The sequence below is a fragment of the Chaetodon trifascialis genome, chromosome 24 (assembly GCF_039877785.1).
Source record: "Chaetodon trifascialis isolate fChaTrf1 chromosome 24, fChaTrf1.hap1, whole genome shotgun sequence".
Taxonomy (NCBI): Eukaryota; Metazoa; Chordata; class Actinopteri; order Chaetodontiformes; family Chaetodontidae; genus Chaetodon; species Chaetodon trifascialis.
Window position 1 is genome coordinate 381,409 of NC_092079.1, and position 72,089 is coordinate 453,497.

Below are 72,089 nucleotides of genomic sequence, written 5' to 3' on the forward strand. Positions count from 1 at the left end.
ATGAGGTCTGTATTTTTTCACCTGTGCCATGGGTTTGCAAGGTCTGATTAACATGAGTAATAACTCATTTTAAAGCTTAGATTCTCTTCTTTCGAATAAGTATAAGCTTTCCATTCTAGCACAAACTGTCACTTAGTAATTAAATATTTAGTTTGGTCAATTTCAGGCCGCGTTCAGAGCTGGGTCAGAAGGTCAAATGTAGTCCGTATTAATTCACCTCAGCCATGGGTTAGCAAGGTCTGATTAACTTGAGTAATGGCTCATTTTAAAGTTTAGATTCTCTTCTTTCGAATAAGTATAAGCTTTCCATTCTAGCACAAACTGTCACTTAGTAATTAAATATTTAGTTTGGTCAATTTCAGGCCGCGTTCAGAGCTGGGTCAGAAGGTCAAATGTAGTCCGTATTAATTCACCTGTACCATGGGTTAGCAAGGTCTGATTAACTTGAGTAATGGCTCATTTTAAAGCTTAGATTATCTTCTTTCAAACAAGTATACGCTTTCCATTCTAGGACAAACTGTCACTTAGTAATTAAATATTTAGTTTGGTCAATTTCAGGCCGCGTTCAGAGCTGGGTCTAGCACAAACTGTCACTTAGTAATTAAATATTTAGTTTGGTCAATTTCAGGCCGCGTTCAGAGCTCGGTCAGAAGGTCAAATCTAAGCTTTAAAATGAGGTCTGTATTATTTCACCTGTGCCATGGGTTAGCAAGGTCTGATTAACTTGAGTAATACCTCATTTTAAAGCTTAGATTCGCTTCTTTCAAACAATTATAAGCTTTCCATACTAGCACAAACTGTCACTTAATAATTAAATATTTAGTTTGGTCAATTTCAGGTCTGATTAACTTGAGTAATGGCTCATTTTAAAGCTTAGATTATCTTCTTTCGAACAAGTATAAGCTTTCCATTCTAGCACAAACTGTCACTTAGTAATTAAATATTTAGTTTGGTCAATTTCAGGCCGCGTTCAGAGCTGGGTCAGAAGGTCAATTGTAGTCCGTATTAATTCACCTCTGCCATGGGTTAGCAAGGTCTGATTAACTTGAGTAATACCTCATTTTAAAGCTTAGATTATCTTCTTTCAAACAAGTATAAGCTTTCTATTCTAGCACAAACTGTCACTTAGTAATTAAATATTTAGTTTGGTCAATTTCAGGCTGCGTTCAGAGCTGGGTCAGAAGGTCAAATGTAGTCCGTATTAATTCACCTGTACCATGGGTTAGCAAGGTCTGATTAACTTGAGTAATGGCTCATTTTAAAGCTTAGATTATCTTCTTTCAAACAAGTATACGCTTTCCATTCTAGGACAAACTGTCACTTAGTAATTAAATATTTAGTTTGGTCAATTTCAGGCCGCGTTCAGAGCTGGGTCTAGCACAAACTGTCACTTAGTAATTAAATATTTAGTTTGGTCAATTTCAGGCCGCGTTCAGAGCTCGGTCAGAAGGTCAAATCTAAGCTTTAAAATGAGGTCTGTATTATTTCACCTGTGCCATGGGTTTGCAAGGTCTGATTAACTTGAGTAATAACTCATTTTAAAGCTTAGATTCTCTTCTTTCGAATAAGTATAAGCTTTCCATTCTAGCACAAACTGTCACTTAGTACTTAAATATTTAGTTTGGTCAATTTCAGGCCGCGTTCAGAGCTCGGTCAGAAGGTCAAATCTAAGCTTTAAAATGAGGTCTGTATTATTTCACCTGTGCCATGGGTTTGCAAGGTCTGATTAACTTGAGTAATAACTCATTTTAAAGCTTAGATTCTCTTCTTTCGAATAAGTATAAGCTTTCCATTCTAGCACAAACTGTCACTTAGTAATTAAATATTAAGTTTGGTCAATTTCAGGCCGCGTTCAGAGCTGGGTCAGAAGGTCAAATCTAAGCTTTAAAATGAGGTCTGTATTATTTCACCTGTGCCATGGGTTTGCAAGGTCTGATTAACTTGAGTAATAACTCATTTTAAAGCTTAGATTATCTTCTTTCGAACAAGTATAAGCTTTCCATTCTAGCACAAACTGTCACTTAGTAATTAAATATTTAGTTTGGTCAATTTCAGGTCTGATTAACTTGAGTAATGGCTCATTTTAAAGCTTAGATTATCTTCCATTCTAGCACAAACTGTCACTTAGTAATTAAATATTTAGTTTGGTCAATTTCAGGTCTGATTAACTTGAGTAATGGCTCATTTTAAAGCTTAGATTATCTTCTTTCGAACAAGTATAAGCTTTCCATTCTAGCACAAACTGTCACTTAGTAATTAAATATTTAGTTTGGTCAATTTCAGGCCGCGTTCAGAGCTGGGTCAGAAGGTCAAATGTAGTCCGTATTAATTCACCTCTGCCATGGGTTAGCAAGGTCTGATTAACTTGAGTAATACCTCATTTTAAAGCTTAGATTATCTTCTTTCAAACAAGTATAAGCTTTCTATTCTAGCACAAACTGTCACTTAGTAATTAAATATTTAGTTTGGTCAATTACAGGCCGCGTTCAGAGCTGGGTCAGAAGGTCAAATGTAGTCCGTATTAATTCACCTGTGCCATGGGTTAGCAAGGTCTGATTAACTTGAGTAATGGCTCATTTTAAAGCTTAGATTATCTTCTTTCAAACAAGTATACGCTTTCCATTCTAGGACAAACTGTCACTTAGTAATTAAATATTTAGTTTGGTCAATTTCAGGCCGCGTTCAGAGCTGGGTCTAGCACAAACTGTCACTTAGTAATTAAATATTTAGTTTGGTCAATTTCAGGCCGCGTTCAGAGCTGGGTCAGAAGGTCAAATCTAAGCTTTAAAATGAGGTCTGTATTATTTCACCTGTGCCATGGGTTTGCAAGGTCTGATTAACTTGAGTAATAACTCATTTTAAAGCTTAGATTCTCTTCTTTCGAATAAGTATAAGCTTTCCATTCTAGCACAAACTGTCACTTAGTACTTAAATATTAAGTTTGGTCAATTTCAGGCCGCGTTCAGAGCTGGGTCAGAAGGTCAAATCTAAGCTTTAAAATGAGGTCTGTATTATTTCACCTGTGCCATGGGTTTGCAAGGTCTGATTAACTTGAGTAATAACTCATTTTAAAGCTTAGATTCTCTTCTTTCGAATAAGTATAAGCTTTCCATTCTAGCACAAACTGTCACTTAGTAATTAAATATTAAGTTTGGTCAATTTCAGGCCGCGTTCAGAGCTGGGTCAGAAGGTCAAATCTAAGCTTTAAAATGAGGTCTGTATTATTTCACCTCTGCCATGGGTTAGCAAGGTCTGATTAACTTGAGTAATAACTCATTTTAAAGCTTAGATTCTCTTCTTTCAAACAAGTATAAGCTTTCCATTCTAGCACAAACTGCCATTGGTAATTAAATATTTAGTTTGGTCAATTTCAGGCCGCGTTCAGAGCTGGGTCAGAAGGTCAAATCTAAGCTTTAAAATGAGGTCCTTATTATTTCACCTGTGCCATGGGTTTGCAAGGTCTGATTAACTTGAGTAATAACTCATTTTAAAGCTTAGATTCTCTTCTTTCAAACAAGTATAAGCTTTCCATTCTAGCACAAACTGTCACTTAGTACTTAAATATTTAGTTTGGTCAATTTCAGGCCGCGTTCAGAGCTGGGTCAGAAGGTCAAATCTAAGCTTTAAAATGAGGTCTGTATTATTTCACCTGTGCCATGGGTTAGCAAGGTCTGATTAACTTGAGTAATACCTCATTTTAAAGCTTAGATTCGCTTCTTTCAAACAATTATAAGCTTTCCATTCTAGCACAAACTGTCACTTAATAATTAAATATTTAGTTTCGTCAATTTCAGGCCGCGTTCAGAGCTGGGTCAGAAGGTCAAATCTAAGCTTTAAAATGAGGTCCTTTTTATTTCACCTGTACCATGGGTTTGCAAGGTCTGATTAACTTGAGTCATAACTCATTTTAAAGCTTAGATTCTCTTCTTTCAAACAAGTATAAGCTTTCCATTCTAGCACAAACTGTCACTTAGTAATTAAATATTTAGTTTGGTCAATTTCAGGCCGCGTTCAGAGCTGGGTCAGAAGGTCAAATCTAAGCTTTAAAATGAGGTCCTTATTATTTCACCTTTGCCATGGGTTACCAAGGTCTGATTAACTTGAGTAATACCTCATTTTAAAGCTTAGATTATTTTCTTTCAAACAAGTATAAGCTTTCCATTCTAGCACAAACTGTCACTTAGTAATTAAATATTTAGTTTGGTCAATTTCAGGCCGCGTTCAGAGCTGGGTCAGAAGGTCAAATCTAAGCTTTAAAATGAGGTCTGTATTTTTTCACCTGTGCCATGGGTTTGCAAGGTCTGATTAACATGAGTAATAACTCATTTTAAAGCTTAGATTCTCTTCTTTCGAATAAGTATAAGCTTTCCATTCTAGCACAAACTGTCACTTAGTAATTAAATATTTAGTTTGGTCAATTTCAGGCCGCGTTCAGAGCTGGGTCAGAAGGTCAAATGTAGTCCGTATTAATTCACCTCAGCCATGGGTTAGCAAGGTCTGATTAACTTGAGTAATGGCTCATTTTAAAGTTTAGATTCTCTTCTTTCGAATAAGTATAAGCTTTCCATTCTAGCACAAACTGTCACTTAGTAATTAAATATTTAGTTTGGTCAATTTCAGGCCGCGTTCAGAGCTGGGTCAGAAGGTCAAATGTAGTCCGTATTAATTCACCTCAGCCATGGGTTAGCAAGGTCTGATTAACTTGAGTAATAACTCATTTTAAAGCTTAGATTATCTTCTTTCAAACAAGTATAAGCTTTCCACTCTAGCACAAACTGCCGTTGGTAATTAAATATTTAGTTTGGTCAATTTCAGGCCGCGTTCAGAGCTGGGTCAGAAGGTCAAATCTAAGCTTTAAAATGAGGTCCTTATTATTTCACCTGTGCTATGGGTTTGCAAGGTCTGATTAACTTGAGTAATAACTCATTTTAAAGCTTAGATTCTCTTCTTTCAAACAAGTATAAGGACACGTACAGAGCTGGGTCAGAAGGTCAAATGTAGTCCGTATTAATTCACCTGTGCCATGGGTTAGCAAGGTCTGATTAACTTGAGTAATGTTTCATTTTAAAACTTAGATTCTCTTCTTTCAAACAAGTATAAGCTTTCCATTCTAGCACAAACTGTCACTTAGTAATTAAATATTTAGTTTGGTTAATTTCAGGCCGCGTACAGAGCTGGGTCAGAAGGTCAAATGTAGTCCGTATTAATTCACCTCTGCCATGGGTTAGCAAGGTCTGATTAACTTGAGTAATAACTAATTTTAAATCTTAGATTCTCTTCTTTCAAACAAGTATAAGCTTTCCATTCTAGCACAAACTGTCACTTAGTAATTAAATATTAAGTTTGGTCAATTTCAGGCCGCGTTCAGAGCTGGGTCAGAAGGTCAAATCTAAGCTTTAAAATGAGGTCTGTATTATTTCACCTGTGCCATGGGTTTGCAAGGTCTGATTAACTTGAGTAATAACTCATTTTAAAGCTTAGATTATCTTCTTTCGAACAAGTATAAGCTTTCCATTCTAGCACAAACTGTCACTTAGTAATTAAATATTTAGTTTGGTCAATTTCAGGTCTGATTAACTTGAGTAATGGCTCATTTTAAAGCTCAGATTATCTTCTTTCGAACAAGTATAAGCTTTCCATTCTAGCACAAACTGTCACTTAGTAATTAAATATTTAGTTTGGTCAATTTCAGGCCGCGTTCAGAGCTGGGTCAGAAGGTCAAATGTAGTCCGTATTAATTCACCTGTGCCATGGGTTAGCAAGGTCTGATTAACTTGAGTAATGGCTCATTTTAAAGCTTAGATTATCTTCTTTCAAACAAGTATACGCTTTCCATTCTAGGACAAACTGTCACTTAGTAATTAAATATTTAGTTTGGTCAATTTCAGGCCGCGTTCAGAGCTGGGTCTAGCACAAACTGTCACTTAGTAATTAAATATTTAGTTTGGTCAATTTCAGGCCGCGTTCAGAGCTGGGTCTAGCACAAACTGTCACTTAGTAATTAAATATTTAGTTTGGTCAATTTCAGGCCGCGTTCAGAGCTCGGTCAGAAGGTCAAATCTAAGCTTTAAAATGAGGTCTGTATTATTTCACCTGTGCCATGGGTTTGCAAGGTCTGATTAACTTGAGTAATAACTCATTTTAAAGCTTAGATTCTCTTCTTTCGAATAAGTATAAGCTTTCCATTCTAGCACAAACTGTCACTTAGTAATTAAATATTTAGTTTCGTCAATTTCAGGCCGCGTTCAGAGCTGGGTCAGAAGGTCAAATCTAAGCTTTAAAATGAGGTCTGTATTATTTCACCTGTGCCATGGGTTTGCAAGGTCTGATTAACTTGAGTAATGGCTTATTTTAAAGCTTAGATTCTCTTCTTTCAAACAAGTATAAGCTTTCCATTCTAGCACAAACTGTCACTTAGTAATTAAATATTTAGTTTGGTCAATTTCAGGCCGCGTTCAGAGCTGGGTCAGAAGGTCAAATGTAGTCTGTATTATTTCACCTGTGCCATGGGTTACCAAGGTCTGATTAACTTGAGTAATGGCTCATTTTAAAGCTTAGATTCTCTTCTTTCAAACAAGTATAAGCTTTCCATTCTAGCACAAACTGTCACTTAGTAATTAAATATTTAGTTTGGTCAATTTCAGGCCGCGTACAGAGCTGGGTCAGAAGGTCAAATGTAGTCTGTATTAATTCACCTCAGCCATGGGTTACCAAGGTCTGATTAACTTGAGTAATGGCTCATTTTAAAGCTTAGATTCTCTTCTTTCAAACAAGTATAAGCTTTCCATTCTAGCACAAACTGCCGTTGGTGATTAAATATTTAGTTTGGTCAATTTCAGGCCGCGTTCAGAGCTGGGTCAGAAGGTCAAATCTAAGCTTTAAAATGAGGTCTGTATTATTTCACCTGTGCCATGGGTTTGCAAGGTCTGATTAACTTGAGTAATGGCTCATTTTAAAGCTTAGATTATCTTCTTTCAACCAAGTATAAGCTTTCCATTCTAGCACAAACTGTCACTTAGTAATTAAATATTTAGTTTGGTCAATTTCAGGCCGCGTTCAGAGCTGGGTCAGAAGGTCAAATGTAGTCCGTATTAATTCACCTGTGCCATGGGTTAGCAAGGTCTGATTAACTTGAGTAATGGCTCATTTTAAAGCTTAGATTTTCTTCTTTCAAACAAGTATAAGCTTTCCATTCTAGCACAAACTGCCGTTGGTGATTAAATATTTAGTTTGGTCAATTTCAGGCCGCGTTCAGAGCTAGGTCAGAAGGTCAAATCTGAGCTTTAAAATGAGGTCTGTATTATTTCACCTGTGCCATGGGTTAGCAAGGTCTGATTAACTTGACTAATGGCTCATTTTAAAGCTTAGATTCTCTTCTTTCAAACAAGTATAAGCTTTCCATTCTAGCACAAACTGTCACTTAGTAATTAAATATTTAGTTTGGTCAATTTCAGGCTGCGTTCAGAGCTGGGTCAGAAGGTCAAATGTAGTCCGTATTATTTCACCTTTGCCATGGGTTACCAAGGTGTGATTAACTTGAGTAATACCTCATTTTAAAGCTTAGATTATCTTCTTTCAAACAAGTATAAGCTTTTCATTCTAGCACAAACTGTCACTTAATAATTAAATATTTAGTTTCGTCAATTTCAGGCCGCGTTCAGAGCTGGGTCAGAAGGTCAAATCTAAGCTTTAAAATGAGGTCCTTATTATTTCACCTTTGCCATGGGTTACCAAGGTCTGATTAACTTGAGTAATACCTCATTTTAAAGCTTAGATTCTCTACTTTCAAACAAGTATAAGCTTTCCATTCTAGCACAAACTGCCGTTGATAATTAAATATTTAGTTTCGTTAATTTCAGGCCGCGTTCCGAGCTGGGTCAGAAGGTCAAATCTAAGCTTTAAAATGAGGTCTGTATTATTTCACCTGTGCCATGGGTTTGCAAGGTCTGATTAACTTGAGTAATAACTCATTTTAAAGCTTAGATTCTCTTCTTTCAAACAAGTATAAGCTTTCCATTCTAGCACAAACTGTCACTTAGTAATTAAATATTTAGTTTGGTCAATTTCAGGCCGCGTTCAGAGCTGGGTCAGAAGGTCAAATGTAGTCCGTATTAATTCACCTGTGCCATGGGTTTGCAAGGTCTGATTAACTTGAGTAATGGCTTATTTTAAAGCTTAGATTCTCTTCTTTCAAACAAGTATAAGCTTTCCATTCTAGCATAAACTGTCACTTAGTAATTAAATATTTAGTTTGGTCAATTTCAGGCCGCGTACAGAGCTGGGTCAGAAGGTCAAATGTAGTCTGTATTAATTCACCTGTGCCATAGGTTAGCAAGGTCTGATTAACTTGAGTAATGGCTCATTTTAAAGCTTAGATTCTCTTCTTTCAAACAAGTATAAGCTTTCCATTCTAGCACAAACTGTCACTTAGTAATTAAATATTTAGTTTGGTCAATTTCAGGCCGCGTTCAGAGCTGGGTCAGAAGGTCAAATCTAAGCTTTAAAATGAGGTCCTTATTATTTCACCTGTGCCATGGGTTAGCAAGGTCTGATTAACTTGAGTAATGGCTCATTTTAAAGTTTAGATTCTCTTCAATTTCAGGCCGCGTTCAGAGCTGGGTCTAGCACAAACTGTCACTTAGTAATTAAATATTAAGTTTGGTCAATTTCAGGCCGCGTTCAGAGCTGGGTCAGAAGGTCAAATCTAAGCTTTAAAATGAGGTCTGTATTATTTCACCTGTGCCATGGGTTTGCAAGGTCTGATTAACTTGAGTAATAACTCATTTTAAAGCTTAGATTATCTTCTTTCGAACAAGTATAAGCTTTCCATTCTAGCACAAACTGTCACTTAGTAATTAAATATTTAGTTTGGTCAATTTCAGGTCTGATTAACTTGAGTAATGGCTCATTTTAAAGCTCAGATTATCTTCTTTCGAACAAGTATAAGCTTTCCATTCTAGCACAAACTGTCACTTAGTAATTAAATATTTAGTTTGGTCAATTTCAGGCCGCGTTCAGAGCTGGGTCAGAAGGTCAAATGTAGTCCGTATTAATTCACCTGTGCCATGGGTTAGCAAGGTCTGATTAACTTGAGTAATGGCTCATTTTAAAGCTTAGATTATCTTCTTTCAAACAAGTATACGCTTTCCATTCTAGGACAAACTGTCACTTAGTAATTAAATATTTAGTTTGGTCAATTTCAGGCCGCGTTCAGAGCTGGGTCTAGCACAAACTGTCACTTAGTAATTAAATATTTAGTTTGGTCAATTTCAGGCCGCGTTCAGAGCTGGGTCTAGCACAAACTGTCACTTAGTAATTAAATATTTAGTTTGGTCAATTTCAGGCCGCGTTCAGAGCTCGGTCAGAAGGTCAAATCTAAGCTTTAAAATGAGGTCTGTATTATTTCACCTGTGCCATGGGTTTGCAAGGTCTGATTAACTTGAGTAATAACTCATTTTAAAGCTTAGATTCTCTTCTTTCGAATAAGTATAAGCTTTCCATTCTAGCACAAACTGTCACTTAGTACTTAAATATTTAGTTTGGTCAATTTCAGGCCGCGTTCAGAGCTGGGTCAGAAGGTCAAATCTAAGCTTTAAAATGAGGTCTGTATTATTTCACCTGTGCCATGGGTTTGCAAGGTCTGATTAACTTGAGTAATAACTCATTTTAAAGCTTAGATTCTCTTCTTTCGAATAAGTATAAGCTTTCCATTCTAGCACAAACTGTCACTTAGTAATTAAATATTAAGTTTGGTCAATTTTAGGCCGCGTTCAGAGCTGGGTCAGAAGGTCAAATCTAAGCTTTAAAATGAGGTCTGTATTATTTCACCTGTGCCATGGGTTTGCAAGGTCTGATTAACTTGAGTAATAACTCATTTTAAAGCTTAGATTCTCTTCTTTCGAATAAGTATAAGCTTTCCATTCTAGCACAAACTGTCACTTAGTACTTAAATATTTAGTTTGGTCAATTTCAGGCCGCGTTCAGAGCTGGGTCAGAAGGTCAAATCTAAGCTTTAAAATGAGGTCCTTATTATTTCACCTGTGCCATGGGTTTGCAAGGTCTGATTAACTTGAGTAATGGCTCATTTTAAAGCTTAGATTCTCTTCTTTCAAACAAGTATAAGCTTTCCATTCTAGCACAAACTGTCACTTAGTACTTAAATATTTAGTTTGGTCAATTTCAGGCCGCGTTCAGAGCTGGGTCAGAAGGTCAAATGTAGTCTGTATTAATTCACCTCAGCCATGGGTTACCAAGGTCTGATTAACTTGAGTAATGGCTCATTTTAAAGCTTAGATTCTCTTCTTTCAAACAAGTATAAGCTTTCCATTCTAGCACAAACTGCCGTTGGTAATTAAATATTTAGTTTCGTCAATTTCAGGCCGCGTTCAGAGCTGGGTCAGAAGGTCAAATCTAAGCTTTAAAATGAGGTCTGTATTATTTCACCTGTGCCATGGGTTTGCAAGGTCTGATTAACTTGAGTAATGGCTTATTTTAAAGCTTAGATTCTCTTCTTTCAAACAAGTATAAGCTTTCCATTCTAGCACAAACTGTCACTTAGTAATTAAATATTTAGTTTGGTCAATTTCAGGCCGCGTTCAGAGCTGGGTCAGAAGGTCAAATGTAGTCTGTATTATTTCACCTGTGCCATGGGTTACCAAGGTCTGATTAACTTGAGTAATGGCTCATTTTAAAGCTTAGATTCTCTTCTTTCAAACAAGTATAAGCTTTCCATTCTAGCACAAACTGTCACTTAGTAATTAAATATTTAGTTTGGTCAATTTCAGGCCGCGTTCAGAGCTGGGTCTAGCACAAACTGTCACTTAGTAATTAAATATTTAGTTTGGTCAATTTCAGGCCGCGTTCAGAGCTGGGTCAGAAGGTCAAATCTAAGCTTTAAAATGAGGTCTGTATTATTTCACCTGTGCCATGGGTTTGCAAGGTCTGATTAACTTGAGTAATAACTCATTTTAAAGCTTAGATTATCTTCTTTCGAACAAGTATAAGCTTTCCATTCTAGCACAAACTGTCACTTAGTAATTAAATATTTAGTTTGGTCAATTTCAGGTCTGATTAACTTGAGTAATGGCTCATTTTAAAGCTTAGATTATCTTCTTTCAACCAAGTATAAGCTTTCCATTCTAGCACAAACTGTCACTTAGTAATTAAATATTTAGTTTGGTCAATTTCAGGCCGCGTTCAGAGCTGGGTCAGAAGGTCAAATGTAGTCCGTATTAATTCACCTGTGCCATGGGTTAGCAAGGTCTGATTAACTTGAGTAATGGCTCATTTTAAAGCTTAGATTCTCTTCTTTCAAACAAGTATAAGCTTTCCATTCTAGCACAAACTGCCGTTGGTGATTAAATATTTAGTTTGGTCAATTTCAGGCCGCGTTCAGAGCTAGGTCAGAAGGTCAAATCTGAGCTTTAAAATGAGGTCTGTATTATTTCACCTGTGCCATGGGTTAGCAAGGTCTGATTAACTTGACTAATGGCTCATTTTAAAGCTTAGATTCTCTTCTTTCAAACAAGTATAAGCTTTCCATTCTAGCACAAACTGTCACTTAGTAATTAAATATTTAGTTTGGTCAATTTCAGGCTGCGTTCAGAGCTGGGTCAGAAGGTCAAATGTAGTCCGTATTATTTCACCTTTGCCATGGGTTACCAAGGTGTGATTAACTTGAGTAATACCTCATTTTAAAGCTTAGATTATCTTCTTTCAAACAAGTATAAGCTTTTCATTCTAGCACAAACTGTCACTTAATAATTAAATATTTAGTTTCGTCAATTTCAGGCCGCGTTCAGAGCTGGGTCAGAAGGTCAAATCTAAGCTTTAAAATGAGGTCCTTATTATTTCACCTTTGCCATGGGTTACCAAGGTCTGATTAACTTGAGTAATACCTCATTTTAAAGCTTAGATTCTCTACTTTCAAACAAGTATAAGCTTTCCATTCTAGCACAAACTGCCGTTGATAATTAAATATTTAGTTTCGTTAATTTCAGGCCGCGTTCCGAGCTGGGTCAGAAGGTCAAATCTAAGCTTTAAAATGAGGTCTGTATTATTTCACCTGTGCCATGGGTTTGCAAGGTCTGATTAACTTGAGTAATAACTCATTTTAAAGCTTAGATTCTCTTCTTTCAAACAAGTATAAGCTTTCCATTCTAGCACAAACTGTCACTTAGTAATTAAATATTTAGTTTGGTCAATTTCAGGCCGCGTTCAGAGCTGGGTCAGAAGGTCAAATGTAGTCCGTATTAATTCACCTGTGCCATGGGTTTGCAAGGTCTGATTAACTTGAGTAATGGCTTATTTTAAAGCTTAGATTCTCTTCTTTCAAACAAGTATAAGCTTTCCATTCTAGCATAAACTGTCACTTAGTAATTAAATATTTAGTTTGGTCAATTTCAGGCCGCGTACAGAGCTGGGTCAGAAGGTCAAATGTAGTCTGTATTAATTCACCTGTGCCATAGGTTAGCAAGGTCTGATTAACTTGAGTAATGGCTCATTTTAAAGCTTAGATTCTCTTCTTTCAAACAAGTATAAGCTTTCCATTCTAGCACAAACTGTCACTTAGTAATTAAATATTTAGTTTGGTCAATTTCAGGCCGCGTTCAGAGCTGGGTCAGAAGGTCAAATCTAAGCTTTAAAATGAGGTCCTTATTATTTCACCTGTGCCATGGGTTAGCAAGGTCTGATTAACTTGAGTAATGGCTCATTTTAAAGTTTAGATTCTCTTCAATTTCAGGCCGCGTTCAGAGCTGGGTCTAGCACAAACTGTCACTTAGTAATTAAATATTTATTTTGGTCAATTTCAGGCCGCGTTCAGAGCTGGGTCAGAAGGTCAAATGTAGTCCGTATTAATTCACCTGTGCCATGGGTTAGCAAGGTCTGATTAACTTGAGTTAACTCTTGCACAAACTGTCACTTAGTAATTAAATATTTAGTTTGGTCAATTTCAGGCCGCGTTCAGAGCTGGGTCAGAAGGTCAAATGTAGTCCGTATTAATTCACCTGTGCCATGGGTTAGCAAGGTCTGATTAACTTGAGTTAACTCTTGCACAAACTGTCACTTAGTAATTAAATATTTAGTTTGGTCAATTTCAGGCCGCGTTCAGAGCTCGGTCAGAAGGTCAAATCTAAGCTTTAAAATGAGGTCTGTATTATTTCACCTGTGCCATGGGTTTGCAAGGTCTGATTAACTTGAGTAATAACTCATTTTAAAGCTTAGATTCTCTTCTTTCGAATAAGTATAAGCTTTCCATTCTAGCACAAACTGTCACTTAGTAATTAAATATTAAGTTTGGTCAATTTCAGGCCGCGTTCAGAGCTGGGTCAGAAGGTCAAATCTAAGCTTTAAAATGAGGTCTGTATTATTTCACCTGTGCCATGGGTTTGCAAGGTCTGATTAACTTGAGTAATAACTCATTTTAAAGCTTAGATTATCTTCTTTCGAACAAGTATAAGCTTTCCATTCTAGCACAAACTGTCACTTAGTAATTAAATATTTAGTTTGGTCAATTTCAGGTCTGATTAACTTGAGTAATGGCTCATTTTAAAGCTTAGATTATCTTCTTTCGAACAAGTATAAGCTTTCCATTCTAGCACAAACTGTCACTTAGTAATTAAATATTTAGTTTGGTCAATTTCAGGCCGCGTTCAGAGCTGGGTCAGAAGGTCAAATGTAGTCCGTATTAATTCACCTCTGCCATGGGTTAGCAAGGTCTGATTAACTTGAGTAATACCTCATTTTAAAGCTTAGATTATCTTCTTTCAAACAAGTATAAGCTTTCTATTCTAGCACAAACTGTCACTTAGTAATTAAATATTTAGTTTGGTCAATTACAGGCCGCGTTCAGAGCTGGGTCAGAAGGTCAAATGTAGTCCGTATTAATTCACCTGTGCCATGGGTTAGCAAGGTCTGATTAACTTGAGTAATGGCTCATTTTAAAGCTTAGATTATCTTCTTTCAAACAAGTATACGCTTTCCATTCTAGGACAAACTGTCACTTAGTAATTAAATATTTAGTTTGGTCAATTTCAGGCCGCGTTCAGAGCTGGGTCTAGCACAAACTGTCACTTAGTAATTAAATATTTAGTTTGGTCAATTTCAGGCCGCGTTCAGAGCTGGGTCAGAAGGTCAAATCTAAGCTTTAAAATGAGGTCTGTATTATTTCACCTGTGCCATGGGTTTGCAAGGTCTGATTAACTTGAGTAATAACTCATTTTAAAGCTTAGATTCTCTTCTTTCGAATAAGTATAAGCTTTCCATTCTAGCACAAACTGTCACTTAGTAATTAAATATTAAGTTTGGTCAATTTCAGGCCGCGTTCAGAGCTGGGTCAGAAGGTCAAATCTAAGCTTTAAAATGAGGTCTGTATTATTTCACCTGTGCCATGGGTTTGCAAGGTCTGATTAACTTGAGTAATAACTCATTTTAAAGCTTAGATTCTCTTCTTTCGAATAAGTATAAGCTTTCCATTCTAGCACAAACTGTCACTTAGTACTTAAATATTTAGTTTGGTCAATTTCAGGCCGCGTTCAGAGCTGGGTCAGAAGGTCAAATGTAGTCTGTATTAATTCACCTCAGCCATGGGTTACCAAGGTCTGATTAACTTGAGTAATGGCTCATTTTAAAGCTTAGATTCTCTTCTTTCAAACAAGTATAAGCTTTCCATTCTAGCACAAACTGCCGTTGGTAATTAAATATTTAGTTTCGTCAATTTCAGGCCGCGTTCAGAGCTGGGTCAGAAGGTCAAATCTAAGCTTTAAAATGAGGTCTGTATTATTTCACCTGTGCCATGGGTTTGCAAGGTCTGATTAACTTGAGTAATGGCTTATTTTAAAGCTTAGATTCTCTTCTTTCAAACAAGTATAAGCTTTCCATTCTAGCACAAACTGTCACTTAGTAATTAAATATTTAGTTTGGTCAATTTCAGGCCGCGTACAGAGCTGGGTCAGAAGGTCAAATGTAGTCTGTATTAATTCACCTCAGCCATGGGTTACCAAGGTCTGATTAACTTGAGTAATGGCTCATTTTAAAGCTTAGATTCTCTTCTTTCAAACAAGTATAAGCTTTCCATTCTAGCACAAACTGCCGTTGGTGATTAAATATTTAGTTTGGTCAATTTCAGGCCGCGTTCAGAGCTGGGTCAGAAGGTCAAATCTAAGCTTTAAAATGAGGTCTGTATTATTTCACCTGTGCCATGGGTTTGCAAGGTCTGATTAACTTGAGTAATGGCTCATTTTAAAGCTTAGATTATCTTCTTTCAACCAAGTATAAGCTTTCCATTCTAGCACAAACTGTCACTTAGTAATTAAATATTTAGTTTGGTCAATTTCAGGCCGCGTTCAGAGCTGGGTCAGAAGGTCAAATGTAGTCCGTATTAATTCACCTGTGCCATGGGTTAGCAAGGTCTGATTAACTTGAGTAATGGCTCATTTTAAAGCTTAGATTCTCTTCTTTCAAACAAGTATAAGCTTTCCATTCTAGCACAAACTGCCGTTGGTGATTAAATATTTAGTTTGGTCAATTTCAGGCCGCGTTCAGAGCTAGGTCAGAAGGTCAAATCTGAGCTTTAAAATGAGGTCTGTATTATTTCACCTGTGCCATGGGTTAGCAAGGTCTGATTAACTTGACTAATGGCTCATTTTAAAGCTTAGATTCTCTTCTTTCAAACAAGTATAAGCTTTCCATTCTAGCACAAACTGTCACTTAGTAATTAAATATTTAGTTTGGTCAATTTCAGGCTGCGTTCAGAGCTGGGTCAGAAGGTCAAATGTAGTCCGTATTATTTCACCTTTGCCATGGGTTACCAAGGTGTGATTAACTTGAGTAATACCTCATTTTAAAGCTTAGATTATCTTCTTTCAAACAAGTATAAGCTTTTCATTCTAGCACAAACTGTCACTTAATAATTAAATATTTAGTTTCGTCAATTTCAGGCCGCGTTCAGAGCTGGGTCAGAAGGTCAAATCTAAGCTTTAAAATGAGGTCCTTATTATTTCACCTTTGCCATGGGTTACCAAGGTCTGATTAACTTGAGTAATACCTCATTTTAAAGCTTAGATTCTCTACTTTCAAACAAGTATAAGCTTTCCATTCTAGCACAAACTGCCGTTGATAATTAAATATTTAGTTTCGTTAATTTCAGGCCGCGTTCCGAGCTGGGTCAGAAGGTCAAATCTAAGCTTTAAAATGAGGTCTGTATTATTTCACCTGTGCCATGGGTTTGCAAGGTCTGATTAACTTGAGTAATAACTCATTTTAAAGCTTAGATTCTCTTCTTTCAAACAAGTATAAGCTTTCCATTCTAGCACAAACTGTCACTTAGTAATTAAATATTTAGTTTGGTCAATTTCAGGCCGCGTTCAGAGCTGGGTCAGAAGGTCAAATGTAGTCCGTATTAATTCACCTGTGCCATGGGTTTGCAAGGTCTGATTAACTTGAGTAATGGCTTATTTTAAAGCTTAGATTCTCTTCTTTCAAACAAGTATAAGCTTTCCATTCTAGCATAAACTGTCACTTAGTAATTAAATATTTAGTTTGGTCAATTTCAGGCCGCGTACAGAGCTGGGTCAGAAGGTCAAATGTAGTCTGTATTAATTCACCTGTGCCATAGGTTAGCAAGGTCTGATTAACTTGAGTAATGGCTCATTTTAAAGCTTAGATTCTCTTCTTTCAAACAAGTATAAGCTTTCCATTCTAGCACAAACTGTCACTTAGTAATTAAATATTTAGTTTGGTCAATTTCAGGCCGCGTTCAGAACTGGGTCAGAAGGTCAAATCTAAGCTTTAAAATGAGGTCTGTATTTAACCTGTGCCATGGGTTAGCAAGGTCTGATTAACTTGAGTAATAACTCATTTTAAAGATTAGATTCTCTTCTTGCAAACAAGTATAAGCTTTCCATTCTAGCACAAACTGTCACTTAGTAATTAAATATTTAGTTTGGTCAATTTCAGGCCGCGTTCAGAGCTGGGTCAGAAGGTCAAATGTAGTCCGTATTAATTCACCTGTGCCATGGGTTAGCAAGGTCTGATTAACTTGAGTAATGGCTCATTTTAAAGTTTGGATTATCTTCTTTCAAACAAGTATAAGCTTTCCATTCTAGCACAAATTTTCTTTACATCCATATCAACCCTTACCCTCTCCCATACTTTCTCTGCAGCCGGTCTCCTCACTTCAATTCAATTCAATTCAATTCAATTCAATTTTATTTGTATAGCGCCAAATCACAACAGAAGTTGTCTCAGGACACTTTCCATATAGAGCTGGTACAGACCAAGCTCTTTTATCTACAAAGAAACCAACAATTCCCCCATGAGCAAGCACTTGGCGACACTTCTCTCCCCCTTAGGCATCTATACATCACTCTTGTTTTCACACTCATCAGACTCACTCTCCTCTCCCCTTCCCCCACATACAGTTCCATTTCACCTCCTTCCTCCACCACAGCCTCTCTCCCAATCATACTGACCCATTCTCGCGGCATCCCATCCTTAATCTTTTCCATCACCCCTTCAGCCGTGCCCAACCACATATCATCACCCTTTTCCCTCACCTCATCTACCAGCACCTGAGCCCTCATAAACCCTGGTACGTACTCATAAACTAAATCCCTCACCAGCCTAAACCCTGCTCTCCATAACACCCTGTTATATATTGTATTCCCTTCCGATGTGATTTTGGGATTAAGGAACACTGGTTGCTTCCACACCTGTTTCACATTCTTACAGTCATACTGCACACATTTCAAAAACTCTCCCCAGGCTCCCAGTACTTCTTTGTAAAACTCAGACACTCCACTCAACATTCCTTTCTTCAGCTCCATAAACACTCCACTCTCACCACATCCGCCACATTTGTTAATTGCCTCCTCTAAAAAAATCTTCCATATGTGATCTCTTCTATTCTTTAATAATCTCACCATCATTTTCACCCTAAGTGCTTTCTTTTTCTTTTCTACATTAATCAGTTTCAACCCTCCATCCTTATACTCATTTTCCAACACCTCTCTAGCTATCCTGACTCCCCTCCCACCCCACAAAAATTCACTCACCATTTTCTCCACCTCCTTCACCACTCTCTCAGGCACATCTAGCACATTCATAACATACACAAGCTTACTCATTATCAGTGCATTCACAACCACCACCTTGCCTTTCAGTTTCAGCACTCTAAGTTTCCAAAACCCTAACGTCTTCCTAATGCCATTCACTATCCCCTCAAACTGCATATCTCTCCCTTCTCTGTCCTCAATCCCCAAATTCACTCCCAACACCCTGAAATAGTCCTTCTTCTCTTTTAGTCCTATCTCCACCCTCCCTTCTCTCCGTCCACCTATATACATGATTTCTGACTTTTCTACATTTAATTTTGCCCCTGATGCTCTCCCATACATCTCTACACTCTTCAATAGCTCCACTACACTTACCTTATCTCTGACTGTAACCGTCGTGTCATCTGCGTATTGATATAACAAACTCACCCGTCCTCCTGGTAACTCTATGCCCTTGATGTTGTCATTACCCGCCAGCAGTGCCGCTAGCGGCTCTGCCGATAAAGAGTACAGCAGAGCTGACAACGGACACCCCTGCCTCACCGACCTCTCTAACCTGAATGTGTCTGTGACTAACCCATTTATTTTCACACAACTAACTGCCCTATCATACATCCTTCTAATCCACCCGACCAACCTATGCCCAAAACCCTTTTCCTAACACCCCGTATAAATATCCATGATCTACCCTATCAAATGCCTTATTTAAGTCTAAGCTTACAACTATCCCTCCTTCATCCCTCTTCATATAATCTATTGTGTCCCTTATGCTACATATTGTGTCCGCTATATCCCTACATGGTATACTATAAGCCTGTGTGCATCCCACCACATTTCTAGCTCTACTTCTAACTATGGCTCCCTGGCACCTCTTCTGTTCTATCTCCTTCAGCTCATCTTTAATTCTAATATATTCTCCCAAATCGCGACCTTCCTCCTTATCTGCCCTCTCTGCCTCCTTAGCTAACTCTTCTCTTAACCTTCTCTCTCTCTCTCTCCACCCTATTCCTCCCTCTGCTGTATCCTATGCTCAATTTCTTTATCTCTTCCTTTACACTCTCCCACCACGTCCCTGTATCCTCCTCATACATACGCTCATTCTTCCTCCTCATTATACATTCTCTCACTTTATTTTTGTACCTTTCATCCTTCAACAATCCACCATTCAAGCACCACACACCCCCACCTTTCCTCTTAAAACCTTGACCTAAACTAAACCCCACCACCATGTGATCGCTCAGTGCAGTAAACTTATAATCTATTCTCCCGATCATATCAGCTGTTGCTTTTGTGCACAATACTAAATCAATCCTGCTCTGTTTTAACACCCCCTTCACCACTTGTCTTCTTGAAAAAGACCTCCCTTCTGGATTCCTCTCTCTCCACACATCAATCAGCCCATTCACCCTCATAACTTCTTCCAAGGCCCTCCTAGAAGAATCATTTTTAAAACAAACGCTTGCAGACGCATCCAACCTTCCACGCCACACATTAAGTCACCCACTACCAAACAGTTCTCATCACACAACCCTCCCAATGTCTCAAAAAAACTCCTTTCTTTCTCCTCATTTGGTGCATACACATTCAACAGTCTGAACTCTTTACCCATATACTCAAAATTAATCCCTATCACTCTTCCATTCCCATCATCCACACACTCTGTGACGTTCTCAACCACTCCCCTTTTCACTAAAATTGCCACCCCCCTGGATTTTACACTCCCATTATTCACATACATCTCTCCCATCCATTCCTTCTCAATCTCTCTCATACATCCCTTATCCCAGTGTGTTTCTTGTAAGCATATGATGTCTGCCTCACACACCAGCAAGGTCTGCTGTCTCCTGTTGCTGTCTCTCAGCCCATTAGCATTGAGAGAAGAGATGCTAATCATAAAGGGAAAAAAAAAATTCCAGAAAAGAATTTCAAACATCATCATCACACTTTTTTTTAACTTTACCTTGTCTTTTATCTCTCCTCCCCAGCGGTCTTTTCCTGTTCTCAGCCACCTCATCCATATCATCCCCCTCACTCCATGTCAGAAACTTCCCACACCCACCCTCGTCCCCCTTCCTCAGTGTTCTCCCGTGACCCCCTATTTCCCCCTTTATTTCCCCTTAGTCCCACCATTGTTCCCTCCATTCTCCCCCCCTCGTCTCCTTCTTTCCATCATTTCACCTCCAACAGTCCAACAGTTTTTTATGTATTTCCTGGTCTGTGATATATACTGGCAGCCCTATTAATAAAACCACCATTTCATTGTTTGTGAGTTCCTTTGCCATCACCCTTGTGCTCTTAATTTTAAATCTATCCAGCAGTCTATCTTTCCCGTGTTGTTGATTCATAGTTATTTCATATTTGTTGATTCCTGTGTATCTGCAACCCTCTACCAGTCCACAAATGTCCTGTGTAGCTCTTAATAATTCCATTAATGTGATTTTGTCCTCGCCGATCAGCTCCACCACAACTGTCAGCTCCTTACTGTAGCGTGGCTCCGTTGCTTTATGTTGTTCCTTGTCTCGTGTGTCCATGTTGTCTTTCAGACTTTCCTTCTCCGTCCCCTCTGTCTCTGCTCTCTTTTCCTTCAGTTCCTCCGCTCTCTCACGCTCCAGTCTTTCGTCTCCTTTGTTTGTGTCACTATCCATTCTCCTTTCAGTGCCGTTCTTCAGTTCTTTGTTCAAAACCATGCGGTCTCTCAGGGACATTTACCGCAAAAAAAACACAAAATGAAAACTCCCCCCCGAACAGCAAAGGCTGCTGGGGGGTAAGAAAATCTTCCGAAATTAAACTTATCAAAGAAATTGATAAGGAAAACTGCTCAAACACTCAGAAACTTTCACTCTGTCACGCTTCACTCCACCTGCTCTGTCGCACCTGATTGCAATCAAGGCTCGTTGTCAGTAGCTGGTATGGCCGTAAGCCACGAGGGCTGATGCGCACAAGCTTTTTATACATGTGCCCTCGCTATGTACACTCTGGGGTGTGAGGGCTCGCTCCTTTCACGTGTCAATCAATGGATATACTTTTCTTTGCACACACGGGCCTGATGGAGCAAAGTTCAATGTGTCCCCTAACCAACAGCTTACACGTGCTTCTTTCGGAGAAATTTGTTATCACCAGCATGAGCCATCCTTGCCAAGGCAATATTATTTGTCATACTCTTTTTGTGTGATATCACGTAGACACATATGTTGTTGATTTCCTTTTTTATGCTGTTTTATTGTCTGTTTGGAAGCGTGGATTCACCACTGCCCTTCTTGAGGAGGATACAGAGAGATGTTCTTACCGACGACATACTGCGCTTATTTTCTTCTCCTGTTCTGCGGGAGCAGCCTCTCATGGTTTCACTTGTGTGTTGCAAGCCTCCTGTTCCGTGGTGCTACTTTCTTCTCAGTGTGGACGGCCATTGCACCGAAGTCGAGAAGAAAAGGCTTACAGCACCTGGTATTCCCAGGCGGTCTCCCATCCAAGTACTAACCAGGCCCGACCCCGCTTAGCTTCCGAGATCGGGCGTTGTTTTTTGTTTTTTTTTTCCTTTTATTTATCAAAAAAATTAACAAACAAGAAATATTCACATTCAGTCTCACAATGTTTCTTACTACATAAATTTACATCCTCTTTTCCCATACATACACAGAAATCCCAAACACCCTAGCAATGCAAAAGATAAATAAACATACAAGACGAACCTCTCAGTATAGCACGACCTGAATCCACAGTAACATAGAACAAAAAAACATTAACTCAAAAGTCTATCTTAAACCCTCCCTTATCATCAACCGAGATTAGTTTACATCCTTTCACATACCATCTTTCAAACATTTCCTTTGACAAATATTTACACATAGATGACACTTCCCTCCTCACCCTTGATTCAAACAGTACCCAAACATCCACTTTTTTCCCCTCAAAATGTGCCAGATTCCTTCTTAGCCATATGGCATATCTTAAGTTACTCAGTATTAGGTTTAGTAAATTTACATTCACTCCTTTTCTTTTCTTGTCAAATCCAAACAAAAATATTTCTTTCCAGTCTTTACCTGTTAAATCTATATCCCATTTTTCTTTTACCATAGTTTTTATTCTCTCCTGTACTGCTCGAAGTTCTTCACATTCAAACATTAGATGTATCAGAGTTTCTGGCTCATCCTCACAGACATCACATTTCCCGTCCACATTACGGTTGATTTGGTGAATCACCACATTTGTATAAATCCAATTGTGTCTTATTTTGAAATCAAAGTTCTCACATTCTAAACGATTATATTTTACGTTCAATGTTTTCCAGATTGTTTTAATATTTAGCTTTGGAAAGTGGTTTAGCCACACACCTTCTGAAGCAGGTTCCTTCACTTCTCTGCTCAGGAGGATCTTATAAATCTCTTTGGCGGTTGTTTCAGACAAATGTTTTTCCCCGTCCCCGTGATTCATGTATAAATCTGGTAATCCACTATCACTCAGTTCAACTGTCTCTTTTTCAATACGATTCACCCAGACCATTGGTAGACTTTGTTTGATACATTCATATTCTCTGTCAACCTTTGTTTTTTCAATGTCATCATCCCATTCTATTACGCTGTCATATATTGCTCTGTGTTGAAGAAACCCTGTTATATACTCATAAGATATGTCTTTGACCTGTCTTATGCCTGCCATCATGAACAGCCTGTTGTACAGTTGCTTCCCATTTATGTTGATCTTGGAATTGATAAATATAGGCTGGTTCAGGATCTGGTTTATGGTTTTACATTCATATGTTATGTTTCCAATGAATTCTGACCATGCACTCAACACCTCTTGATAATACAATGGTACCTTGTCTATCATGTGCTTCTTGAAATTCATGAATAAACCATGCTCCCCACAATTACCACTCATTCCTAGGTATTCTTTAAAGAAACCTTTCCACCCATAGTTCACCTTATCTTACAGATATTTCTTTATTGCTTTAACCCTTATAGCTTTCCGTTTTATGTCCATAATATACTAATTTTAGTCCCCCTTGTTCATATTCCCCTATGAGCGTTTTTGTTGATATTTTGATTCCCTTGCCTCCCCAAAGAAAGTCATTTACAATTTGTTGTATATCGCGTAACACCCACTCTGGCATATCCAGCGCCCCCATCACATAATTTAACGTCTGTTTTATTCTGTTCAATGTCCCTATCCATGTGGCATCCCTGGCTTCCTTTGCTTTTACTCCTATGTTTATTCCCAGCACTCGTATATAGTCCGTCACTATTTTGAATGGCAAGTTGCATTTGTTAGTTTCCACCTGCCCCACACACGATTTCTGATTTTTCAACGTTCACCCTTGCTCCCGACGCTCTCCCATAAATGTCCATGAGGGCCATGATTCTCTTAATGTCCTTCCATCCCCTTACTGTGAACGTTGTGTCATCCGCATATTGATGGATTAGGCTGCCCGCATCACCCGGAGTCTGGATACTCTTCAAGGAAGAATCACCTTTGACCAGTGTTGCCAAAGGTTCGGCAGTTATCGTGTATAACATTGCAGACAGAGGGCATCCTTGTCTGACCGACCTCTCCAAAGGGAAGGGATCAGTGAGCACTCCGTTTATCTTTACTTGACTTTTTGCATTTCTATACAACAGCATGATCCAATTTGTAAATCTATGCCCAAATCCAAAAGTACTTACTGTCTGTTCCAGGAAATTGTGCTCCACTCTATCAAACGCTTTGTTCAAATCTATATTCAGAACTAGCCCTGTCTGGCCTCCCCTGTCCATCCTCTCCACTACATCCCTAATGGTGCATATGGTGTCCGTGATCTCCCTCCCCGGTATACTGTATGCTTGCGTCGGTGCAATGATGTTCCCTATAACCTCTCTCATTCTATTTGCTAGAATTTTTGCAATTATTTTGTAATCTGTATTTAGTAAACTGAGTGGTCTGTAATTTTCCAGCTTCATTGGACTGCCTTTGTTTTTATACAGGATGGTGATTACCCCCGTAGCCATAGTATCTAGTACCTCCCCCCTTTCCTCCATACAGGTATACACTTTTAACAGAATTGGTGCGAGAATGTCCGAAAAGGTTTTGTAGAACTCATGTGTTAATCCATCCGATCCGGGACTCTTGTTGGGTTTTGTTTGTTTGATTGCTAATTTAATTTCTTCTACAATGAAATTTCCATCACATGCCTGTTTGTCTTCCTCGGATATCCTTGCACTCACTGTCCCCAAAACTTTCTCGATACAGTTTTGTTCAGTATTATCCTTTTGAAATAGTTTCCTGTAGAAAGTCTCCACCACATCTAATATTCCCACCAAATCACTTATTTTCTCGCCCTTCTCATTTTCAATTTCTGTTATGAAAGTTTTTCTTTGCCTCTTTTTTTCTAAACCCAGAAAGAATTTCGTGCATTTTTCCCCCTCCACTGTATACTGTGCTCTGCTCCTTATGATGGCCCCTTTACATTTTTCCTTCTCATGTGATTCAACCTCAACTTGGAGTTTCAGGAATCGTACGCTCCCATGATTTGGGTGTTGGTCCAATTTCTGCGCCTCACACTCTAGTTGTTCCCTCAAGTAGGTTTCCTTTTCCTTCTTCTCAAAGCTACGTTGTTTTGCATATGTAATGCTTTTACGTTTTATTTTCCTTTTTATCATATCCCACCATGCACACACATTGTTTTCATACTCAAGCTGATTTTTCCCCTTTTCCACACAGTTTCTGATCATTTTCCTGTACACCTCCTCTGTCAGCATGCTTGAGTTCAGACACCACATACCCCCACCCCTGCCCTCCCACCTTTCACCGAATTTCAACATCAGTGCAGCATGATCGCTTACACCGATGAATTTATACCTAATTTCTAGAACTGAAACCAAAATATTTCTTTTAATCAAACATAAATCAATTCTACTTTGTTTTAATGTGCCCATCACCATTTGTCTTCTGGAGTATTCTCTTCTATCTGGGTTTTCCTCTCTCCAAGCATCTACCATGTCCTGATTTTTTAACAGTTCTTGGAGGGTTTTCCTGGATGCGTCTGATTTGAAATTTGCACTTATATACACATCCAGTTTTGTACACCACACATTGAAGTCTCCCAACACCAAACAGTTCCCCACACACCATGTTTCCACCTCCCCAAAAATTTCCCTTCTCTCTATTTCTGTGTTTGGCGCATACAAATTAATTATTCTATATACAGTGTTGTGTAGTTCAAACTCAACTATTAATATTCTCCCCTCATTGTCCTGAAAGATTTTCCTCCCGTTATTTACAATCCCATTTTTGATTATTATTGCAACCCCACATGACTTGTGTGTACCATGATTTGTGTAAATATCTCCTGTCCACTTCACCTTCATCTGTTCCATCATCTCATCCGTCCAGTGCGTCTCTTGCAGACACACTATGTCTGCCTTTAACGCATTCTCAATTAATATTGCTTTGTTCTTATCTCTCAGTCCATTGCAGTTCATGGATGCAATATTAATTATATCACTCATTTTAGCCAGCAATATGAAAAAAAAAAAAAAGTTCAGCCCTCATACCTTGTCTTTTTTGCTCTTCTTTCTCATTTCTGGCTTTCTTCTTTTGATCTTCCTAATCGTTTCTTCCGTGATATCCATCTCCTCTCCGGAGTCCACATCACACCCCAACTGATCTTCTAGCTTTTCATCTCCCTCTTCCAGCTGCCTTCTCCTCCCGGTTTCAGAAGTTCCTTCTCCTCCTTCGCCGTCTCTCTCCGCATCCGCACCACTGTCACCGCTCGGTCCCTCTCTCATGTAGTGTGTACTACCTTAATTTGATGTTGCATTCGTTGATAAAATGTCGGGGCACCACCTTCCTCAGCTAAGAAGGACTGCAGAAATTAACTGCTATAACGCTGATAAAATACTAACGAATGAACTAACAGTAAACCAGTCTGATAACCTGAAACGTAAACTCTGGATACAGGGATCGTATATATTCAGTTCAAAAGGACACCGTCTAACCAGGACTTATATCAAAATATCATTTATTAAGCAGAATTGTGGATAATGGGTAATGTACCATGAATAATAACACAGAAGATGGGAGGTGATATGACAAAACACACAAGAAACTTATGGCAAAACAATGGTAAATAAATTGGCGATAGTGAGAGGCAGTCGAAAGGGAATAATGGGGACGCGAACGCAGAGTTAAGGGAATGAACGATTAATGGAGAGAATTTGGACGAATTGACCTACTCTTAACCTCACGGACCAACTCTTATTCAAACCCGCTTAGCGTGCCTACTTGGTTGCTGGCGTCCCGTTGTGCTCTGCTCCGAACTGACTCAAAGACGTTCCAGATATTCGTCCGTGGCTCGATCTGCTTGGTGGTCTAGTGGAAGGCCCAGGCCTCCAAGATGACGAGCTGGTGCGGAACGAGGCGTCTCTGGAACTGGTTCGGCGGTCGGTTACAGATGATGGACTGCTCCGGATGGTTGTGAACCGGACCAAGAATCAACAGCTGGCCGCAGGGTTTGGTTCGGTTGAGTCCGTGACGGATTATTTTAGACTGATAGTACAAATTAAGAGTCTCTTCGATGGCCGGTCGAAGAAGGCTACAAAATTAGTATTACTTGCCTAAATTTACTAATGAAAACAAAACAAAACGTTGGGCTAAAGAGGAAGTTAACTTTGAAGCTTACGGCAAATTATAAGAATACATCTTCTGAAGATAATTTACGCTACTCGGAATGGCTTGGAGTAGCTCGAAGACGAAAACTTAAGGAGCAAAACGACTGTGCAAAACTTAAGACAAAAGAAGTAAGGAAAAGAACTCAGCTGAGGGTAACTAGACGTGAAAAGAAAACAAAAGAACTACAAAACAAAACTAACTAACTAACAAAAACTTAGACGGAACTAAAAAAAAAAAAAAAAAAAAAAAATCTACTACTGTATCGCGCACTACACGCAGTTTTTAAAGGTCGGGGCGTGTCGAAAGGCAGGCCATCGAATCACGTGAGACTCTTTGTGACGCGCGGTGTAATCTCGCCTCATGGAGCTGAACTAATCAAAGAATCATACGAGGGGCTCATCTGCTTCTCACTATGGTCAATCACATATAATTTCAATGACCAATTTTCAATGGCATTTCAACATTGTTCACAGCATGCATTAGACACTTTCTATGGTTGGGTGAAAACATTAAATGATAATCACGGTACAGTTTTATCCCAACAGGTATAATCTCTCAATGAATAACTAATACAAAAATAAAGGTAAGAATAAAGAGAGGCAGATTATATTTGTCAAAAATGATTATCACGATTACGGTTACTTATTGATAAATGTACCAAATCAAGCATATTCAATCTGACGGTTAGGAAACTCTGGATGGCAGTATAGTTTTGTGGTGACAATTCATACGAACTTTTATAAAACCATTAAAATCACAACTTGGTCATACTTCAGGTCAGAGATACGGGAAAAACATCAATATTATGCGTACCCCGAGTCCTGCAAGTTGAAAACATGAAAAGTTAAGTTTAACATAAAAGTCTGGTTATCCTGGGGTATTGGGAAAAACACACAAACGTGAGTCACTAGTTGCTTCAAGGGATGTCCGGTTTACGACCCATCAGCATTTGCTGATGTTCGTGGATTCCTCTGAGGCCTGCCATTTGTCTCTTCAGGCAGCCTTGTGGCATGGAGTCCTCAGGCTATTGGGGAAGTAATTAGCATAGAGTGGGACATCCTGATTTAGAGATAGGCGTTGACCTTTTGGCTTTCTTTCTTCAGTGTGTGAGTAAAGTAGTTTACTGATCCAGACTTCCTGTCTCTCTTCGAAACCAGATTGCATTATAGGTAAACCAGATGGTCTATAACTCAATCAGTTGGCGGGTTTACACCTCCATTTCCCTTGAGTATCACCAGAAAAGGAGGGAAAGAAGGGGTCAGTTAAAGGCCGGTTCTGCTACACTCGTGACCACTGACAGGTGATCCTCGGGGCCGTCTGTCTGGCCATCCAGCAGCCTCATCACCATGAGCGGGGCTGCCGCCGATCTCCTCCGCTCCTTGCCGTCCTCGGACCGCACCTTCCTAGAGACGTCCTCATCAGGTCCTCCGCTGCCAGCTCCGGACTCCTCCAGCCCTGCCGACAGCCCCTGTGGGAAGCCTTCGTCCTCTCCCGTGCGCACCGGGGTCCCCTCCTCTCTCTCCAGCCCTCCTTCCTCAGCAATTTCAGCGTAGCTCTCATCAGGCTGGATACACAGGCGGCACACTTTCACTTGCCTGTCATGAATAACCCGAAAGTATTCTGGCCCGGTCGCCGTCTCGAATTTAGTAAAGGCAGCGACTTAACGGTATCTGTGAATTTCACTTTTAGAAATTAGAAATCTGCAAATGGCTAAGCTTGAATGTTCACAGTCCATACATTATTTTCTATCAAAACCCTGTGTGTTACCTGATGCAAAGTCCATACTCTCTGTGAAATCCTCGTATGTGTCAAGCAGCAGCAACTTAAGGCAGTTGATGCAGGTGTTTGCCATTGGCAAACAGCGTCTGGAGCTGACAGGCTGATCATGCAAGAAATCAACTGATGGTTGAGGGGAGAAGCCAACCGGAGGGATGACACTTGCACCCATTGCAAAGGCTAGGATTTTACCTAGCTTTGAGGGTCCCTCTTGCTCTAACACACAGAAAAACAAGCAAGCAAACACCAAAGACAACAATGAGAATTTACAGCAATTATACCAGAAAGTAAAAAGTACCATATAGAAAGAAAAGAGAGAAATAAAAGTTATAGATGAAAAGAACTTAAGGAGAGGAGTGAAAGAAAAAAGAAAAAGTTACTAGAACTACAAAAATAGCATATAAAATTATTCAAAAGGTATATAATGGAAAGACAATCAATTCTAGAGACAGATTGCAAAAAGAAAGGAAGCAAATAGTCAAGATAGAGGAAGGCAAAATTAGTAAAAATCTTAAAAACACAAACAAAAAAGGATATGGGAACAAAAGTTGACAAAGTGGCCAAATGGTGGCTCTAGCAAAGGTTAGGGAAAAACCAAAATCCTTTTGATTCAACCTCTGAGAATAATGAATGTTCATTACAATTCGTAGTCCAAATATTTTCTCCTAGCCCAGTACATGACAAAAACGTGAGACATAACATATCTAGCAAATATTTACCTTCAACATCCTGCAGGTAGTCCCTCCAAAATGGAACAACACGTTCCTCTGCCCTTCTTTTGTTGCTTCCCACTGCAGACAGCCAGATGTGGAACAGGTGATCCATTAAGTCAGCAGTGAGTGGGGATGGTTCGTGACACATTAAGGGTCTAAAACTGCCTGGGTGCATTCTGATCGCATCCAGAACACGAAGGGTCTTCAGCCCCTCCTTAAATCTACACAAATGAGAAACAAAAATGTCTTTTTCAAATTGTCTTGATAATCATATATTGTTAGGCTAGCAGGGGTAAAGGGATGACTTGCTAGAAAATCCAAGATGCCAGCACAAGTTAGGATGAAATCTAGGATGGCAAAAAATGTGAAATATGTTTTGTCTTTGACAATTTGAAATGAATCTGTTCAGACTCGCCAAACAATTTCAAATCCAATTTAATCCCAAATGTACAAGCTAGCAATCATTTTTAGAACAACCAGGAGAAAAACTACACAGAATTTATCGTTGTGGTCAAAATTTTGTTTTTGTATGTGTAATATGTCTTAATTTTGAAAATATAGTTGTTGTAATGTGTGCAAATAGTTTATTTTACAGGGTACTTTAGAGAAGGTACTGTAATGAGTTGCTTACTTCATCGATTGTTTGGAACCTGTTTTTTGTTGTTGTTATTCTTACACAATCCATGTAGGCATTTAATAAGGATATACAGTGGCTTTTTAATTAAAAATTAAAAAGAAAAAAATACAGTACATGTTCAAATGTTTTGTTGTTGTATTTGTGCAGAGGAGAAAATATAGCAGAAGATATTACTATCCATGTGACAAAAATTTCACTATTTTGCTTTTCTGAACAATAGTGTTACACAAAGCTTTCAAATGCCCCACAGACTCTGTGGACCACCTGAAACATGAGAATGTCTTGAACCAGCAGATCTCTGTCCTCAAGGCATTTCAGTGGCCTGAGACACCCAGTGCAGTGGTTCAGTGGCGTTTATCAGGTCATCCAAAGACGTACATTCAGACACCTAAAAACACCACCCAAAAGAAAAGAGAGAAATGACAAACTAAAGCAAAGGTTGGCATCCAAGAATACAAACAGTATGTGTGATAAATCTGTAGCCTCCTTTTGACAAGTGTTTTGTGGATAGAAAACAACACCACACACTATCTTTGAAAGGTGTTGATTCAACTGTATGATCATTTTGGAGTCTGCAGGTTTTGGTGCTGTTGAACTGGATTGCATTATACTGAGAGGTGTTTTGGTTATTTAGCCTTCCAACACTGAAATGTATGGGGCAGACAAAATAACAAATGTCAGAATAACATAATACAGTTCACTGACAGCACAAACTACATCCTCCAAAATGATCATAGAGTTGAATCAACACCTCTCTCAAACAGTTTGAATAAAACCTGAACATTAAAACCTTCATGAACGTAGGATTTATTGCAGGATTGCTGGATTAGGCTACATTACTTTTAGTGAGGTAGACCTAATAAACTGGCAACTGAGTGTATGTTTACAATGAATTTACCTTTTTAACCTTCTCATAGAGGTCTGTATCAGCAATGTCTTCCAAGACAGGCTTTACTGAAGAACTGCCACCAACTAGACAAGAATACAGTGTTGGTGCAATGAATCCTGGTGGAGGACCGCCATGGACAAGACTTACGGCAATGGCCTGGCCAGCAATAAAATATCTATCTTCTCTTAAAGCTGAAACAAACATAGCATGGAAGACAAAACAGAGGCTAAAATGAATGGCACACACCCTAGGACAAAACTAGTGCTGGGAAAAAGGGATATGGGGGGGGGGGAATCGATACACTGGAACCAAACATATACCTGAACTGTCCAAAGCCAAGTTCAATTTATCGTCTCTTTCTTCAAACATTGGTGACAGTACCAGGGCTTCCATGAGCAACCGTAAAAATACTCTCCTAGGGCCAACAAGGTCCACAGCCTCTTATAGGGCAGTCGTCTGAAGCCCCGCAGAGCACCATCCAGTACTGAAGACCTATTACTGTTGAACCTGCATCTTTTGTTACTGTCAATTAGGGATGCAAGATTGAGGAGCACCTCCTATGCTGATTTTGCATTTGTGTGTTCAGATGCCCTGTTGAAAGAAAACCAGATAATTACAAAGACTTGACTTTTTCTTACCACTGTCTATCTGAAATTACCACACTAATTAAACAATGTCATATTAACCAGTCACTTACGCATGACTCTCAAGACTGACCATTATTGCCTGGTTTAATTCCTCATCATCAGAAGAAAGGTCTGAGATGGAACCCATGATCGAAAGGTAGGCAGCATAGTTGTCATCACTAGCTGATGGTGTCTGGTTCACTGTGCCAACACTAACTAAGTCAATGACACTGGATGCTTGCTGTGTTGCAGAGGGCTGGTTAGCTCCGGTCATGACATCACTGGATGCTTGCTGTGTTGCAGAAGGCTGGTTAGCTCTGGCCCTTCTTGTGAAAGGATAACTAGAGATCTGCTGTATTGATGCAGTTTGGTTTCCCCTGGCCCTTGTGGTCATACAGTCACTGGTCTGACTGGTACTGTGGTCACTAGACGCTGATGTAGCATCAACCTCCACACAACTGTCCTCCGAATCTGTGCTGTCAGACTTAAACAACAAAAAATATGTGTAGCGCTTTCTGTACCCATTACCCTAGGCAGCGCCCTAGGTTCGTAAACTTCCTTATGAGTTAGTTAAACCTCCACTTATATATTATGAACTCTCACTTGACCGAATAGCAACGTCACTTTAATTCCAGTATTACTTCCTGCTTTCTTTAAACAGTACACTTGTGACTATATGCACTTAAAAGGAATCACCTGACAAGTTTGTTCCAGTGGATTGATTTACAGTTTATTAACAGGCAAAACAAAAAACAAAAAAACAAAAAACAAATTAAGCTTGCACTGAAATGAAATAGCCCCCAACTTAAAAAGTAAACCAATAATATGGTCTCACTCAATACTCTGACAACTCAAAAAATGAATTGAACTTAATGTCTCTTTAATCTTGTTCTCCTTTAAACTCTGTTAACACCCTTTAAGTTTAAACACAAATATGCTTATTTGAGTCTGTTGGGATATTATTCACCATTTATGAGCTTAACCAGCAAATAGCTTAATAAACCTTTAACACACCAAAAGAACTCTGAAAACACCGTTTTGTGATATTCCACTTTTTTTCTCTGGGCCCAGCCACACACACATACACACACTCGCACAAGCCGGCAAGGGAAAACAAAACACGAACAAAACAAACCCCACGTTGCAGGCCTGGACGAAGCTGGGGAGCGTCGCGGCCAAGTACAGTCACTGCATGAAAAACCACATTTTCGACCCGTAAATCCCTGTGAATTTCGTTGATTTTCGGCGATTTATGGCAAGTTTACGGGGAACTTCGCCGGCTCCGAAAATCGTCGGAAACGAACCATCTGTCGGCGGGGGGCGGGGGGCGGGGTTAATCGCGCCTTCGCGAATCTGCAAATAGCTCTAATTAGCACATGAATGCTACCGACGTTGCTCTACTCAGGCTGGCCTGCTGACTTCACAAACAACCATTGGATGATTCCACAGGCATTTTAAAAGGAAACCATCATGTGATTGGAGTTGCTATCCAGTGAGTGATCATGTGATTGGATGACAACTCTGCTGCTATTGGTCATCTGTGCGCCACAAATAATAATAATAATAATAATAATAATAATAAATACATATTCAATTAAATACTATATAATAAATTAATATATTTAAAATTGTTATTATATTGTTATATATATATAAAATATAAATGATATATATATTTTATTTGATTGATGATTCATTGATTTATTTGGCGATCCACCTTCTACACTACCACACAGTAGAACACAAAGAACACAGTTGACAGAAACATTTTGAAAAAAAGTCTTCAATGAAATCATGACACACACATTAACAAGGATCAACCAAGGAAATTCAATGACTACTGGGGAAAAAAAGCAAGGAGATGTGCAGAGGGGTTCACTGATAAGAGTCTCTGGGTTGGGCCATGCCGCTGGTCCATGGTGCATGAAAAAGAGTCTAAGGCCTCTGGAAATGCTTCTTTGCTGCCTCTGGGTCATACTGAGTTGGCACCTGTCGCTTTGAAGGGGACTCGATGCGAAGCCTCTTGTGGTGTCGCCACATAGTTTGGGTCGCTCTCCAGCCGATCTTGCAGTGTCTGGCAGAGTTTGGAGAGCTAGGACACTCCTTCTTGCTTCCAGCAGCTGTAAATACAGGTATTAATATAATATTAGTACTGCTAAGAAACAATAACACATGATAACATATGTGAGCATGTTTGTCAAAAACAATGCAGATAATAAATAAAATTCAGCCCATTTTTACATTGTTGTGAAAATAAAGCGGCATTCATGGGACTCTTACCCACTTCCTTCTTTGTCTGCTGGGAGCTGAAATCTTCACAGCTGCTGCCTGAACTGAAAGAGCTGGCTGGGCATACCTGAAGCTCCTCCACACCATCTCATAATATGTCTTACAGGCCGCTGGAATGAAAAACATGCTGTGATTTTGTAAGGTACTTTGATTTTCTATTTTTGTACCTGAATATTTTATAAAACATGTAAACTTCTTAAAAGTGACATCATCGAAAATAAAAAAAGAAAAGTTATTTTGGTGTGTTCCCTTTTTTTTCCTACTTAAAGAATCATCAGTGGACTTACTCTGCTGGAATTTTGCAAGCTAATCACACAAGCATTGTTCATCTGGTGTTGTGGTGGCAAAATGTGAAAAATTGTGACCAGTGTCCAAGAACTGTAGATGCTTTAATTTTCACAATTTTGATTTAGCAATTTAAGTGGAAAATTACAGACCTTTGAGAGTCAGGACACTTATCCTGTATGTAGCCTATAAAATTATTTAAACACACTTTTAAATCCTCATGAAAAAAAAAAATCTTTGTATTCTGTAGGCACAGAACACACACACACACACACACACACACACACACACACACACACACAAATCCCAATTTGCATTTGTATAGCTTTGCAGCATTTACATTTGCATTTTAACACCTCATGGTCACAGTGGCTGAGAGAGAACTTCCACGGCAATTTACAGTGACGGAAATTGACGGAAATGTGGCTTTTCATGCAGTGAGTATAAGCCGGGGCACTTGGACCGTGCAGAGATAAGAGGTGAGTACTCACAGTAGCCTAGTTTATGTCACAAGCATCCCAGATGTGCACCTCAGCACCGACAGGAGACGCAAGCAGGCTGCTGATGGGCTGACGGCTAGCGACAGGCAGGCGATGACCAAACGGCTAGCGACAGGCAGGCGATGACCAAACGGCTAGCGGCAGACAGGCAGTCAGGCGGCAATGACCATGGAGGACCCTCGGCGGCAGAAATCTTCTTCCTCCTCGCGATAGGCTAAGAGCACAGCTAGTCACTGTTCTCCGTCTCCAAACAGTCACAAATCCAAACGGTCTCAACTCCTCGTCTCCACTTGTGGCGAGAAGCATCAAGACACAGAAGACAGCTGACTGACCGGGCTAGTCAGTCCAAGAAAATACACTTTGCAAACTAATACTTTTAGTTCGTCGCTCCCTCCTGCTCCTCACCGCGATCGTCCTTGCCGTTGTTTTTTTTTTCTTTTTTTTTTCTTTTTAGTCCAACGCATCCCACCTCCTAGCTCCACCACCAATCACAGAACTCGAAACGTAACATGACTCACGAGCAGCAAATCACAAACATCACAATGAAAAAACATAGGTTGTAGTCGGCTTATGCCACATGCTAGTCAAGCACATTACAACCAAACAACTCAAAGCCGCAGTATAACGTTTGTATTCAAGTAACCATATTAATAACATTAAAACACATTAATATGGAGCAAAAATTTACATGAACCTATTAGTAAAAAAAAAATAGTTATTTGAATATTAAGGAGTAATTCAGATATTATGGAGTGATTTAAATTAGCCGGGGCTACATATGTATTTAGAAAATGTTGGGTTAAACCCATTGCCAAACCATGAAAACTGTATGGTCCAATTGAGATAGGAACACGCTGCCTGACATTTTTTAAAATAGCTTACCGGAAATGGAGGATTTGTTGATGGCCTAATGTACACTGCCTTTGATTTGAACACCTTGTGAATCATAAAGCCATTCAGTTCCTGGCCCTCAGGCAACTTTGGTGAAACCAATTTGTTTCCACATGCCATCAAAAGATCAATACTGAATAACAAACAAGAAAAAATAGAATTCAATTTCACAACCACCCTCAACCCATAAAGTATAACGTGCAATGTCGTAATATTAAAAAAATACCTGACATCCTCAGGAATTCTGTCCTTGAATGCTTCTCTTATCTCTGCAATGACCGTCCTGCAGTCCCACTTTTTCCTCATCTCAAAGGCACTTAAAATATAGCCCCTTTCATGAAGCCTTCTTTTGGTTTTGTGTTTGCAGACTTCATCCCATGTAGAATCAGGTAGCAGTATGATGTCCTTATTAAAGGCAGGGTGATTTAAGACAGTAGGCCTAAAAAAGAAAGCATTATCATTATATTTAGTCATTTAGCAAACTTTTTTTGTCCAGAGCAACTTACAATCAATGCAAGACAATCAAACATTTAGAGGACAGTGATTAAAAAGAGCCTTGTCTCAATACATAATGCATCACATAACATTTTCAACTGGCAATGGCAATAACATCCACACTATTAACTTTAGCTAGTTGCTATCTTAATAAATATTTGCACACGTCTTTATTGTCTCTTATTAACTCTTTGCATTGAACATAAATTATAGCTGAGTCATATTTATGTTACATATAGTAGTTATGAACGCTTTCAGGTTTATCTTTTCTAAAACAGGAAAATCTAAGTCCAGGCTTAGTTTCACACATCTGGTGACTAAAATAATTACTTATTATTGGTAATAACTAGATTTTAATAACAGCGTGCTGCGTGTGAAACAAGTTGTTTAGTTTCCTAACTGTGGTCAGTGGAGACTTATTCGCTGCTTCAGGGTTAAACTGACGCTAACTTTGGAGTTACCACCGTTACTGTACTGGGTTGCTGCTAAACAAAACTCATGAACCCAGCTTGATTCTCGTTTACTTAGAATAGATACTATAGCTCATTTTGAACATTCACTGTTACATTCAGTCTTAGTGCTAACATGACTGCTCTGAGGAGTCTAACCTCCCTGAGTGCAACCACACGGGATCGCAAGTGAACAGACAGATGTTGTGCCAGAAGTTGATTTTTGCCAGAAACTGATTTTTGGTCCGCAGGAGCGCACACAGTCTGTTATAGTTGAAAAGCGCAGCTTCTGTGGCTCTGTGGCAGGCTTCATGGGGCTCAAACAACCAGTTTGTTTATGATCATCTAACGATGTTTATTTGTGTTTGCGTTTGATAGCCTCCTGTACGTCCAGTTGCCTTATATTGCTGCTGAATAGGTTAGTTGGTGATTTAAATCTGGCTTGTATTTGCGCTAATAAAGATATTTGTCACCGAGGGAGCTTCTTTTTTCTGCACCAAAATTAAATTAGATCCCTCAACAGAGTAATTTGACCCCAAACAGTGCTTTGTACGGTTTGAAAAATGATTAAAAGGACATTATATTGTATGTAGATGGATATTTTGCCCTGAAATGACTTTGGGTCACTCAGCTGAGTGAGATTTACAAGATTTGACTTCAAACAGTACTTTTTACTACTGGGAACATGACTAAAGGGCCATCATGATGTAAAAATCAAGCTATTTCACCTGTCAAAAATTGATTCACACCTCTGGTACTGCACAGAGCTGCATATTTTTCTCAAAATGACTTGGTATCATTCAGCAGAGTATCCATCTACATACAATACCAGAGGCATTAATCAATATTTGGAAAGCAAAAAAAGCTGATTTTTATGTTGCAATATCCCTTTACTCATTTTTCAACTGGTATAGAGCACAGATCTTGTAAATTTCACTCTGATGTGTTATATTAAGTCATTTGGGGGCAAAATATCCCTCTATGTACAATACTAGAGGCATGCCAGTTTTTTTTTTTTTTTTTTAAATCATTTTCTTTTTTTATTAATTTTCAAGTGTAAACGTACAAACACATGAAACCAAAAACATATAAAAGGGTCTGGATTGCTCTGTCTTCACAAAGTCAGTCAATTTCTATAACAAGTTCATTGGTTCATCATTGGTTATAGGTAGGGTTGCTACCTATAATTGAGCTTGAACAGCCAATTGTGTGGAGAGATTGCTGCCCCATACAAAATAAAACAAATATAGAACAGAAATATGTCAGCTAAGACGCTACATTAATGATCCGTTAATGTCAGGAAGCACCCAACAAGCCATAGCTTCGATGAGCCACAGACGAACGGAGTTCGATTCACCTGATCTAATAAGCAATTGATGAAGCACTGAAAAAACACTTTAAAAACCTTTTCATGGGCAATTTTTTAAGCCGAATTACTCAACAGAGCCTACTGATTACTTTCCCGGATCGAAAACACGCGGACCGACGCAGATTTTGGAGAAAAAGCGAGATGACTTTAAATTTGTGGATTTCTGACTGGGGTTCGGCGAGCCTCGCAGCGTCCCGTCGGAGTCCTCACTTCGGGACGAAAGTGACTGCCACACTGTCAGAAACAGTTATATTTCTCCGTAGATTTTACAAATAGATCATAAACTATCACTGAGTTTTAGGCGTGTTATTCAAATGTGTACTTTTTCCATAATGAGTCTTACCTGGACACAGTTTCATGCAAACGATGTCTTCGTGCGCCTGAGGTGAACGACAGAGTCACGTGATCTTGCTGGGCAGGTGGAGGTCTGCTATCCTGCACGTTCACATACAACCAGATTGACTGTCTGTGTACATGTATGAAAGAAGATTCACCGACCGGTATCGAGGAACACTTTGAAGTCAAATTTCAGGTTTCTGCGTGAGCTCAGAGCTCCTCGTGCGCAAATAATCGACTGTGACGTAGACAGGCTTAAGTAGTTTACGTATTGACTGAATCATGCTCTCTTATCTCTGCTCTCTGTGTGAGCTAGACGTTGAAAAGACGTTTTACTTTCAATGTTATAAAGACATCATTAAAATACGTTTTCAGGACGTCATAAAGGTTACAGGCGTCACTAAACTAAGTTTTCAAACAAAATTGTTTAATATCATGAAGACCTCATTGAAGGCGTCAGAATGAACATTATTGCGTCTTGGACATTGTTATTTACTCATTGCAATACGTTTTAGACAATTATTGGACATCCAGAAATCCTGAATGTATGTCAGCATAGCCCACATTTTCTCTGGCTCTTCAATTTCTTTCTTTCTTTTTTTCTTTCTTTTTTAACAGGGTTTACTAGTAAGAACATCTTATCAAAGTTGTATACTTCACCTGTTCAAGCTTTCTACATTGTATAACAGCTTCTTTACACTCTGGTCATTGCATTTCATGATAGACCGTATCTGATGCAACATTCTACATGGATTTTCCACAGCACACATGATTTCTGACATAACTGTTTTTAATATGACCTGTAACAAACCAGTAATACAAAGAAATTACAAAAAACAGTTTTATACAAAGAAAACTAGAAAAACACTGAACTTTCTGAACAGAAACTCACTCACACAATCTCATTCTCTCTCACACTCACACACACACACACACACACACACACACACAATAACACTCTTTCCCACTCACAAGCTCACTCTCACAACAAACAAGCAAAACTTTTGTAACAACATGAATGTATATGAAAATATAATACACTGAACTCACACTAACACCAAAAAAAAACAACAACAACAACACACACACAAAACAGCAAATACATACATAAGAAGCCAACAAACACTGGACATTTTGTTTAAAAAAACAATCAAACCATCAGGCTTAAAGCCCAAAGTGCTTCTGTTAGCTAACATTAACAACCTTAAATGACAATGAAAACACAGCAAATCCTCTTATTTAAGACTATCAAAGCCACAAAAAATTTTCACTTTGTATAAAGAAAATAACTGAAACCATTTGGCTTTAAGCCAAAAGTGCTTGATCACGCTTGATCAGTTCGGAAAAGCAGGCAAGGGAAGCAAAATAAAGCAGCTGCCTCACTGCATCACGTTACCACGTGGGCGAGGTCAGAGGTACTCTCCTCACTCAGAGGCTCATATATCAAAAACCGTAAGTCCTATCTCTTAGCCAGGCACATCGTGAGAATCAGCGCAACTACACTACAACTCTCGAAAATTTCACGTGTGTAGATCGAAATTTGTGCTTTGGAGGAGCGTGGAAAGAAAAAGTTTCAGACAATTTTCAGAGCTTCTCTCCACTCTGGCAGTTAATCCCCTCCACTCTAGCGTGAACATTCCGTGCAATACACACCCATTATAAATTCACAATTTCTCCCAAAACGCTCATGGTCATTGAATGGCGACTGCTCAAAAACTATACAACCTTTCAATACGAGAATTAGAACACCAATAGACGAGACTTGTGTCTACGTTTTAAAGTTAGAATGGCATCTCTAGGTGAAAGTATGCCAGAGCAGTAGTCCATTGAAAAAGGGGGAGATTTTGTCGCATTTTTCGGCTTGTCCCATTCATGTCTTATGGGAAATGAACGAGACGAGTCTGAGAAACGTCTGAATTTGGCTCCTGCGCAACTCTCGAACAAACGCTTCTCACGCGAAGACCGAAACTCCTATTGCCGAAATTTCTTCACCATCAGAGCTACAAGGCTTTGCTCTACATGCTGATCACTTTTTTTTTTCGCTGGGCTCAAAAATGCCGATTTTAGAGCGAGTTAAAAAAAATGGCTGACTTCTGTCTCTCCTGTTTTTGATTTGTATTGGACCTTATGGGCCAGGTCAGAGGCGCTCTCCTCGCTCAGAGGCTGAGAACTCAAAAATCGTAAATCCTATCGCTTAGCCAGGCACATCATGAGAATCAGCACAAGCAGCTGGAAATTTTCACGTGCGTAGAGCGAAATTTGTGCTTTGGAGGAGTGTGGAAATAAAAAATTCCAGCACTTTTCAGAGCGTCTCTCCACTCTGGCAGTTAATCCCCTCCACTCTAGCGCGAACATTCCGTGCAATACACACCCATTGAAATCTCAAGCGGTTACCATGGTGACAAGTTTTGCCTCCTGTACTCCCACCTGACTTATTTTTCTTTGCCAAGAAAAATAATAGCACGCCGATCCCGATCGAGCCGCACGTTTTGATATATAATTTGCCTGGGTGCTCTCAAAACTCAAGGACTAGTAGCGAATTGAAATTTGACACGGAAGAGGAAGAATAATACGGAGAAAAAACACGCAGAATAACAACCGTAGGGGGCAATAGGCCTCGGGCGATTGCCCCGTGGCCCTAATAATAATGCGGCATGTCTAACACAAATACGCTGTCCAGCAGTTTAGTTTATTCACAAACAACAACAACAATAAAAACATGCATTCATTAATAAACAATTTACTCTCACCTACTGTTTCACCTCCCTCGGAGCCTTTGTCCTCCCCGTGCGAGCAGGGACCTGCTCTGGTCTGCATGAGCACCTGCACAAACAAAAACACACGTCAACAACACATCAATGGCCCGACACATGTGCCCCCCGATTGGGGGCCGCTGAACACCCCAGTCCTTACTTTTTAATGACATTGATCTAGTGTGTGTTCATAAGCAACTGAGAAAGTTGTTAAGTGGAGATTTGTCATAGTTTGTTGTTGTTTACTTGTGCGTGTCTTTGTGTTTTTTGTACGTAATTCATTTCACTTTCATGGAAAACACTGTGACTTAATAAATACAATTGTCACTCATTTTTGTTCAATTGCAGAAAGAGGAAGAAAGAGAGGACAGACAGACAGACAGACAGACAGACAGACAGACAGACAGACAGACAGACAGACAGACAGACAGATGCTCTGGGTGCTTTTCATTACGTTGAATTGTGCCACCTCGTCTCCTCGCTCCTTCGTCGACCCGGAAGTCGTTTCCCCTCCGCCATGATGAAGGATCTTCCAATTGCTTAAATGCACCTGAAGGAGACGAGGAGCGAGGAGAGAGGAGGCTTCTGAAGGAGATCAGAGTGAGGATACACCGGTGTAGCCTATGCGGAAGTAGGCTATTATTTAAGGGGCGTGTCGTATGAAACGCAATATCACGCACCGTCAGTCTGTGCTCGATATATCTGGCACTTTAGGATATAAAGGTGACTTTAACTACGAATACTTGTGGCATCACACGGAGCAGCCTTTTTTCTTTCTTTTAGTTTTATTTTTTGAGTCGACGGGTCGACGAAGGAGCGAGGAGACAAGGAGGTACAATTCAACGTAATGAAAAGCACCCAGAGAATCCTCCAGAGCAGGCATGTCCAAACTATTCCACAAAGGGCCGTGTGGCTGCAGGTTTTTCCTCCAACCAATCAAGAGGATGCAGCCTGACCAATCAGCTGTCTGCAGACTGAGATCAGCTGATGAAATGAGTCAAGTCTGGTGTGCTGCTGCTTGGTTGGGAAGAAAACCTTCAGCCACTCGGCCCTTTGTGCAGTAGTTTGGACATGCCTGCTGTAGAGCCAGCTCCTAAGAGATTTATGAATGATAGAAATCAAGCACCTGCACAAACAAAAACACACATCGACAGCACATCCATGGCCTGAAGAGTGTGCCCCCTAATTTGAGGGCACTGAACACACCAGTCTTGCTCCCATGTCCCAAGTTCATTTCTTGGTGTGTGCTTCATCCTTGAACCTTAACTGTTATTCTTATTACTATACTAATAATAATAATGATGATAATGATAATGATAATAATGATAACAATACACCATGTCTAACACAACTATGTCAGACTTTAAATTGGTGCACTAAAACCCACAAGCCCGGTGAAGCAACCAACTATTGGCGACGTCCCCTGCAGCCTCGGACGTGCTCCCGAGACAACTGCTCTAGCCACGTTCACAGCACACTAACAAATCCCCCAATGAACTCCTCGGGAATTCGCTCTTAAGCCTGACAGAGACAGAACAGCAGCAGTCAACTTAAACTGTGGACTGGACCGGACAACTCTGTGCCACAAAACACCAGCACTGAACAGCTCCATGACACAAGCAAACACCCCTCTGAGCAATCAACACCTATTATTACCCAAACAGCAAAACAGCCAACTTAGCACACTCACTAGCAGGGGCGGACTGGGACAAGAAATCGGCCCAGGCATTTTGGACCAGACTGGCCCACATCTTTTGCTGGGGGGAGGGGGGAGAAGGGTTAGGGGAGGGGAGAGGGGAAGAGGGGAGAACTTAAATGTATATAGACCACACAAAGATCAGAAATCTGCACAGATTGGTTTGTCAGTTCCGCACCGGGGAATCATCTTCTTTTCTCGTTCCTCTCGCTCCAGCTGAACTGTCAGGTGTCGCGCAGCTTCACAGCCAAATTCAAAGTGTGGTCCATGCAGGTCCCCTCAGCGGCCACCAGAGGGGGCAACAGGCAGGCAGGCAGACACAGACAGAGCAGTTGGGCTGAGCGGTTGGAAAGCCTCATTTAAAGTCAGATCAATATGTGGTACAAATAATACATGATGTTACAGAATCGACCCTTTGGTTAAAGTTAAAGTATACAGTCGGCAAGTGGGAAACGAGAGAAAAGAGTAAACAGAACGAGAGAAATGCTCATAAATACAAACTTGGTCTGCAGAGATGGAGGGGACACTTTGCTCTGTCACCTGGGTGAAAAGGTCGAAGACGATGTGGCCGTGACCTTTGCCAAAAGCCATCAGGCCAAAGCACGCTCTCCCCGATTTCTCCTGGCTCGGCCGTACTGCCTATTGTCTGGATCTGCTGCAGCAGGCGCTCTGTGATTCCCAGCGAGATGTCCCAGGCGACCACCTGCAGCTTGACATGGCCTTGTAGAAGGATGGCAAAACAAGCGTAGGTGTGTTTTTGAGGGCGGGGAGGCTGTGTGAACCCTATAGTGCCATTCCAACAAAGAACACAGCTCCTCTCCACAATGGTGCATCCTCCATGTGCACCCTCTCCTCCATCATGCTGCATATAGTGTAAATGGCACTGTGGCCTCAGTGAGTCCCCAACACCTTCCTCATCAACTTCCAGCAGGATTCACAAAACTCACGCTGACAGTTCAACAGAGTGTGAGGATGGAGACAGTGAGAGTCTGAGGGCGGGCAGCTGTACACACCACCACATCCAGGACATTGGAGGTGGATGAAATGGAAATGGTAACAAAAAGGAAACACTGCTGAGATGTTTGCACGACTATAGTGTTACACTAATGATCATATCAGTATAATAACTCACTGTTTTTCCAGCTTGGGGGTCCAGAAAGACTAAAACAAAGCAGTCAGTGGACTTCTGCTTCAGAACAGCCTGAAACAAGATCACAGACATGGATATAGACTAGATGGACATTTTTAAGTGAAGCTGTCTGCTTACAGTACAAGGATTCTTCCTATACATCAGTGACAATGAAAAGGGCAAATGTTGAAATGTTGACATGGACCAAGTGAAGTGTGCAGAGACGCTGGCTTAGAGGCATTTCTTCCTCTAAGCTCACATGTGAAAGATTTCTGTTACTCAAAATTACAATGTTCCTCAACACAGACATGATGGAGTCTCCTGGATAGTTCAAGTGCTGTCCTGTAAGCTTGTGTTTCAACAATTGGTTACATACAAATTATTTATTGGGTAAGTTGTGATATACTATATTTTTGTCATTGTCAACAAATCCCATGTGCTGTCCTGAACCAACCTTGAATGTATCCTCATAACAAGTGCCACCGAGCTCCACTATTGTTCAAGCAGTATTACAAACACATCAATGAGCCGCACTGTTACACTGGGAGATATTTTCCTTCATTACCATGAACACACACACACACACACACACACACACACACACACACACACACACACACACACACACACACACACACTGGGGTGGGGAGGGGTGGCTCTGATCTCATAAATGACACATTAATTTCTCTATCTGTTCAATAAGAAAAAAAACAAACAAACAAAAAAAAAACCAAACAACAGTGGCCGTTATCCTGGTAATTTCTGTGCGGCGTGTGAGCGTGTCACCCGCGTGAAATGCCTGAAATGTCAATCACTCTTAACCAATCTCAGGACAGACAGAAATAGACTAACAAACAATAAACTAATAAACAGTAGAATCCGTTTAATTTCACATAAAAATGCGTTAAGACACACAGAATAAGCTTAAAATGTCGACTTTTTGAAGGGGACATCTTACCTGTCTATCTTCCGACTCCTTCTGAAAACTTTCAGCCCGCCCTGCACAGCAACATGTGCCCTCTCAGCCAGTCAGGGTGGCCATAGCCTCCATCCTGTACGTCGGATTGGCTCCGTTGTTCCAGTCTCAACGCTGCAAATGGCACCCCTGCTGTGTCTCCCCTGTGACACTCAGGGTTACACAAGCCTTGACTTTAGGTGGAAAAAAAATGAGAAAGGGTGAAATCAAGCGCTTAAAATGAAATAGTTCCACTGGGCTGTTGTCAGAAACTGTTAGACAGCACAGTAGGTGAGAGGAAATTGTTTATTGATGCCCCGAAATGGGCTTTCCCATGAGAAGTGAATGGGAGGGTGAAAATGTTACAGAGTGTCATTAAAACAGTAAATATTAATAATATAACAACAGTAACAGTAAAGGTCCAAGGACGGAGCACGCGCCACGTAATGAAATAAAATTGGAAATGCAAACGACAGAGAAGAGACAGATTTGACAGGTGAGGGGAGAAAACAAACAGAAAGAGGGTGGGTCTCTTTGTCTGTCACGGCACATACAGCTGCTTAATCTTGTGTGTTTGCCTGATTTCTATCGTTCATAAATCTCTTAGGAGCTGGCTCCAGAGGACCGGCTCAGTCTGCCAAGCCTTATCATTTGTCTCCATCTAGTGGCCAACAGTGCAAACGACAGCCTCAGTCGCAAAAGCAGATAGGCCAAAATGCTGAGCATCTGTCTGTCATTCTCTCTCTCTCTCTCTCTCTCTCTCTCTCTCTCTCTCTCTCTCTCTCTCTCTCTCTCTCTCTCTCTCTCTCTCTCTCTCGCTCTCTCTCTCTTCATATGTGCAATTGAACAATAACTGATGTAAACTCAGTGAAGTCTCCCTTTAAGTTATTTAAATCACATAGATCTGCATATATCAACTCATTTCAAGCAAATCTGGCTAATTAAGGCAAACATTAAGCAGCTTTAAATAAAGAAACAAGTCTTTGAAATTGTTGGCATATTAAATGAATCTGTCCATGCTGTGAAACTGCACACAGAAAAATGAAAATGAAGGAATGAAAGAGCTGAAATTAAGTAATAAGATATTTTTTGTGGTCCACCCTACTCAGATAAGGAAATTAGTAGATAACACACTGTCAATCTGCTTGTATGTGAACGTGCAGGATAGCAGACCTCCACCTGCCCAGCAAGATCACGGGACTCTGCCGTTCACCTCAGGCGCACGAGGACATCGTTTGCATGAAACTGTGTCCAGGTAAGACTCATTATGGAAAAAGTACACACTTGCATAACACGCCTAAAACTCATTGATAGTTTATGATCTATTTGTAAAATCTACGGAGAAATATAACTGTTTTTGACAGTGTGGCAGTCGCTTTCGTCCCGAAGTGAGGACTCCGACGGGACGCTGCGGGGCTCGCCGAACCCCAGTCAAAAATCCACAAATTTAAAGTTATCTCGCTTTTTCTCCAAAATCTGCGTCGGTCCGCGTGTTTTCGATCTGGGAAAGTAATCAGTAGGCTCTGTTGAGTAATTCGGCTTAAAAAATTGACAATGAGAAGGTTTTTAAAGCGTTTTTTCAGTGCTTCATCAATTGCTTTTTTGATCAGGTGAATCGAACTCCGTTCGTCTATGGCTCATCGAAGCTATGGCTTGTTGGGTGCTTCCTGACATTAACGGATCATTAATGTAGCGTCTTAGCTGACATATTTCTGTTCTATATTTGTTTTATTTTGTATGGGGCAGCAATCTCTCCACAAAATTGGCTGTTCAAGCTCAATTATAGGTAGGGTTGCCACCCGTCCCGTAAAATACGGAATCGTCCTTTAATTGACAATTAAATGTTGCGTCTTGTATTGAACCAATACGGGACGCGATTTGTTCCGTATTTTCACAAATGTCCAATACACATGTCTGTCACACACACACACACACACACACACACACACACACACACACACACACACACACACACTAAATCTAACAATAATGAACAAAATAAAACACAGGAAATACTAAGGCCAGCAAAATTGTCGTGGCGGGATCAACGCAGGACCCCGGTCGTGTGTCTTTTTTTTTTTTTTTTTAATTAATAAAAATATTTTAATTACAAAAGCAGTTATTATAATGTACATTGGTACAAACAATTGGACATCAGCCAGGGGGTAGGCTATTAGATAAATACAGAAAATAAAGAGCACAAGTGGTTTGTTTTCATAGCTTATTTATTGTTAGAGTCACAAATACTTTCCATGTACTGCTCTGTTTCCTTTTGGAATGCAATAAAACAGGGGGTTGAGGGACTAAATTTGGCTTTGTGTATGTGATATTTACCCAATATTATTATTAAGTTTATGACATACAGTTCTTTTTGTTTTTTACTTTTAACATCATGAACCCCAAAAAGTATATTGTTCCATTCTAAAAGGAAGTCTGAGTCAATCTTCAGTGTGATGTAATGCAGTACTTCTTTCCAGAAGGTGGCAGTATAATGACAGTTCCAGAACAGGTGCAACATAGTTTCAGGCTCAGATCCACACAGAGAACAGTTCACACATACATCCCTCCCAAATCTCAGCAAATAGTGTTTGGCAGGATAGTATTTATGTATTCATTTGTAAGACACTTCTCTAACTTTGTTTGTCATCAAATATTTGTATGGAAGATTCCATTTTTGGATCCAGTTCAATCCATTAACAATATTAGAGCAGTACTGAACAACATATGGGGTAGTAGTAATATCAGTTTGAAACAATGATCTGATGAGACCATTTTTTTTCTTAGTTTTGACAGAGAAACACATATGCCCCACTGATGTTAATGTAGGGTCTAAAGGAGGACAAACTGGTTTTCCAGTACCTCTTAAGAGCATTAGGATACCAGAAGGAATGGCATCCATTACAATTGCAAAGTCTTTGGGGGTAACAGGAATACCATATGTCTGAAAGAATTCTGTGTAATTCAGCAGATTTCCATTATCATTGAGTAGCTGGGTAACTAAAACTATGTTATTATTAAACCAGGAATTAAAAAATAAAGAGTAGTTTTTATATTTGATATGTTGATTATTCCAAATGAAGCATCTGTGAGGCGAGAAGTTGTGTTTATAGATTAAGGACCATGCCAACAGCATTTGCTTGTGAAAGTTTGATAGAGTTATGGGAAGTTTGTCTATTTTAGAATTACATAATAGCACATATTCAAGGCCTCCAACGGCAGAAAAAATATATTTGGGTATAAAGTTCCAAGTGTATGTAGGATTATGTAAAAACTGCTTTATCCAGTTAACTTTAAAGGTATTGTTGAGGGTAGTAAAGTCAAGAAAGTTTAGACCACCAGAGTCATAGGTGTTCATAACAACAGATTTTTTCACACAATGCGTCTTGTTCTTCCGTATCAAATTAAATAATAGCTTATCAATGGCACTGCAGATCTGATTTTCGACAGCCAGGGGAGTAGCGGCGTAAGTAAGACGAGACAACCCCTCTGCCTTTGTTAATAAAACTCTGCCTTTTAAAGACAAACCTCTTTGAAGCCATTGGTCTGGTTTTTTCCTCGTCTTGTCTATAATCATATTCAAATTTTCAGAACATCTGCCTGTCTGATTTTTAACAATGGTAATTCCAAGGTAAGTGAGTTTGTTTTTAATAGGAATATTGTAGATCGTGGAGTCATCGCAGTCTTTAAGAGGAAACAGCTCATATTTCTTCAGGTTTAAACAAAGTCCAGAAGCTTCAGGGAATAAATCTATTATATGGATAGCAATGGGAACCTGTGTGGTATTTTTTAAGAAAAGTGAAAAGTGTGTAGTAATGGCTCACATTTCAGTTAGTTGAAGTATCACAAGAATTGGTATTTTTTGTAATTTGGTCCAAAGCTTCTGTGTTAACAGTGTAAACACCAACACCACACCCTCCTGGTTGCTCTCTGGTTTTGTCTGACCGTCCAGAAATGCTTGAGGTGTTCGTGGATTGCTTCTGATCCCTGTCTCCTTGTTTTGTGTCCTTTCAGTTGGAGCAGCTGTACTCACTGAGCCTCTGCTCCAAAGAGGACTGTCTCAGGATCCTGTCCAGGTACCAGTGGAACCTGCAGCATTAATTATTGCATTTAATTATTGGTCAGTATTCAAGATAAAAATAGTAGCGTAGAAACTGAAAACTTAAGAGGGATGATGACACATGAATGAGGGAGAGGGAAAGAGAAATAATAGACATGGTTGATTGATCTGATTATCACTGTTTTCCAGACAGTGCTGAATAAAGAAGGCCTGTGAACTTGAAAAAAAAAGACATCATCCAAGACTTTTTTTTTTTTATGCCGGCTGGACCAAAGCGAAAGGGGTTGGTGTTTAACGATGTGATGGGGCCGCTGATCGACTGTCTGGTATTATGGGCTGGTCAGACCAATATTTAAAATTAAAAAAAAAAAAAAAAAGTGTCCGACTATCAGCCCAACTGGCACGTCGCAACATTTAATTTACAATTATGTTGAGAGATTGCTGCCCCATACAAAATAAAACAAATATAGAACAGAAATATGTCAGCTAAGACGCGACATTAATGATCCGTTAATGTCAGGAAGCACCCAACAAGCCATAGCTTCGATGAGCCATAGACGAACGGAGTTCGATTCACCTGATCTAATAAGCAATTGATGAAGCACTGAAAAAACACTTTAAAAACCTTCTCATGGTCATTTTTTTCAAGCCGAATTACTCAACAGAGCCTACTGATTACTTTCCCAGATCGAAAATACGCGGACCGACGCAGATTTTGGAGAAAAAGCGAGATGACTTAAAATTTGTGGATTTTTGACGGCATCTCTGGAACCCCACCTCGAATGATGATGAGGTTGGTGAGGTCCCTATAATTATAATTATAATTATTAAGATAATTAAAAATGCACAAACAACAGAGAAGAGACAGATTTGACAGGTGAGGGGATAAAACAAACAGAAAGAGGGTGGGTCTCTTTGTCTGTCACGGCACATACAGCTGCTTAATCTTGTGTGTTTGCCTGATTTCTATCGTTCATAAATCTCTTAGGAGCTGGCTCCAGAGGACCGGCTCAGTCTGCCAAGCCTTATCATTTGTCTCCATCTAGTGGCCAACAGTGCAAACGACAGCCTCAGTCGCAAAAGCAGGATAGGCCAAAACGCTGAGCATCTGTCTGTCATTCTCTCTCTCTCTCTCTCTCTCTCTCTCTCTCTCTCTCTCTCTCTCGCTCTCTCTCTCTCGCTCTCTCTCTCTCTCTATATGTGCAATTGACCAATAATTGATGTAAAGTCAGTGAAGTCTCCTTTAAGTTATTTAAATCACACAGATCTGCATATATCAACTCATTTCAAGCAAATCTGGCTAATTAAGGCAAACAGTAAGCAGCTTTAAATAAAGAAACAAGTCTTTGAAATTGTTGGCATATTATGAAATGAATCTGTCCATGCTGTGAAACTGCACACAGAAAAATGAAACTGAAGGAATGAAAGAGCTAAAATTAAGTAATAAGATTTTTTTTTTTGGTCCACCCTCCTCAGATAAGGAAATTAGTAGATAACACACTCAGACTGCATAAACTGACCATGTAGTGTACAACATGACAAAATGAATAAGCAAATCTAAAAATGACACATATTACTGTGAGCTGCATGTAAAGAATTTCCTTTCAGAAACCTAATCATACATTTTGTAGGGGAACTAACTTAATTTGATGTTGCATTCGTTGATAAAATGACGGGGCATTTTAGGACAGCACACCAGAGGCCATTGACGCAGTGGTGGAGAAGGCCAAGAAGGATGTCCATGAACTTGTGGTGTCCGGCAGGGTGTTCCCCTACGTGCTGCTTCACCAGATTATCCACTCAGCAGGTTGGTGGAAGAACTTTTCACTCTTTCTTTTCAACCATCACTTCTTGTTTACTCTCTGAAATGTATTGCATTTTTAAGTTGTATTGCATAACATTGTCAATTTTTTTTTTTTTTTTTTTAAATTTAAAGGTTGACTGACAACCTGCAGCGTCGTCGTCACTTGGCGGTGACCGGCATCCCTCCACCACTCCCCAATGCCAATGTTACAGCAAGATCATCAACCACACAGACGTCCGAGAGTGCAGCTCCTGAGGCTGGTGAGAGTGAGGCATCGGACAACGCTTCTGTCAGCAGTGGCGAGTGCTTTCACTTGTGAGTATCAGCTTCAGAACGTCTCAGTTTGACTAAATTATCTGTTCATCTCATGCAGGGCTCTCAGCCTTCGAGCCTTCAGTATTTCAGGGTAGCATGATCTGATTTGTTCATTTCAAAGCTTCTGATTTCTATCAAACCACTGTTGAATTCTGTTTACATTCAGTTGTTTTTGAAAGGCCTGCAGCCAACCTCTATTCATGGTTTCACCTGTCCTCCTGTGTTTCTGCTAAACCCGCTTTATTCAAACATGTTGAACATCATCTTAAAGCTTTGATTCTCTTATTTCCAACAAGTATCAGCTTTCCATCCCAACACAAACTGCATGCTAGTAATCAGACATTTAGTGTGGTCAATGTCGGGCAGCTGTCAGAGCTGGATCAGAGGTCAAACCTGGTCTGTCAGGACATATGTCAAACTTCTTTCACTTACAATGTTTGAACAGGGCTTCTAATGTGTTTAAACATGTTTAGGCATTTCCAGGAATGTGTTTAATTCATTGTAACTTGGAAATGACTTTATTTGCATGAAATGACAAACATTCACAACCTCACTCAGTCTGGGAATCATCAGCACCGGTGATGCACTTCTCAGCTTGAGTAAATCAGCTGTTAGTCTCAGGCAGGGCTCTCAGCCTTCAGTGTTTCAGGCTTGCAAGATCTGATTAACTGGAGTAATTCCCCATTTTAAAGCTTAGCTTTCCATCCTAGCACACACTTTCATAACAACACGCTTTTCCCACATTGCAGTGTCCAGGGTGTGCAGTGGACGATCCCAAACAGGAAGTTCATGGCACAGAGGGACTTTATCAGAAGCACTCTGTGGACCATGCCTTGCTGAAGGACTTTGGCGTATACCTGCAGAGGGAGCTTTGCAATGAAAACTTTAAACAGGAGGTGAGTACTACCATAAAACATAATGCAAGTAAAAGAAGATGATTTTGAAAAACAGACATGATTAGAAGACAATTTAACATGTTTTAACATGTCTTTTAATGTGTTTTTTAATGCTTTTGGAGCATTTACTGCATTATCTATCTATCTATCTATCTATCTATCTATCTATCTATCTATCTATCTATCTATCTATCTATCTATCTATCTATCTTGTCTTTTCAGGTTGAAAGCGTTGCCTGGTACCTGTACTACTTGGACCCACAGAAGCCATCCCTGCAGTTTGTCAGGAACAGGGAGAAGATCCAGCAGTACCTCTGTGAGCTCTCTGAGGCAAAGCTCACAAAACAGACACAGCTGAATTACCTGAAGAGCTTGAAGAGGTTGGTAGCATTTGTTTTGGGTTTTTTCTCCATATAATATCAACACTTGTGTAGACAATAAATGTAATTGGGCTTAAATTTGTGTAAATACTTAAAATACTTGCACTTCCTCTGACAGATTCCTGGTGTACCACACTGTCAACACCAGCCTGAGGCGAGAGGATGAGACACTTCATGCGGACTGCAAGGACTTCATCGATTACATTGGCTCACTGCAGAAGTCCTGCTCCAAGCAAGTGAGCAAAGAGATCACCCAAAAGAGGTAAGTTTCGTTGTTTGCATGCAGTTAATTGGATTACAGTACAGATAAGTGAGCAATGTGGCAAGTAAGGTCATGATTTGTTCATACATTTGATCTTTTTTCCTCACAGACACGGCCTGTTGACTGAGAAACAGCAGCTGACACCGAATGACTGCTTGGCTGTGCTGAGGGCTGCCAAGAGGGACTTCTGGGCAGTTATGGGGAAGGTCTTTGAGGACAAGGATGCGGCCCTGAAGTTGACTGAGTGCTGCTTTGTGGTGTACTATCTGCAGGCAGTGGTGATTTTGAGACACCTCCAGCGACCAGGCGTGGTGGAGCGCATGACTGTGAGTATTATTGTGCCCTTTTTGTCTTGCCTGGATTTTTGCTGTTACCCTTACTAATCGATAAGATATCCTTGTTTTGTGCAGGTCCAGGAGTGGGTTGTGAGAAAGAGAGACACACTGGGCAACACAGTTATTGGAGTGAAGGAGCACAAGACTGCAGCACAGCAAGTGGCCACGTTTGCCCTGTCACAGGAAGAAGAGTTTGTAAGTTCAAATTCAAAGTTCAAAGCATGTCCAGGACTGTGTTTAATTCATTGTAACTACATTAGAAATGACTTTTCTGCAAGTGGTTACACACCGTCACAACCTCACTCATCAGCACTCGTGGTGCACCTCTCAGATTGAGTAAATTAGCTGTTAATCTCAGGCAGGGCTCTCAGCTAATGCTAAATGCCCATCATGTATATCGATGTAAATACACAATTACTGCAAGAGATAAATTAGTGGCCCTGCAATCGGCTGGCAACTGGTTCAGGGTGTACCCCGCCTCTTGCCCATTGTAGCTGGGATAGGCTCCAGCCCCCCGCAACCCCGAAAGGGATAGGCGGTATAGATAATGGATGGATGGATGGATGGATGGATGGATGGATGGATGGATGGATGGATGGATGGATGGATAAAATTAGTGCTGTCAATCAGTTAAAATATTTAATAGCGATTAATCTCATGAATGTCATAGTTAACTCACGATTAATCGCAAAGTGGATCAGCTTGCTTTGTGCAAATGTTTTTTATTGAAAACAACAACGTGTAGTGTTTTATGTCACACTAACATTCTGATTTGAAGCAAAATCTCACACAATATAATACTGTCAACAAAGATGACAAAAAAATACATACTTTGTTACAAAAAGCCCCTTCAACAACCCTTTCTAAGGGATGAAAACAGGGTGATACAAGATAAAGTTACAAAGTGCTCATCATTGTAAACTGGGACTCAGGCTATAGTGCAGTTAAACCATGGCTGAAACTTTCCTTTCTTAAGTTTCCTTTGAACATACAAGCAGTCAGACTGTACTGCTCTTCTGTTTATTCACTAGAGGCTGATCAACCCAGCCTCTTATTTCTCTCCAGAAAGAATGAACATCACTTGTGTTCATTCTTGCAGTAAGTTTGTTCTTAGTTGCGGTATCCATACGCCTCTGTTGAAAGCCATCCATTGTCGCCTGGTTTAGACAAGGAGGCGGCGGAGAATTCGCATTTGCCGTGTGTTTGGCCATCAAGTGGTATTTCAGACTGGATGTGCTGCAGTGATAATTCAGTTCACACCAACAATACACAAAGATAACTTTGGTCTTGTCAGTCGACCCATCTGGCAAATTTTGGAAAATAAACTTTCCATTCAGAATCTTGTTCGCATCCATTACGGCGTTTTGCGCTTGACATCCACACAAACTGTTAGCCTTTTTTTTTTTTTTTTACAACTAGCAAGCAGGCGAGACCAAACACGTGCGTGGGGCATGTCTATTGTTTTGTTTCCGGTTTACAAACGGATCCTGTAGTTTTCCAAACATTACTAGCAGTGGCCACAGCTTATAAAAAAACTACAAGTTCACTGGGTCACAAAGAACGTTAATCTCGCAATTAAAAAAAACGACGCAGTTAAAATTGACTTGCGTTAACGTGTTAATAATGCAATATTTTTAATAGCACTAGATAAAATAAATGTTTTTTATTTTAGATAAATAAAAACTCTTTGAGAAAGATTTTTTTTTTACTTCTTTTACTCTTTTCAAGTGTAACTGTAGTGGAGATGCATTCAGTCAAAAGCATGTTTAATTTCCAACTGTGCGACTGAGTCAACTGCACAATCCTTATTTGTTATGGTGCAATGCAGTTGCAATGCACCATGGGTAGGGCTTTCAAATATTCTGTCCACCATAGTGTAGGTGTAACCCAAACCCCATTACTTTATTTTACAAGTAGCCACACAGCCTTCCTTATTTGGGGAGAATCACCTTATATGCTGAGAGACTCAGCTTTAGTCAGTCAGCTGTGAATCATATATTTGTTCAATCATATTTTTCCTCTGCCAACAGAAGTCTTTTGGTGGAGAGGGCTCAGGCCTGGCTAGGCTCCCTTAAATTTTGGACTTCCACCTTCAGACAACAACAAGTACCTTAATGGAAAGCTGAAAAGAAGTTCAACTTCAGCCCCACGATCAGAGTGCTCGGACTTGTTTTCAGCAACTCCATCCAGTTTTCACGAGGGCAATCTTCAATACGATGTGTTGTGAATCATTTTGAGCAAACAAAATTGGAAATGATTCATTGCGTTCTGTTTAGTTTCATATGCTGTCGCATTGAGGACACATTTTACACGAATACTACGGGAGCTTTGTTGATTTAAACTCGGGTTTAAGTGCAGGCTTTCTCCCCGGCATTCCAATATGATGTGTTGTGAATCATTTTGAGGAAGCTAAATTGTAAATGATTCATTGGAGGAGGAAGAGGTCGAAATTAAATTTAAAACTTAAACTTAAAAATCATACTGGACTTCACTGTTATCACAGTCCACATCAAGAAGGTGCTTTCCAATATTCCTTGTCTCCCCCTTTTTTTTAAAGAAACAAACAAAGTTCACCTTCTGAAGATGTAGACTAGTGTGTTAACTCAAGAACGGGATGTTTCTCAAAACAACTACACTTTGTTTAATGAAACATGGACTGTGTTGTAATGTTGTACAATCGTTCATTTTGACTCCACTCCAAGTAAAATAATAAAGTGGATGTGGTTTAACTTCAACTTGTGTGTGTGGCCTTGTATGAAACACAGGTACAGTGGTCTAGTGACGCAGCAACACAGTCTTATGTGTCACTGTAGTTCTACACTGGAAAGTGCACAAGTCAAATACAACATCACACACACACACACACACACACACACACACACACACACACACACACACACACACACACACACACACACCACACAAAGAAAATTGTGTCACACTGGTGATGGCTGGAGTAGTCAGCATGGAGTAAAGGGGCAGAAGACTGCAGCACAAAAAGTGGCCACGTTTCCCTGTGACAGGAGGACGAGTTGGTGAGTTCAAGTTTCCCATGACAACATGTCAGAAACTGTTCATAAGCAGAAATGAATCTGCCAACAGTGGCTTGACATGTACTTCACAAGGGTGAGACCACAACTCCTGAAAAACTCCTGAAAAATTGACCATGAGAAGTTTTTTAAAGTGTTTTTTCAGTGCTTCATCAATTGCTTATTAGATCAGGTGAATCGAACTCCGTTCGTCTATGGCTCATCGAAGCTATGGTTTGTTGGGTGCTTCCTGACATTAACAGATCATTAATGTCGCGTCTTAGCTGACATATTTCTGTTCTATATTTGTTTTATTTTGTATGGGGCAGCAATCTCTCCACACAATTGGCTGTTCAAGCTCAATTATAGGTAGGGTTGCCACCAGGGCTGCCAACTTTTCAAAAAACCTTGGAGTGAGATTTGGTTGAGCCAACCAAAATTTTGCCGCATACATGATGGGAAGACATAAGACACAGCATAGCTCATTTTGTGCATGTTTAATCAAATGATACAATAATATGATCTTACAGATTAGCCTACACAACAGTATATAAAATAGTTAAAATTATCTCAACCTTAAACATCTACAATAGTAAAACAAAACATGCACATTAACACTAGGACTGCCAGCATTATAGCACCCCCTCTAAGCGCCGCGCCTCAGCCAGACCATTATACGTAATTCCATTGTTGGTGCTCAGCACACCAAGACTGCATTTTTTCATACCAGAAATTATGATAAATCAACAAAATATCACAGCCTAGTGCAGGATCACAAACTTTTCAATGTCTAATGTCAATTTAGTAGTAGGCTTTTTTACTTGTTCATTTTATTTTAATTGTTTACCGCTGCTTCACATCCCCCATTAAAAAGAATAATTTGCTAAAATACACACTATAATAATAGATAATATGTAACATTTATTCTACTATATCATCATCATATCATAGCATGTGCTATATTAGTCTTAAGATTTAATTTTCATGTGGGAAAAAAAATCATAGCCATTGAAAACAACCCTGCAAAATGTATCATCTTTCAACTGCGGTCTGACGGCTGTGGCGGTCAGAGGTATATGCTCAGAAATCTTTTGTGTTTTATTTAAGCAGCTTATAAGCTTCAAAAAAACCTACAAAATACATATTTAGGAAAAGTCAGAGAATGACAGGCTTGTAGTTTATAAAACAAAGTAATTTGGATTATAAAGGCCCCCAGTCTCTGCAAGCATAACTAATCGATCATGAGTGGCTTCTCTCAGGCTCAACAGATAGATCACAGATAAACTCAGCTGTTTAACTGTTTTTAACCTTAAACATATAAAAAGGCTCTTGATGTGCATTTCAGCGTGAGAAATCGGAGGTGTGGCGTGAGAGCGTGTGAAGCCAATCAAATGCGTGAGTCTCACGGCCAATGCGTGAGAGTTGGCAGCTCTGCAAATATGAAGTAAAAACGTTACATCGTCATTCGTCTGTCGATGACTGGATAGATACTTTATTCATTCCCACGGGGAAAATCAAAAAAGCAAAGTGTTTCCTCCAAGTCTCGAAGCGGCGTCCTTTACTTCTCAGATGAGCGTCTTATCCACTCGGCCACAGAGAAGTGAAATTCCCCTGCGGAGATTACAGACTACATATTAGAACTTTACGTCGTCATACTTTCACGTAGAAACATGATTGAAACCACAAAGACTTCAGAGTTGTCTGGTGAAATCCGTGTTTTGATATCTCGTACGGGTTTTACTATGTCGCCATTTTAAAACTCCCGTCATCTCTGTTTTCGAGGGTGCTTCACAGCTCACTTACACACAGCTGTCTGTGCGGCTTCTCGTCTGTGCTGTCTGCAGACAAAGGCTATTTATGTCGAAATGGTAACTCATATCAAAATAACAGCAACACAGTGTGACAGAAGACAAATTTCTCTACGTTTTTATTTAGACGTTGTACATGAAGGTTAAACAATGAGGGAAATACAAGACGTTGAAAGACATTTGGCGAACAGAGCTGAAGCTAGAGAGCGGGTCACGTGACAGGCGGTCGCTCGCAGTGTTAAAAATATTGTGGTATTGAATGCATCATATGCCAGTGTAAATAACTGCCACTTGTCCAGTGGAATGTGTATTTTTGTCTTCTATGTATATGCATATCACAAGAGTAAAGATAAAGAGCTAAGTATTATGCTGCATGACAATTAACAACATAGCAGAGTGAATCAGAAATTTCTGTATATAAGCTTACCACGTAAGCCACTTGGTTACACTTATGTATTAAGTAAATAATGTGTCATTGTAAAGTGTTCCAAAGAGCAATTCTAACAACAGGTCAAGACTTTTTACAGTGGAAACACAGAAATCAGAACAATTTTGAGAAAAGGCAGCATGGTGGATTGGAAGTAAAAGTAACACGCAAAATGCAGTCCAAAGTGTTGCTGCCAACAGTTAACTATTGTCCACATTTTTCTTAATCCGTGTCGTCAAAAAGGACAGCAAGTTCTTTTTCAAACATTTCAGCCGTGTCTGGTGAGTGTTGTTGCACACATGACTTTGAAGTTGTCCGAAGAGGTTCAGAGGTGGTGCTGTTATCTGCTGTAACATCCTTGGGTTCGTTTGATGCCATGCCTGTGTATGGGTTGGTGTAATGTGGTTGCTATGTTTGATGGAGTAAGCATGAGTTCAAAGGGTCCATTGTCAATGAAGTGACACTCCACATCTTCTGCGTCTTTGAACTGCTCTTTATCCATTGGTTTTAAGTATGTTTCGAGAACAGATGGTGGCAAGTGACATGGGTTTCCTCTGCACCCTCAGATTGCACAACCAATGTGCCAGATACAGTTTGTGAAAATGCAATGGTTTTTTGCATGAAGTGGCACCTCTCACATCTGTGGTGTTTGGCTGTAGCATTGAAAGACAGTTGGTTGTTGTTGCAGTGCTTGCACTGTCTTCTGTTATTGAGCTTGATGCGTGTGATTTCCCCTTGAATGGTCTGCAGACAGACGGGTTTGTGGTCTTCAGGGAGATCAGACACAGTTGTAGGCACATTGACATTGCTGATAGTTGTGATGGTCGTGCTTCTTGTACTCGTGAGGTACAGTGAAGTTGCTTTTCTGGTTGACAAATTTGTGATTTTGTATGAGTGTCCAGTGATGATGTTGTTGATGTGGTTGTCATACAACAGCATCTTCATTTTGTTTGTGGAGTCCGCAACATATGCTGTACGGACTTCCATCTCTGTGCCATACACTGGTACCATTTCTGTGTTTGTGCTCTGTTTGAGGATTTTCACATGAATTTCACCAACCTGCAACAGAAACAAATGACAATGTAAATAAAAAGATCTGTGGGCAGCAGTTCTATGTGGTTGCTTATCAGTATTTGTCTGTTGTAAGTTGTGTGGCGCTAAGGATATAATTAAATTCTATACAATATAGTACTGCAATAAGTGCAAATAGTTTATTGTGGTGTACAGGACAGTATGTATGTAAATTGTGTGAGGGTACTGGGGGTGCATGGATATGTACTGTGTTGTTCCAAATGGTCTCAACAAAAAGACAAACAGAATTTACAGTCATATGTGGAATATGTGTAATTATTGACAGTGTTTTATCATGAGGATAGTGTTACTCTTGTCATAGGGTTGAATGTGCTCATTATGTTTACAGCAATGCTTGTTCTGCTGCAGTCAGCAGTTGCTGCGCTTAGAGTTGTTCCAGTCAGTTATTGTGAAACATGTGAAGCTATGCAAATAAGTTAAAGATTGTTGTGAAATAAGTTTTTAAAGTTGAGCATGTGACGATGTGACTGTAAAACAATAGAAATATTGGTTTATGTAGTTTCCATTTTTATAGTGGCACAGTTGAATGTATTTTCAAAATTTCCAGGATATCCAAATAATGTCATGTCCTATGTCATAAGCAAAATTAATTGTCAGTAACAGGTCATTCCTTATTAATGAGTACGGTTGGGAGGTGCTGCTTCATATTACCACAAATTGGGCAGAATGTAGGGCAATATTTTGTAAAAGTTTATGAAGTATCACAGGAATAGTATACGAAAATATTCCCACAATGGTAATTAGCTGTTGTGAATTAAAGTGTGCTATGTACGTTAATGTAAATGAAGTCATATTGAAATGTAGCAGTATAAAGTCTTGCGTATGAATAAGACTGAGTTGTTGCATTGGCATTGTTTATAGCCACCTGTTTGTTTAATTTATGACTGTGAAACAATAATGAAATGAGCATATGGAGTTTCACATGGATGGAAAATGTTATCATAAAACTTTAGATTTTTGGACAATATTTGTTGTTATTTCTGTGTTCTGGTACGATTACATGCACACAAGTTATGTGATTCCTGAGAGAAACCGGGGCATGTTATTGTATGTTGATTACTGAAAATCTCGTGTGCATGCACTCTGCAACCGTTGGGTTTCTCTCCCACTGTGGCCTCCTCCATTTTGTCTCTGCAGTTTACCGAGCAGCTGTAGCTACTTGCAGGCTGACGCTGAGCAGTCGTTAGGGTAATGGAGATGGCAGTGGGGAGAAACCAGATCATTGAGGAGTGCAACAAATGGCATTATCAGTAAATGGCGCTCGGTAGCATAAGCAGGTTTCTGTTAGTCATTGGGTTTCTTGTGTTGATGTAAACGTAATCCCACATGAACAAACAGTGGTTGTATGTTACAGAATGCAATGTACATTATTTTATGTCTGTTCAATGTGATAACCATACTTTTCAAGTTTATGTGTAATTGTAAAAAAAAGTTGATGTAAACGTACTTAAATTTTTCTTTACATTTGTGAGCTTCATCGCAGTCTTGTGGACAGCCGCTTGTTGAAAGTTTTCGTGTTTTTCAGGTGCGAAGACGACTCCTTTGTGGTATTCGTCGCGTGCGTTTTGTAGTGTGCAAAGAAAATACTTTGTGTTTTTAGCCGAAATTTTGATGGGACTGACGCTGTGAATATAAGCACTGACCACGTTGTCAATGTCTTCCTCGTCCTGGAGTTTCTGACGTTTGGTCAGAGTTGCCATAATGGAAATGTCGTCTTTTCCGAATGTTTCCAAAATGTTCTTCTGCGTTGTTGTGTTCTTCTGATTAGAGTTTTTTTTGGCAGTAGACAAACTAATGCATATGCGGCATACCGCCACCTATTGGACAGCAAGTGTGGCACAGTTGCTCGACAGGAGGACATAAATCGAATTGTGTTTATTATTTTATTTAATTTTAAGTGTAGCAGAACCGGCCTCCAAATGACCCCTTTCTTTCCCTCCTTTTCTGGTGATACTCAAGGGAAATGGAGGTGTAAACCTGCCAACTGATTGAATTATAGGCCATCTGGTTTACCTATAATGCAATCTGATTTCGAAGAGAGACAGGATGTCTGGCTCAGTAAACTACTTTGCTAACACACTGAAGAAAGAGAGCCAAAAGGTCAACGCCTATCTTCTCCATAGGATGTCCCACTCAATGCTAATTACTCCCCCAATAGCCCCAAGGACTCAATACAACAAAGCTGCCTGAAGAGACAAATGGCAGGCCTCAGAGGAATCCACAAACATCAGCAAATGCTGATGGGTCATAAACCGGACATCCATTGAAGCAACTAGTGACACATGTTTGTGTGCTTTTTCTCAATACTCCAGGATAACCAGACTTTTATGTTAAACTTAACTTTTCATGTTTTCAACTTACAGGACTCGTTGTACGCATAATATTGATGTTTTTCCAGTATCTCTGACCTGAAGTATGACCAAGTTGTGATTTTAACGGTTTTATAAAAGTTTGTCTGAATTGTCACCACAAAACCATACTACCATCCAGAGGGTCCTAACCGTCAGATTGAATATGCTTGACTTGGCACATTTATCGATAAGTAACCGTAATCGTGATAATCATTTTGGCAAATATAGTCTGCCTCTCTTTATTCCTTTATCTTTATTTTTGTATTAGTTATACATTGAGTCATTATACCTGTTGGGATAAAACTGTACCATGATTATCATTTAATGTTGTCACCCAACCATAGGAAGTGTCTAATGCATGCTGTGAACAATGTTGAAATGTCATTGAAAATTTGTCATTGAAATTATATGTGATTGACCATAGTGAGAAGCAGATGAGCCCCTCGTATGAATCATTGATTAGTTCAGCTCCATGAGGCGATATTACATCGCGCGTCACAAACTGTCTCACGTGATTCGATGGCCTGCCCTATTGACACGCCCCGGAGCGACCTTTAAAAACTGCGTGTAGTCCAGTACAATTCAGTTCTGTTTTTGTTTTCTTCTTTCTACGTCTAGTTACTCTCAGCTGAGTTCTTTTTCTTACTTCTTTGTTTTAAGTTTTTCGTCTTCGAGCTACTCAAAGCCATTCCGAGTAGCGTAAGTTATCTTCAGAAGACGTAAGCTTTCAAGTTAACTTTCTATTTAGCCAAACGTTTTGTTTTAACATCAGTAAATTTAGGCAAGTAATACTAATTTTGTAGCCTTCTTCGACCGGCCATCGAAGAGACTCTCAATTTGTACTATCAGTCTAAAATAATCCGTCACAGACTCAACCGACCCAAACCCTGCAGCCAGCTGTTGATCCTTGGTCCGGTTAACAACCATCCGGAGCCGTCCCTCATCTGTAACCGACACCGCAGAACCAGTTCCAGAGATGTCACCGTCCAACATCAGCTCGTCACCTTGGTGCCTGGGCCTTCCACCAGACCACCAAGCAGATCGAGCCTCGGACGAACATCTGGAACGTCTTCGAGTCAATTCGGAGCAGAGCACAACGGGATGCCAGCAACCAAGTAGGCACGCTAAGCGGGTTTGAATAAGAGTTGGTCCGTGAGGTTAAGAGACGGTCAATTCGTCCAAATTCTCTCCATTAATCGTTTATTCCCTTAACTCTACGTTCGCGTCCCCATTATTCTCTTTCAACTACCTCTCACTATCGCCAATTTATTTACCATTGTGTTGCCATAAGTTTCCTGTGTGTTCTGTCATATCACCTCCCATCTTCTGTCTTACTATTCATGATACATCACTCATTATCCATAATTCTGCTTAATAAATGATATTTTGATATAAGTCCTGGTTCGACGGTGTCCTTTTGAACTGAATATATACGATCCCTGTATCCAGAGTTTACACTTCAGGTTATCAGACTGATTTACTTTTAGTCCATTCGTTAGTATTTTATCAGCGTTATAGCAGTTAATTTCTGCAGTCCTTCTTAGCTGAGGAAGGTGGTGCCCCGTCATTTCATCAACGAATGCAACATCAAATTAAGATAGTTCCCCTAGCTACACTACATAAGTAATGTATTAGAATACCAAGTACGTCCGATTATGTATGCCCTAACAGATTGCCAAGAGTAATATAATGGTTTTCTTCATGTAGTTTTGATATTGATTTTTATGACACAGTCTGTCCCATGTGTGGTAATGTGCAATGTCTGGTAACAATTACAGTGTACATATCAGAAGTGGATGTGGACAAGTAACTCCCACACAAGCAAGCAGGAACTTTGTGCTTCAGTTATGCAGCAATATCGCAACTTCACTTAGTATGCTAGCAATTTCCTAGTAGCATTTATAGCGGCTACTCAGAATATGATGGGAATTGTTTACTGTAGCTTTCTCTCTCTGTCACTTTCTGTATGTGTCTGTCTGTCTCCTTGTCTGTCTGGTTTTCCCCTATACAAAGACACACACACGCACGCACGCACGCACGCACGCACGCACGCACACACACACACACACACACACACATCATTTGTCATCATACTTTATTCATCCCCACGGGGACAATCAAAAAAGCAAAGTGTTTCATCCCAGTCTCAAACTGGCGTCGTTTGCTTTACAGAATTAACGTCTTATCCACTCGGCCACAGAGAAGTAAAACTCAACAGCGTAGATTACAGCCTAAAAATTAGAACCTTAAGTCGTCATACTTTCATGTAGAAACATGATTGAAACCACAGAGACTTCAGAGTTGCCTGGTGAAATCCGTGTTTTGATATCTCGTACGGGTTTTACTATATCACTATTTAAAAACTCCCGTCATCTCTGTTTTCGAAGGTGCCTCACCACTCACTTACACACAGCTTTCTGTGCGGCTTCTCGTCTGCGCTGTCTGCAGACAAAGGCTATTTATGTCGAAATGGTAACTCATATCAAAATAACAGCAACACAGTGTGACAGAAGACAAATTTCTCTACGTTTTTATTCAGACGTTGTACATGAAGGTTGAACAATGAGGGAAATACAAGACGTTGAAAGACATTTGGCGAACAAAGCTGAAGCGAGAGCGCGGGTCACGTGACAGGCGGTCGCTCTCAAGTGCAGTGTTAAAAATATTGTAGAAAAAAAATAACTAGACAATTTCCCCCCAAGAAATTTTGAAAGGGCCACAGGGGCTACTGCCAGACATTGCGAACAGCTGCTAATGCTAAGCTAACATTAGCATGTCAAATAACACATTAAAAAGATCTGAAACACCTTTAGAATGCATTTAAGAATCATTTTACTGTATGTAAGCATGTTAGCATTAGCATGCTAATCATTAGCATATTAGCTCAACATCCTCATATCAAAGTCAAACCTGTTCATAGGACCTCATGTTGGCGTTTGTCACAATGCTAACATTGACTAATGATAAACTAACATTAGCATGTCAAGTAGCACATTGAAAAGGTCTCAAACACCATTAGAATGCATTCAAGAATCATTTTACCATAGGTTAGCATGTTAGCATTAGCATGTTAATCATTAGCATGTTAGCACAACAACCTGACATCAAAACTTAAACCTCCATACACCAACAAGTTATTAGGACCTCATGATAGCATTAGCATGTTAGCATTGTGGCTACTGCTAACAGGCCAACATCACTCATTACGTCACTAACATTTACAACTTACCAGTAATAGGGTAGGCTGCAGCTGGTTATCAAGCCACTGCAGAGCTTGATGAGGAGCTGCAGCTGAAGCTACATATGAGGCTCAGAGGTTGCCACAGCAACTTGAGCTGTTGGCCATCAATGATAGGGGCCTCCCAGGCAGAGAGACAGGGGCAGACAGCAACGTGGAGAGGAACAGCCATTTTCTGCCTCTGCACTGGTCTGACATCTGGGCTTATGCTGACAATGGGTGCTTTTCATTACGGTGAATTGTGCCTCCTCGTCTCCTCTCTCCTTCGTCGACCCGGAAGTTTTTTCCCCTCCACCATGATGAAGGATCTTCCAATTGCTTAAATGCACCAGAAGGAAACGAGGAGCGAGGAGAGAGGAGGCTTCTGAAGGAGATCAGAGTGAGGATACACCGGTGTAGCCTACGCAGAAGTCTTTCATTATTTAAGGGGCGTGTTGTATGTGGCACACGTTTGAGTCATGGCGGGAGCAGGTAAACGTCATCAGTAATTGACATCGCTTCGGACTGACGCTGTGGAGCAAGGATTTTTCATTTCGGAGTTTCGTCTCCTCCGTCCTCACGTCTCTGGGTGCTTTTCATTACATTTAATTGTGCCTCCTCGTCTCCTCTCTCCTTCGTCGACCCAGAAGTCGTTTCCCCTCCACCATGATGAAGGATCTTCCAACTGCTTAAATGCACCTGAAGGAGACGAGGAGAGAGGAGGCTTCTGAAGGAGATCAGAGTGAGGATACACCGGTGTAGCCTACGCGGAAGTCTTTTATTATTTAAGGGGCGTGTCGTATGTGGCACACGTTTGCATCATGGCGGGAGCAGGTCTTCACAAATGTAATCTTGATTCTTGTTTCAACTGTGTCCTTTTAACAATTGTATCTGTCACCAAGAAATTAATAAAAATTCTTGGTATATATTTACGTTTTTTTAAAGCAAGGCTACAAGGCTGTTGGTTTAATCTACCACACACCCGTCCTCTCTTATGCCTCTTACGGCATATAATTGAAACCTCATCAATAGCAATCAGGAGTAGAACAGTCTGACTGCAGATCTGACCATAATATCACGTTTTACAGCTTTTACAGCTGTGCAAACATCATCAGTAATTGACGTCGCTTCGGACTGACGCTATGGAGCGAGGATTTTTCATTTCGGAGTTTCGTTTCCTCCGTCCTCACGTCCCTTCCTCGCATCCCTCTTTCATGTCCTCACTGGGCGGAGCTAAGACGTGAGGAGAGGAAGCGAGTGGAGGAGACAAGGAGACCAATTTACCCAATGAAAAGCACCCAAAATGGTAGCTCCTTTCTCCCACTCTGACCAATGATGTCATCCAATCAGACACAGGTGCACACGCACACACATCTGCTCTCAGTGCAGCAGACACACATGCATTCAGACAGAAAAAGCCATTTTCTGCCTCTGCACTGCTCTGACATTTGGGCTTATGCTGACAAAACGGTCGGTCCTATCAATAAAAAACACAGACCGTCATCGCTGTCAGGACTTCCTGAACGAATCGGTGTGATTTCGGTGTTTCTGAAGTCAATATTTCGCAGACACTTGCGAGTTTAAAACAGGGGTCCGTTCTGCTTCTCTCAGAAAATCTTTGTATTGGAGTCAATGAGGAGCAGAGACAGACGTGGCGTCACTTAGAGGCTGATAATTCAAACTCTGTAAGTCTCTCAGATTTTTTGAGCACACTGTGAGAGACAGAACAAACTTGTCTACAATCCTGGAAAAAATCATGCGTGTAGAGCGTAAATTGTGACTGGGAGACGAGGAGAGAGGAGGCTTCTGAAGGAGATCAGAGTGAGGATACACCGGTGTAGCCTACGCGGAAGTCTTTTATTATTTAAGGGGCGTGTCGTATGTGGCACACGTTTGCATCATGGCGGGAGCAGGTCTTCACAAATGTAATCTTGATTCTTGTTTCAACTGTGTCCTTTTAACAATTGTATCTGTCACCAAGAAATTAATAAAAATTCTTGGTATATATTTACGTTTTTTTAAAGCAAGGCTACAAGGCTGTTGGTTTAATCTACCACACACCCGTCCTCTCTTATGCCTCTTACGGCATATAATTGAAACCTCATCAATAGCAATCAGGAGTAGAACAGTCTGACTGCAGATCTGACCATAATATCACGTTTTACAGCTTTTACAGCTGTGCAAACATCATCAGTAATTGACGTCGCTTCGGACTGACGCTATGGAGCGAGGATTTTTCATTTCGGAGTTTCGTTTCCTCCGTCCTCACGTCCCTTCCTCGCATCCCTCTTTCATGTCCTCACTGGGCGGAGCTAAGACGTGAGGAGAGGAAGCGAGTGGAGGAGACAAGGAGACCAATTTACCCAATGAAAAGCACCCAAAATGGTAGCTCCTTTCTCCCACTCTGACCAATGATGTCATCCAATCAGACACAGGTGCACACGCACACACATCTGCTCTCAGTGCAGCAGACACACATGCATTCAGACAGAAAAAGCCATTTTCTGCCTCTGCACTGCTCTGACATTTGGGCTTATGCTGACAAAACGGTCGGTCCTATCAATAAAAAACACAGACCGTCATCGCTGTCAGGACTTCCTGAACGAATCGGTGTGATTTCGGTGTTTCTGAAGTCAATATTTCGCAGACACTTGCGAGTTTAAAACAGGGGTCCGTTCTGCTTCTCTCAGAAAATCTTTGTATTGGAGTCAATGAGGAGCAGAGACAGACGTGGCGTCACTTAGAGGCTGATAATTCAAACTCTGTAAGTCTCTCAGATTTTTTGAGCACACTGTGAGAGACAGAACAAACTTGTCTACAATCCTGGAAAAAATCATGCGTGTAGAGCGTAAATTGTGACTGGGAGGAGTGTGGAAAGAGAAAAAATCTGGAGTAATTTTAGGCTTTCTCCCACTCTGGCAGTTGGTCTCCTCCACTCTAGCCTGAACATTCCTTGCAATACACACCCATTATAATCTCCAGCGGTCGCCATGGTGACGGGCCCCTTTGGGTCTGTGAGAGTCTGAGAAAGGTCTGAATTTGGCCTCTGCGCACCCCTCGAACAAACGCTTCTCAAGCAAACAACAAAACTCCTATTGCCCAAATTTCTTCACCATCAAAGCTACAAGGCTTTGCTGCCACATGCGTCTTTACTCCCCACTCCCTCAGTTTCTCCAAAATCTCCTCGTCCTCTGTGTAGGTTGGTAGGTTTATAAATGAGACTACCAGCTCATCATTACTTAGTCCTTTCGCTGTTACGGTGGTGTTTCTAATTTAAATCCGTCCATCACTTTATCACGGCCAACTCCGTCGCGCATTGTCAGCTCATATATTCTTGGTGTTTTATATCGGCACCCAATCACTTCTCCACACTCCTTAACTTTTCTCAGCAGCTCCATCATGCTTACTCTTTCTTCTCCGTCCATCTCGACCAACACAGTGTGTTTTCTTTCATATATTCTCCTATTTTCCTCTCTGTTGTCGGCATTTCCTTTTTCTGGTCCACTCGGCAGTCCCTTTGTTTCAGCCATCATATTCGTGCGTGAAACACACTCCATTCACAAAAAATGTTGCCGTGTCCCCCAAACAGCCAGAGACTGTTGGGGGCTGGGTTTTAAAACTTAAAACAACCGAAGCTCAGCGAAAAAAATGTCCCTGGAAAAAATATATTTCTATATATAAATTCTATATGCCAGTGGCGAACTTAGCCATTTGGGGGCTCCAGGCAAACAGTCATTTGGGGGCCCCTGCATCTACCAGTCTAATGTACCTTATATGTATATTCCATGGACATTGCAAACTCTCATACTGTCTTAAAGTGTGGATGTGTGCAAATAGATTTGAATTTGTCTCAAATGTAGTTTTCCTGGTCTTCTTCAACCCCTGACTAATGCATGTTTCACTGACAAGATAATCTTGACTCTTCAAGTCTGAACAAAGATGTGACCTTTGTTATACAATATTAGTAAAGACTTGACAATTGTTATTCCAGGATGAATAAAGATTTATTTAAAAAAAGAATAAAATATGTTGAAAGACAGGGTTAGGGAAAGGGCCTTGTGGTCAATCTTGTGTCACCTGCAAAGTGAGAATAGCATACAAAACAATTAGATCAGTTATGAGACACATTATGACACAGAGACTGTTAACCTAATATGTCCTTATTGCTTCCGCTGACTCCGCTGCTGCGGTTCCGGTAAAGAAGCTTGACTGCTTTGGCAGCTTTGAGATGAACTGCTGCCCTTGGTCCCTCTTTTTCTTTTTTTGCGATCCACTTTCGTATGCTCGCTTCATGTCTCTTTCTCTCTTTTACCGTTTGTTTGTTGTTTGGATTTTACGCGCCGTTATCATTTTCGCATAAGCACAGCGTGATCGAGCGTGATACGTAACATGGAATAGTCCATGCAGTGCAGACTGAAGGGGGTGCACGGTTGGTAAAAAGTCCGTCAAAACATGAGTAATTGATCAAATTAGACATCCCGATGCTACTATTGTGAAGAGATATTGATTGGAAAAAAGTAATATGGGGACAAATTATGAAAAAAATGCATTTTTGGGGCCCCAAAGGCCTTATATGGGGCAAGGGGCTCCAGGCAAATGCCTAGTTTGCCTAATAGTATGGCCCACCTCTGCTATATGCACAAGTGGAGAGAAAAATAGGAGCACACTAACGATCTGACACACCCCCCACTGACAGGACACTACGCAGGCGTTGTCAGGCTGGTATGGCCGTAAGCCACAAGCGCTGATGCACACAAGCTTTTTATACATGTGCCCTCGCTATGTACACTCTGGGGTGTGAGGGCTCGCTCCTTTCACTTGTTTCCAAATGTTGAGGCCGCTTTTATTCTTCACCCCAACAAATCTGATTTCCAACGGAGACAAGTCAATCAATGGATATACTTTTCTTTGCACACACGGGCCTGATGGAGCAAAGTTCAATGTGTCCCCTAACCAACAGCTTACACGTGCTTCTTTCAGAGACATTTGTTATCACCAGCATGAGCCATCCTTGTCAAGGCAATATTATTTGCATACTCTTTTTGTATGACGTCATGTAGACACATATGTTGTTGATTTCCTTTGTATGCTGTTTTATTGTCTGTTTGGAAGCGAGGATTCACCTCTGCCCTTCTTGAGGAGGATACAGAGAGCTGTTCTTACCTACGACATACTGTGCTTCTTTTCTATGAGAGGCCCTTTGAGAGATAATTCATACTTGGTTTCACACACAATATGAAAATCTCACATGTACACCACTATACTCTCACACAAACACTACTATACCCTCTTACATGCATAATCATACTCTCTCACACACAGTATTGTCTGGGCCATAAATCATAATCACTTGGACACACAGCAGTACTCTCTTAAAAACACTGTCATACTCTCACACATACACCATCATACTCTCTGTAGTAGTGTATGCAAGATAGATTAGTGGTGTGAATGAGAAAGAATGATATTGTTTGCATAACAGAAACTGTAGAGTATGTGAGAGAGTATAGCACTGTGTATGAAAGAAAGATAGTGTAAGTGAGAGACAATGGTGTGTGTGTGAATGAGTATGCTAAAGTGTGCATGAGACACTATGATTATGTATGTCAGACTCAATGAGTGTGACTGAGAAGGATTGGTAATGTATGAGAAAAGAAAATAGAGGCGTTTTTGATAAAAAATGATGTGTGTTGAGGGACAATGATTGTGTGTTTAAGAAGTTATGATGGTTTATGTGAGAGGGAATTGTACCATGTGTGAAAGAGTATAATTAAACAGGAAGTTAGTTTGATCAAACAGGAAGACAGTTTAAATCCTCATTCCTTGATTGGCTTACAGCCCTAAAAATAAATCCTGGACCTTCTCAGAGTACTTCTAGCTAAACTGAAGCTACGTGGGAGCATTCAAATCAAGCAGCAGCACTTTAAAGGACAACTTTATAGTTTTTCTAAGAACAGTAGCAAAGTAGTTATGATTTTTCCACTTATTTACCTTCTTTTTCAAGTTCAGTTTTTGTTTGTGGAAGTAAATGGTAATGAGGAGGACATTGCTATTTTTTCACTAATACCATGAGGTGTGTTCAGACCATTGTAAGGGAAACAGACAGCGTGGGACATGACAGCAGGATTTTGGAACGATTATTCTGTGAGCTTAATGGATATGCACGGACAATTTCTTTCTTTCTCTCAATAAGCCAGCAGTTAGAAGGGGGTGACAGTCAAGGAAGCTTAGGTGCACTGGAGGCACTGTATGCGTGTTTTTGTTCCATCATAAATTCATATGAAAACTCAAGATCTGTGGAAATGAGACAAAGGGATATGTTTACTTCAAGAGCACCGCCAACAATCAGAACTGGTCATCCTGGTCGCCCTCAGTACAATATATTACATGAACAAATGACCTACTGTTTGTCCCTTGGAATGAGTTGGCAAAGGATAGCTGTATGTTTTGGATCAGCAGAAGGACATTGTACAGGCACAGACAGCAACTTCAGATTGGGCCACTGACTTACACAGCAATGTCTGATGAGGCCTTGACTGACATTGTTAGTGCAATCCTTCAAACCACCCCAAATGCAGGAGAAAGGTGTGTGCTAGGAGGCCTCCGATCACGCAACATTAGAATACAGCGTTGGAGAGTGAGATGTTGCCTGCAACAGCTCGACCCAGTTGGACGGGCCTTCCGCCGCCGCTGTGCAATTCGCCGAAGAATTTACAATGTTCAGACTCCTAATCAATTATGGTGAGTGTTTTGTAATATTACATCAACTTTGGTTCTTTGAACACACACACTGGTAATATATTAATGTATACAGACATTCTTACTCTTGCAGCCTAAAACAGCACATTACAGTGGATATGGTATTGAAGTCTATGCCACAAAAAACATAATATTAACAATGACTGAAGTGTTGGAACCACTGCCATCATTTTTAGAGGAATTTAGCCTATTTTTCTTATTTAGTTTTGCCAAATCAATGTGTTTTAATTGTATGCTAAAACACACAGCTGCAAGCTCACAGCCATCAGGCTGCAAAGCTTCCAACACACCATATGACTTTACATAAAGCATATCTGTGGAGTGGAACCATAGAGTTGTAGGGGAAACATGAATTATTAATATATGGGGTAAGGTTACTGTCAAAAGTTTTGTGCACGTACACATATAAATCGTGCACGTATTTAAAATGTGTGCGTGTTGGTCTATAGTTGTGCATAGCAGTGGCTCCTCCACCTCCTCCGCCACAGACCTGCTGCGGTCTGTTCCTGTTTTCTCTGGGGGCTGTTTTTCCCTACAGAGTGGAGGTAGGTGGGGGTTTGGTGGGGGGTCTATCGCAAGACTGAATACAGTAGTAATTGTTGTCAGTTTTTCTCCCCACAGGCATATGGATGGAAACCATAAGCTGGTGAGGTGGAGGTTGGTCTTTCATGGATATGTTGACGGCTTTAGCCGGACCATCATATACTTGCAGTGCCTCAGTAACAACAGGGCATCAAGTGTACTGGAACTGTTTTGTACTGGTGTACAGGGCTTTGGCCTTCCCTTAAGAGTACGCTGTGACCATGGCATGCAGAACACAGCAGTTGCCCGGTATATGCTGGAGAGAAGGGGGTTAAACAGAGGCAGTGTCAT